General features: G+C 41.0%; 1 protein-coding gene across 2 annotated transcripts; it reads left to right on the top strand.

Annotated features, from left to right (window-relative positions):
• The first annotated feature begins 3867 nt into the window (after nucleotides 1-3867).
• snx6 (sorting nexin 6) lies at nucleotides 3868-25928 on the top strand. 2 transcript variants are annotated; one of them, XM_080784742.1, is made up of 14 exons: nucleotides 3868-3901; nucleotides 4123-4173; nucleotides 6742-6846; nucleotides 11300-11410; nucleotides 15071-15192; nucleotides 15833-15956; nucleotides 16941-17036; nucleotides 17268-17373; nucleotides 18477-18552; nucleotides 19744-19783; nucleotides 21237-21323; nucleotides 22063-22222; nucleotides 22537-22622; nucleotides 23284-25928. In XM_080784742.1, the coding sequence occupies exons 1-14, from the start codon at nucleotides 3896-3898 to the stop codon at nucleotides 23335-23337; spliced, it is 1224 nt and encodes a 407-aa protein (XP_080640868.1). In that variant the 5' UTR covers nucleotides 3868-3895; the 3' UTR covers nucleotides 23338-25928. The 2 variants fall into 2 exon arrangements, with proteins under 2 accessions (XP_080640868.1, XP_080640869.1); XM_080784743.1 differs by having other exon boundaries at nucleotides 4126-4173.
• Nucleotides 25929-72089: the final 46161 nt, after the last annotated feature.

Genomic DNA, 72089 nt, shown 5'->3' on the forward strand with positions numbered 1-72089 from the left:
GTTACCATCCGGAAACTCTACCGTATACCGCCGCCCCTAACTAATAAACTACTTTCTGGCTTTGACAGCCCAGACATCCAAACAGAAAAGTCCTATATCTGATTGCATTAAACCACGTTAAACTCACTTTGACACTCATTTTATGCATGCGCATACCCTCTTATTTATTGGTTGTTATTTTGGGGGGACTTGTGTGGTGTGGTTGCTTATTTGGGCTGGCTCTCAAAGGGCACCTACGGATGGCTGCAATTCGAAACTGGCCTCTGTAAAAGCTGAATTTGTATCTGGATTGTACTATGTTTTTGTATGGACGTGGTGTTGGGTGCCTGCACATATGCACACATGGCATCAACGCATGGTGTTGTGTGCAGGCGCCCTACACTCTGTCTTTGTACTATGGATTGTACTATGTTTTTGTATGGACGTGGTGTTGGGTGCCTGCACATATGCACACATGGCATCAACGCATGGTGTTGTGTGCAGGCGCCCTACACTCTGTCTTTCGTTTTCTTTTCTTTTATCCCCCTGTTCCCCTCACTGTATATATACTTTTTTTCCCCTTTTCGCTTCCTATATGATGAATTCCTGTTCTGTTCTTTAACTACATAGAAGTGTCTATTTGTTTGTCTCTAAATGTTTTGATGAATTGAACAATGTGGACCCTGTTGTAAACAAGTGTAAGGCTTAATTGGGTCGTCCACTCACAGTTAACAGTCTTTGTATTGAGTTTGTGCTTGAAATGTACTGTAATTCTGCAAACTGTTAATAAAGATTTCAATCAATCAATCAAAAGCCGTCTAATGGCGTTGTTCTCAAGCATTGTCACGTCAAGGACTCCTGTATGTTTCTGTCCGCGGACCCCCATCTGAAAATGTTCCGTGACCCCCATACAAGACGTGTGTATTTAAAATGTTCCAAAATGTTCAAAATATTTCACACGTTTTTTTCAAGATGTATTTTTGTAAAAAGCCTTACATGCGTTGTGTGAGCTTGTAGATATAGGCTTTTATTCAAATGGAGATCATAGGCCTACACTACAGTATATAGTGCAACTGCATGATGATGATACTATATTTAGTCATTTAGCTGGGGACTCCCTGTGTGTGTGTGTGTGTGTGTGTAACGTGCGTGCGTGTGAGAGAGCGAGAGAGATTGTAGTTTGTGCATGCAACATTGTTGCTGCTCCATGCTTGCTATGCTAGTGTGCATGTCTGCAGCAAGCTAGCCTGCATGTCTCGTGCACAAGGAGGAGAGGGACTCAACAGCATAATGAATTGCCCTGTTGTTGAAATGTGGTTATGCTGTACAGCAGTGGTTCCCAAACGTTCTCATGTCAAGGACCCCTAAAATGACACTCATTAGCCCATGCCACGGACCCCCTATTTGAAAATATATGCCATGGGGACCCCAATAAGAGAAGATGTTTGCAGCTCTAGCTGTGATTCTCAACCTGTTCAAGGACCCCCGGTTTGATATGCATATAGTCTACGGACTGGCATTTCTATCTCTGAGACCCCCAATTTATATTGTAAAATCAATGCTATAATTTAACTCTGAGAGTGTACAAAGGGAACCAAATGGACCCGTATAATTTCGATGGAACTGCCTCAAGGACCCCTGGGGGTCCCCAGACCCCACTTTGGGAAGTACACTTGCCTGCATGGTAGGCTTTTTACTAGGCTACAGTACACAGCCTCTCCACACCACCAAGACTCTTACAGCGCCTCCTCATGGCCACATGCAGTAACTGAGGCCTCCTCAGGCTATAAACTGGAGGGGATCTCGGTTGGAGGAGTAGTATGGGCTCCAGAGGTGAGGCATGTACAAGTACACACACACACACACACACACACACACACACACACACACACACACACACACACACACACACACACACACACACACACACACACACACACACACACACACGTGTGTGCCACCATGTCAACATTCATTTCAATTACACCACATCAACAATTCGAACATATTTTGATTGTCCACGAATATTTAAATATTTTCTTTCACATTCTTATAATGATCATTAGAGTCAGAGCAATAACCTTATACCTCAGGCACTGGTGCCAATGTCGTTCAAGGTTTTTTATGATCATTATGGGTCATCCAAATAACATATTTAAAATAGAGTATTGTGGACAATTCAGGGGTTGAAACAAAGTTTTTGGAGTAGGCCTACCGTTAAAAAACCTACTTTATATGTGTCAAACTAGGGTTTTTTCATGATTCTGAATCCATTCCAAGCATTAGTTTTGCACGAAAAACACTCTAGTTCAATGTTTGTTTTGAAAACGCCATTGACAATGAAGGGAAAATGTATGTCATCTTGTCCCTAACACAAACATTAAATGCCATTAACGGTAAAGAGAATATATACTGTTTGCTTTGTCACCATTTGTTTTACATCACCATTACATCACCATATCATATAGCAACATGAGTTAGACTTTATAGCGCCCCTCACTTCACACAGGTGTGATTTTTAATTATGTTATTTGGATGACCCTATAAGGATCATAAAAAACCGTAAGCTTAACTGCCCCCTTGTCCTCCGGGGTTGAACCGGTTCAGTCCGAATATGGAACCAGTTCAGAGTGTTTCCACTGCACATTAATTGGTTCAGAACCCAAAGCTTATGACATATAGTATGCACCACTCGGTTAGTGATAAAACATATTGCTTAATTAATGTGAACTCAAGGCAGACTATTTCACTGTTAGGCTATACTATACATAACTTAATACATTACCAGTAAGACGCCCTGAGGGCGAGAAGCGTGCACACACACACGCCTGCGGGTGACAGGCCGGGAGACTGCTGGGCGAGCGCTGGCACTTTGGCATGGCATGGGGGGGTCAGATCAACATATGGAATGAATTATGTACTGGCCATATATGGAGCGTGTCTTGAGTGTAGTATATACAGTACAGGGTTTGATGAGGTCAGATCAACATAAGGAGTGTCCGAACAGGTCAGCTGGAAATCTAAGGGTGGCAGTACAGTTTGATGAGGTCTGGCTATATAATGAGCGTGTCTTGAGTGTATACAAGCGCAGGGTTTGATCAGTCAAAAGGGAGACATCGAAGAGGAAGGACGAATGGGGAAGGATCAACATATTTAATGTCAGTGTACAGTATCGCCTGTAACGATATATATGTAATTGGAATGCACTTATTTACTCAAATGTTAAATATTAAATGGTAAATAAATGGTAAATGGGTGCCTTCATCCAAGGTGCTTTACATAGATTATGCATTAGCATTACATTCACCCATTCACACACATTCATACACCGATGGCGGCGGAAACCATGCAAGGCACCAACCTGCACATCAGGAGCAATTTAAGGGGTTCAGTCATTCAAGTGTCTTGCTCAAAGACACTTCGACACTAACTCTGGGGAGCCCGGGTTCGAACTGGCAACCTTGCGATTACCATCCGTCCACTCTGGCTAAAAGAAAACTCTAAACTCTGTCCGGATTGAGAAGATCAAAGGGCCGATCCTGGCCCCCGGACCGCATGTTGGCTGTTGCCCATGTGATAGAATAGATGATCAAACTGAAGTGAAAAGGAACAGAAAGAATGTTAACTATCTGAAATTAAGTAGCTGAATACAACTTAAAACAAAACCAATACCATGAGTATAATTTGATGGCTATAAATTTGATGTCAAAACTTTAAAAGACATTTTTTTACTGAGTATATTATGTGTATCTACCGTTATTTAAGTAATATAGGGTATATAGGCTACACAAATAAATAAATAAAATACAATCAGAGTACTTCACTTCACTTATTCCAACCACTTGACAGTCACTTCCCGCGTGACGTCACACAACGTCCTCACGTGACTTCCGCTGTGCTCCACCCGTCAGCAGCCATGATGGTGAGTGTCCTACATCTCTCTCTCTCTCTCTCTCTGTGTCTCTATAATCTATCTACCTCTCTCTATCTCTCCTCTGTTCAAATGTCTCGTCTCCCAGAGCGTGTGTGTGTGTGTGTGTGTTGTTTGTTGTCGCCGCGGCGGGACGCTCGTCCACGTTGAATCCCGTTCTGTTGGTTTTAGGTTTTTAATATGAACGTGTTTGTGTTTGTGTTTACATCCAGCAGGAAGGGCTGGATGACGGCCCTGACTTCCTCTCCGAGGAAGACAGAGGAGTAAGTTGTTTCAATTTTATTATTTTGTTTTTATTATTATTATTAATCTATTATTATTATTATTGGTTTTTATTAAACATTAAACATGCCGGGATAAGGCCGCACTGGACATTAGCGTGTGTGTGTGTGTGTGTGTGTGTGTGTCAACGTAGCTGACATAAGCAAATATTCTGTATTCTCATCCGGACGGTGATGATTATTTATTATTATTATTTTATTAATGTACTCATATATGATATCAGTGACAGTTCTAGACTAGTCAAACTCAATCTTAAAGGGAAGAAGCAGCCAACAGAAATATAATTAATTGTGCTGACTGCTGACTGACCAAGCATTCAGTCTAGTCTAGTCACATGCCTGTCACTCACTCACTCACTCGCATGTTTACACACACACACACACACACACACACACACACACACACACACACACACACACACACACACACACAGCGTAATAAAAAGAAGCAGAGTGTAATTGGTTTATTGGTTCGTCTTATCTCTGTCTGTCAGTGTGACTCATAGTATTATTATTATAAACTGCACATGCATACAAGAACCACACAAAATGGGGGTTCGTATTGAGGGGTGTGTGTGTGTGTGTGTGTGCGTGCGAGCTCTTCACGGGTCCACATTTTACCGATTCTGACCCGTTCCGAAATCATTTTCAAATAGGAAAACCAAACCTGAATGGATCCGTGACTATTTCGTCCGATTACGACCCAGCCAGGCAGACATACATGTGTACTTTATGAAATAATGTTGCTGACGTATTGGCCAATTACCATTTCACCGAGAGAGAGAGAGAGAGAGAGAGAGAGAGAGAGAGAGGTTCCCTGCAGGCTGCAGCAGAGGGTGAGAGGGCTAGAGAGGGACTCGTCTCGTCTCTTCTCTTCTCCTCAGCGTGTGTGCATCTAAAATTATCCAAAAGGATCATTTGTTTTTTACACAATCAGAGTTTTAGCAGATGCATGTACGTACCGGTCTTGGCTGAATGGAATATTAACAAGGCGTGGCACTCAATGCACTTTAAATAACGGCTCCTACTTTGCCCTCTTCTTTATCCACGTGTGGGGATACGCACGAGAGTTGCTTTAACCTTCTTATATTCATTTGCTTTCAGCTTTGCTCGTTTGCTTTCACCTCATTGAAACTCACGTCTCTGCAACAATAAACTGATCCTGGGTCTGCCCACGCGTTACACAGAACTTCAGTTCTAAAGTTTTTCTTCCTCCGCAGTGCATCAATAGCGCACTGTCATGCAGCGGACTGAGAGAAAGAGTCTCTACAGTCAGTCAGACTGATCACACACTGATTGAATATGTTATTCTCTATTTTAGTCTCCACCAGGCCGAAGGCATGGTGAGAGAGTATGTTTTGCACTCCGTCCGTGTGTGTGTGTGTGTGTGTGTGTGTGCGCGCGTCCGTCCGTCCGTGCTTGTCTCCACCAGGCCGAAAGGCATGGGGAGAGAGTATGTTTTGCACTGTGTGTGCGTCCGTCTGTTACCAGCTATTCTCCGGCACTGTTAACCTGGTCAATGCCAAATTTTGCGCACACACTCCCTGGAGGCCAACGATGAACCTCTGCCCCAACTTTTCCAGAACGGCCTGTTATAGCGCCACCAGGAGGCCGACTTTTGTATATCCTCCCCGATTCTGTCCAAAGATCCCGCAAATCGTTACACAGTATCATTCTCTATAGTCCTGTGTTCAAGACGGATCTGTCCAATATTTCATATTCCATCCTAATTGGCTAACATTGGCTTTCAAAGTTTGCAGGATTGGCCCATTTTGATCAAAAGGCTTCAAATCACGTGAAATCTTTCACAGACTTTCCTACTAGGCTGAGGAATATATCCCACCCTTTTCACATTGGCCTGTTATTGGCGCATAACAGGTGTATTATTGCAAAACACATTTTTGGAACAAAACTCCTCAAATCATCCAATTAGCCCTTCGCTAAAACCCACCCCAAATAGCGATTGTCCAATGCCAATCCAAATAGTTTAGCGACTGTTGCTATGCAGGTCAAGCTTTCTCCACCTCATAGCTGTCAATGTTATTTTACATGGCTGTGTTGTTGAACATTTACACGGCATAATGTCGGGAAAATTACACCCAGGTGATGGCAATAATACCAATGACGTCTTACCGTACAACATGAAAACTCCTGTCGTTAAAAGTTGATTTCTCCCTCTGTCATTTCCTCATATTTCTAGTTTATTTAAATATCTTTTATCTAGGCACTTTATCTAGTTAACATTTGCAACAACAACAGAAAAGCACAGACGGTACACACACGTCTTGACGGACCCAAGGTCGATTCCGACCCTGCCCGAGTGATTAGGATAAAACTCTGCTCCGACCCTTGCGGGTCTCAGGTCCACTCGGGTATTTTCGGAATCGGAGGTCCCGGTGAAGAGCTCTAGTGTGTGTGTGCCATGACCGTATTGTTGACCTAATGTCTGATGCAGTTAAAAAATATATGCCATCCAGTCATTGCCATCTATATGACTTTATATTGTAATATAGGGAACTAAAGTGTGTGTGTGTGTGTGTGTGTGTCCAGCCGCGGCCAGTGAACGTGGACCTCCAGACAGATGCGACGCTCCAGGTCGACATCTCTGACGCCCTGAGCGAGAGGGACAAGGTCAAGTTCACCGTTCACACCAAGGTAAGAGACTACATAGGCCAGGGGTTGGCAATATAACTATTGCCAGACTGGCTGCCCGTGCCATGTACATAAAATGTTTGGGCAGTTGCGGTTTGCCTTCAGGGTGCATTTTGAGTCTTTAGTTTGCTATAAACGCAACACAATATGTCTGTGGAATTTAGATAAGTCGTATTGTAAGGGGACTGCATGTAATTTCCGACGGAGCATTCCGGATGCATGTCGGACTAGCGTCTGCTCCCGTGCTTGCGGTTATGGTTAGGTTGGGGGATGAGGTGGGTTGAACAACGTACTGCACCCTGTAAAGCTATTGAGGTATTTGGCATAAATATTGTCCATGTCTAATAAGCCCCAGAATTCGCAAAGTAAATGTAAACGGTTGCTTTAAAATTAACGGTAATTCTCATTTTACCTGTCACGATTTACTTCGTCGGGCAATGATGGGCATGACCTTTGGGGAAGTAGAACATAATAATAATGTTTATTGTCCCGAAGGAAGTTCACACGTCTGTTCAAACACCCACAACAAAACAACACGTAGCACGGAAAAACATCACACCAAGACAATACAAAAACATGAGTTCCCCACTGTGTACAGAACCATCCTATTGGCGGTGCAGTTTGTTTAATGCCGCGATGGCTGAGGGCAACCTTGCCCTTTATCCAGGGCAAGGTTCTGTATCTTGTTTCTGTTAGGCATGGACAGTATGTTGTAGGAACATGTTTCTGTTAGGCATGGACAGTAGCCTATGTTGTAGGAACATGTTTCTGTTAGGCTTGGACAGTATGTTGTAGGAACATGTTTCTGTTAGGCATGGACAGTATGTTGTAGGAACATGTTTCTGTTAGGCATGGACAGTATGTTGTAGGAACATGTTTCTGTTAGGCATGGACAGTATGTTGTAGGAACATGTTTCTGTTAGGCATGGACAGTATGTTGTAGGAACATGTTTCTGTTAGGCATGGACAGTATGTTGTAGAAACATGTTTCTGTTAGGCATGGGCAGTATGTTGTAGGAACATGTTTCTGTTAGGCATGGACAGTATGTTGTAGGAACATGTTTCTGTTAGGCATGGACAGTATGTTGTAGGAACATGTTTCTGTTAGGCATGGGCAGTATGTTGTAGAAACATGTTTCTGTTAGGCATGGGCAGTATGTTGTAGAAACATGTTTCTATTAGGCATGGACAGTATGTTGTAGGAACATGTTTCTGTTAGGCATGGACAGTATATGTTGTAGGAACATGTTTCTGTTAGGCATGGACAGTATGTTGTAGGAACATGTTTCTGTTAGGCATGGACAGTATGTTGTAGGAACATGTTTCTGTTAGGCATGGACAGTATGTAGTAGGAACATGTTTCTGTTAGGCATGGACAGTATGTAGTAGGAACATGTTTCTGTTAGGCATGGACAGTATGTTGTAGGAACATGTTTCTGTTAGGCATGGACAGTATATGTTGTAGGAACATGTTTCTGTTAGGCATGGACAGTATATGTTGTAGGAACATGTTTCTGTTAGGCATGGACAGTATGTTTTAAGAACATGTTTCTGTTAGGCATGGACAGTATGTTGTAGGAAAATGCGGAACAGTACAACAGAACAGGATGGGTTGAATAATGCTTTTGTACAATAAATGGTGTTCTGATAGACACTATGACGGTTGCCCGACTGGCTGCCCGTGCCATGTAAATAATCTTTTTGGGCAGGTTGCCCGACAGGCCAAATGAGCTTTGAGTGGGGAAAAACTGTCTTTTAGTTTGCCATAAACGCAACATAATAATATGTCTGTGGAAGTTAGCTAAGTCATATTGTACAGCTATTGAGATATTATTATGGCATAAATATTGCAGTTTGTCCATGTCTCACAGCCCCAGTATTAAAGAAAAATGGTGGCAGTGTGTGACCCACTCATTCTAAATGTAACTTTTGCAGTTTCCTGATACCGGTAGATGCTTTTTCAGGCCAGTTTTGAAAGAAGATGCTTTTTTTCAGGCCAGTTTGGGATGTTTTCGGTGCCTTCCACATTAGTGTTATATCATATTTTCCCATATTGCCCACTCCTAGCTCAGACATAAATGTTAACATCAAATACGGTACACCACGTAAAAAAAACCCCATATACAAAGGGCATAGAATAAAAAAGAATAATAAACAGATCAGTCTTCAAATTAAAAACAGAAATTACAACTCTCTTAAAACCATTGAAAATAAATTTCATTAATATGCAATAATATACGGAGCCATACAAATTGCTATGATGGTTGTAATACATTTCTTCACAATCAAATCAAAGCTTCTTGGTTGGTTGGTGTGTTGTCCAGTTGTATTGGTTGGTGTGTTGTGCAGTTGTATTGGTTGGTGTGTTGTGCAGTTGTATTGGTTGGTGTGTTGTGCAGTTGTATTGGTTGGTGTGTTGTGCAGTTGTATTGGTTGGTGTGTTGTGCAGTTGTATTGGTTGGTGTGTTGTGCAGTTGTATTGGTTGGTGTGTTGTGCAGTTGTATTGGTATGCTGGTTGGTTGGTTGGTTGTATTGTCCAGTATAGTTCATTTAAATGCAGTACTGACACTGCAGTTCTGACATCTTTAGGAAATTGAAGGCAAAAAATGCATGTTAATTAATTAAAAAATGACTATTCATTTAGTTAATTAAATAAATAAAAATCAGTGTTAGCGGCAGATATGCCCAGGCCAAGGTAATAATTCATTCCTGCATACGCCACTGCAGCCGACCCACTCTACCCCTGAGCCACCGCTGCCTCCGTAGACCTAGAAGTGCTCTAGTTGGGAGCGTATGGCAATTAGACATCTGTAATGTATGAGAGGTCTCTATCTAGGCCATTGAGTGCATTATAAACCATGCAGAAACTTCTTGAAAATATGACTCTGATGGAAGAATGGAAACCTCAGTCATTCTTAAACTGTCCAGTGTCCAATCCCTTCTTCTGAAACTGTTGTCCTCTGCTCCTGTGACGCAGCGGACTAGACGACGTATTAAGGGCCTTGCAAGCGGGGAGCGATAAAACGCGCCTACAGTTCACAAGTCGCGGTGCGACAACGCAAGCGCATTTACGTGAGCTGCGGTCCCGTGAATTTGTTGCGCGCGTGCTCGTTACGTGCACACGCCCGTGACTCACCAGACCTGGATTCTGTTAAGCTTTTATTTTTACGCTTGCGTTGTCGCGCCCCCTCTTCAACAGACCTGGAGGAGACCTGTGTTGACCCAGGCAACAACGCCTGCGTTCCTCGCTTCACGTTTGCAAGGACCTTTAGGCTGAGGCGTGCTGTTAAGACTCCCTTTGTTCTTGAAATCTATTCTATGGGAGACCGGGCGGGAACCAGTGGAGAGCGCACAGGACTGGATGTGTGTTTTTGTTTTGGTTAATCTTGCGGCAGAGTTTTGTATAAGTTGTCTGTGGCCTGTTTTGGGAGTCCAGTGAGCAGGGCATTATTACAGTAGTCCATGATTAGTGACTGGTGATGAAGGCATGGTTTATGTTTTCTGCATCTGATTGTGACAGGAAGGGTCATACTTTTGCTTTGTTTCAATGGAGGTGGGGGGGAAAAAAATGCAATTTTGGTTATTTTATTGATGTGAGGTGTACTGTACTGTACAGCATGTGAGTCATGTATGACTCCAAGCCAGGCTGGTTACTTGAGATTTAACTCAGGCAGCTAGTTGTCCTTAACCCATTTAGACCTGAGGACGATTCTACAAATATCTTCTAAATCCTGACAGTTTTCTGAAAAACCCATGTTTCTGTGTCAGTGATTCTCAAACATTTTCTTGTCATAGACCCCCCCCCCCAAAAAAAAAGAAATATGTAATTGGCCGCCGAACCCCATCTGAAAATATGTAGTTCCAGGGAGTAGAAGATATACATTTTCACGACTTTTCAAAAATAGCAGATCTACAAGTAGATCTGCTATTTTTCAACAGCTAAATTAATGTAAAGTGATGTAACTAGCGAGGTTTTCAAAGTAATGGGTCCCACGGGTCGTTGCATGCAGAACGAGAGGGCCGACAGACTCTCTGGAGAGAAGGAGAACCAGGGTTTGCCAAGACGAGTTGCGGGTTGCGTTTTATTTTGGGCTTGTTTTAAAAATGCAGTGGCTTCTTTGATGTGTGTATATACTATAAATTCCCATATGTTTTGGGGGAGTGTGAATCATATTGAGTGACAGAACCGGTGTCATGTCTCTACTTATGTGTGTACTGTTGCTGCATAATAAATGACCAAAATGTTCATTATTATTGACATACCTGTTAGTATTTACTATTTATGATGAATGATGCATCCAAAAAAGCGCTTAGTTTAAACGCCTCAGAGCGCTACAAGCTTGTTTAAGATTTTGACAAATCTTCGTGTGTGTGTGTGTGTGTGTGTGTGTGTGTGTGTGTGTGTGTGTGTGTGTGTGTGTGTGTGTGTGTGTGTGTGTGCGTTTACATTTACAGAGCACTCTTCCTAACTTTAAGCAGAATGAGTTCTCTGTTGTTCGCCAACATGAGGAGTTCATCTGGCTCCACGACTCCTTTATAGAGAATGAGGACTATGCTGGCTACATCGTAAGTACCTCCATTTATTGACCTTTTATCTATACTGTACACCTGATAGACTACCAAATTCCTGACCGTGTGGCGGTTCTGGACAACCGTGTGTCCGACCGACTCGACGCCGGACACTGCACTCCCCCGTGGGGGTGTCTGTGGAACGCATGTGTGTCGATAAGTAAAGTCATTCGAATTTGAAGCGATACAGTGATGTGAATAGGTTTTCAATGTAATTGAGTCCCAGGATGCAGGGATGGTCTTTTAGATGAGTCCCAGGGACATTTTATGAGTCCCACTTCAACGACATTAGGAGTCATATTTTCCCTTTTTTTTTTTTTTTTACAAATTGCAGCATTTAACTCCCATTTCATTTTATATGGTTATACTGTGGTTATATTAATGTAGAAAACAGAAGAAGAAATTAATGTTATAAACTAAAACTGGCAAAATAAACTAGAATAAAAAATAGTACAGTAGTGCATCCCTTGGATGCAGAGGTCGTTGTTATTATTTATAAATAAACTAGAATAAAAAAACAGTACAGCAGTGCATCCCGTGGATGCAGAGGTCGTTGTTATTATTTATAAACAAACTAGAATAAAAAAACAGTACAGCAGTGCATCCCGTGGATGCAGAGGTCGTTGTTTCATTGCGTCCCTTAACTCTAAACTGCGGTTTGGGATGCAAAATGCACCCTATTTTAATCTCTTTACGTACAGACATACAGAGACATGGTGCATTTATAGATACCGGTAGATAGATTCTTGGTCACAGGCTTAGCAATCCTTATCGATCAGAGTCCTTATCCGTCCTACTATCCTATCCTTCTCAATTATTTTGGTGGAAAGGAGAGACAACAATAGATTTCTTAACAGGACTCACTGGAATTGCTTTTTTTTTGTTAATTCCTAGTTTATTTACGCCCGGTTTAGGTAATGTGTACCTTGTTGTTGTACATCAGCCACTCACCTCATTTTGACCGTGCAGATCTGCTATTTTCGGCAAGCACAGACAAAGAAAGAAGACTAAGAGGTCACATATTCATGTCATGCTAGGTGACACTAGTCATTTTGTTTGTATTCAATTGTCGGGTGATGCTGCATTTATATAGCGCTTTTATCCAAGGCGCTTTACATAAAATAGATTGTGCATTACATTCACACACGCATTCACACACCGATGGCGGTGGAAACCATGCAAGGCACCCAACCTGCACATCGGGAGCAATTAGGGGGTTCAGAGTCTTGCTCAAGGACACTTCGACACTAACTCTGGGGGAGCCCACAGGGATCGAACTGGGAACCTTGCGGTTCCCATCCGGCCGCTCTAGTTGGTGACTATGATAACTAAACGTTGTAGTAGTTGGTGATTGCGATGCCTTGATTGTACACGTGGCGACTGCTTTTTGAGAATAGTGTGCAGTGCAGGTACTAACAGAGTTAATGAGTGCTAGATCACTGTTATTTCTAGTTATAGTGTATTGTGTGCTGCTGTGTTTAAGGTTCAAGGTTCTTTGTTTGTACCCGAGGGTACATGTGTTTTTCAGAAGGGGAAATGCAGCAATCCAGTTAAAAGCAAGACATCACAACCTAAGTACACAGATTGCAGATGTCTAAACAAACCAAATGCATTTAAACATACCGAGAAGAAGGTCATGAAAGTGCTTTTTACACACACACACACACACACACACACACACACACACACACACACACACACACACACACACACATTCACACACACACACACACACACACACACACACTCTGAGTGTCAGTGCCGTGACTAGATGAGGTGTATTTGTCTTGTACTTTCGTTGTTTCGTCGTGCAATGCCTGCAGGTACAAAATATGGTCTATATCGTTTATTTTCCTACGTGTATGGGAAAAAACACGCCTTGCAGCTTTGATGTGGGGAGTGTAGCAGAACTCAAGGGTTGAGTTGAGACTCGCCTGTAAGTTTACTGGAACACAATTATGACAATTATGCTTTAGAGCACTGTTTCCCAAACAGTGGGTTGTGGACCAATTTGTGGGTCGCGGACACATTGGACCAAAGGTGCCACAAAATGTCTGTACTCCAATCACTGTGCAAATAAATAATGACTAAATCATGTCCTTAACCAAATCTGCAATACCAGACCAAATATCAATGTTTTCTTCTTTCGCTCCGTGCAATCTTGCTGTTGACAATTCTTAATGGCATCTTTATACCTGGGACCGCGATTCATATTGTAAAATCAATTTTAAGTTTACTCTGAGAGTGTAGTTGCAGACCTATAAGGGTTAATTTAGTTCCAAACTATAATTTTTTTGTTTGGGACCCCCTGGAACTCCCTCAAGGACCCCTGGGGGGTCCCCGGACCCCACTTTGGGAACCACTGCTTTAGAGAATGTTTGTTCTCCAGTGACGGATTATCATTCAAACCATGATGTCACAAAGGGAACCATGATGTCACAAAGGGAACAAGACTAGGTTGGATTCAATAAAATAGGCTGGTCTTGTTTTTATCAGTCTGAGAACACATTTTTCTTTATTTTATTTATGTGTTTATTTTTTGCGGCCTTTGCCTTTATTTTATATTTTTGAGTGGTGCAACCACTCCAAGGAACAGCAATGTCCGTGTTCACCTATGTGTTGGTTCACCTACTGTATGTGACGTCCTGCACTGTTGCCTGCTAATGAGACAGAGAGAGAGAGAGAGAGAGGAGGAGGAGGAGGAGGAGGGGGGGGGGGAGGAGAGAGAGAGAGAGAGAGAGAGAGAGAGAGAGGGGAGTTGCACCACTCGGTTCACATGGGTGTGATTTTTTTATAGAGAGACAGACAATAGGCTGACAGGAAATGGGGGAGTGACATGCAGTAAAGGCCGTCGGGATCGGGAGTCGAACCCGCGGCACACTGCCAAGCTCGGGCTACCGGCCAAGGTGCCTGGATCGCTGAGCCACGGCCCAGGCCGAGAACAAAGTTTTCTAAGACCGCAATCGCTGATGATTTTTTTTTACACACCACTCATCACAGTTCTGCTTGAAGGTCAGTTTAGTCTATGACTGCCCCAAGGCACTTCTAGTTGGCTCTACACGTTCCACAGCCTGATGATTATTATTATTGTTTATTCTTGTATGTTTTATCATCTTTAGGGGCGGTCATAGCTGAGTGTTTAGTGAGCCCGCATGTGGAGCATTGGAACTATCCCATTGAGACAAAGCGGGGTGCTATGGGCTATAGTTCCAAACATTGGAACTCTCCCATTGAGACAAAGCGGGGTGCTGTGGGCCATAGTTCCAAACATTGGAACTATCCCATTGAGACAAAGCGGGGTGCTGTGGGCTATAGTTCCAAACATTGGAACTTTGGAACTATCCCATTGAGACAAAGCGGGCTCTGGTAACATTGGAACTATCTCATTGACGATAGAATGAGCACTTGCGCATTCCATTGTTCCATTGGGAGTCAACGCTTGTGTCGCCACTCTGTTACTGGATTACTCTGACCTATAGTATAAATCCTATTTTGCGTACGTTACCAGTCGGCTAAAGAGCCATGGGCCGATAGGCAAGCAGCAACGCAGCACCCTATAGCCTACTATACACTGATTGTTACAGGGTGGGTAAATGCTACCCTATGCTAGCCCTATGCTAGTCCTAATGAATGTGCTCTGTTGTTGTTGTTGTTCAGATCCCGCCTGCCCCTCCCAGGCCCGACTTTGATGCTTCCAGGGAGAAACTGCAGAAACTGGGGGAGGGTGAGGGCTCCATGACCAAGGAGGAGTTTACCAAGATGAAACAGGAACTGGAGGCGTGAGTAATTTCTCAAGTCCCTTCAAAGTTACGTACCATCGAGCAAGGCACCGAGAGCAGAGGGCCTGCATGTGACATCAAAGCTACATTGTGGCATTGTACTGCTGATGAACAGGAATGAAAAGAATACAATAATACTTTGTTTTCCAGTTCAGGTTAAAAACGACCAGCAGGGTATAAACATGGCAGCCACCGTGACTTGAACACAGCTGCAGTTAATCCAATTAATGGTTAATGGTTGTGTTAGATTTAGACGTGTGACTATACTAGTCTTGCTTCAATACTTGGTCTCAACTCTCGCATGGCCAGACTGTTGCCTCCCACAATGTTGGAACGCTTCGTTCCGGTCATACAGTCTAGAGCACGGACGCTCCGTTGATGATTAAACCAGGTCGCTCAAATGTATCCTAAATATGATGATATCAAAATCCCCTTAAGCATACTATATATCTCTCGCTGCTCAGCAGAAATGATAGTAACACAATCTTTTAAAAAATATGTCTCTGCTATAATTGGCAGTCGCCACATATGGCGGAGACGGTGCTACTTATACCCATAGATAGATGCTGAGTGTCCGTGTGTGTGTCGTGTGTGTGTGTGTGTGTGGTGTGTGTGTGTGTGGTGTGTGTGTGTGTAACAGAGAGTACTTGGCTATCTTTAAGAAGACGGTAGCGATGCATGAGGTGTTTCTGTGTCGTGTCGCTGCTCATCCGGTCCTCAGGAAGGACCTCAACTTCCACGTGTTCCTGGAGTACAATCAGGATGTGAGTACAACCGTAACCATTTGTCGCTTCGATCGCTTTAACCCATTCTGACCTGAAATCAGATTCTAAAAATGTCTTCTTTTCTACATCCCGACAGTTTTCTGAAAAAGCTGTTTCTATGTCAGTCCTTTGATTTTTCAGAAATAGCAGACCTACAAGCTCATAGCGCGCCACTCGGTGGCGCGCTATGAGCTTGTAGATCTGCTATTGTTAAATAGCTAAAGCATAACGCAATGCTAACACCAAAAGGGGTTCCCGACCTAAAATGGGTTAAAGGAGAATTCCATGCTAGAAGGCTTTCTTACATTTTTATTTGTAGTTGTTACGTCCGCACCAAAGAGGTCCAGGTGTTATTTTGTGCAAAAGCGCATTATTGGTTATTGGCCCTAATATAAGCCCTCAATGAATTGAATGGGGTGTTGTGCTAATTCGCTTATATATACATTTTTGTATATATCCTCTCTTCATATCCCAAGCGGCACACTTTACTACTTATTTCGATGGAAATAAGCGAATTGGCACAAAAAACAGTCATTGTAGACAGTAATTTTACTTTGGGAGAGTAACCATATGGACCCGCTCGTTCACCCAAGACGGGAGAGACATGCAGCAAAGGTCGTCATGAAAGGGACTCGGAACACGCAACGAGCTGTCAGGCCACAGCCTATCTGTGGCGTGCGCCTGGACCGCGAATCCAGCGGGCGCCCCCGGTGCAATTTTATTTAACATAATTAAAGGTCGCTTCAGTTGGATTTCGCGCAACTTCTTGTCTTTGTATTGACTTTGTGTGTGATCTCTGGCTATTCAGGCCTGAACGCAACTTTACACTAGAATTCATCGTGCTCTGTGTTTAAAGTCTAGCACGCTGTCCTGATTGAAGCAACCGTGCTAGACGTATAATGGACCTGTTATTACCCAGTTGACCAGAGAGTCCTCCCGGGTTGTTGAGTTAATGCCGTCAACATGTTTTCGACGTGTTCTCAGCTGAGCGTTCGAGGGAAAAACAAGAAGGAGAAGTTGGAGGATTTCTTCAAGAACGTGGTGAAGTCCGCAGACGGAGTTATGGTGTCCGGAGTGAAGGTAACACATTTACGTGGAGATATTGGATGGTGTTGACATGTGAAAGAAGTAGCTTTCTTTCATTTGAACCCTATGTACATCGTTGGCTTTATACTTGTATGCTCATTTTTCCCCTCAACATTAAATACCATGGCCCAGAATGACTAAATGCAAAGTGTGTGTGTGTGTGTGTGTGTGTGTGTGTGTGTGTGTGTGTGTGTGTGTGTGTGTGTGTGTGTGTACTGTTTTCAGGATGTAGACGACTTCTTCGAGCACGAGAAGACCTTCCTGTTGGAGTATCACAACAGAGTCAAAGACGCCTCCGCTAAATCTGACAAAATGATCAGATCTCATAAAAGTATGTGTCTCCATGTCTCCCTTGCTCCCTCCACACTGCATTGTCACCAAGGGCGACACACACATTCTATATTTGTGACCGTTTCTGACAGAGGCTTTAAATATTTTTTATTTTATTTTTCATGTCAATGTGTCATTCTTCAAATTGACACATTGGTTGTTCAGTTTGACCCTCCAGTTTTGGAGATACGGCTTATAGAGTAATGTCTTGCGAAAAACAGGGAGTTGAGAAAACGGGCCTGAAATTGACTGAATTACACCATAGCTACATGTTTAAGCATTTATTTCATATTTACATGTCGATTTCAGCTCTGATATTTATTTCAGACATGCTCTATGCTATTAACCCATTTTGGATAAAACATTAAATAAAAAAACTGGTTTTCTCCTCTCCTGAACAGTTCGTCTTGCCACCATGACTCCGTCTCTGGTGTCTCTGGATCAAAAAGAGTCACATTTGATCTTTTTATTTTTATTCAGACATTTATGCCCCATTTTATACTTTGTAAAAGCAGTGAAAATCGCAGCTCATCTTGAAAATGCCTTCACTTCTATCATTCAATTAATTGCATTGAATTGAATGGGATGTATGGGGTGTTGTGCTAATTCGCTTATTTCCATCGCTCAAAATTATAATTTTTTTGTATATATCCTCTCTTCATAATGTAAATAATAACCCAAGCGGCACACTTTACTACTTATTTCGATGGAAATAAGCGAATTAGCACAACACCCCATACATCCTATTCAATTCATTTAGGGCTTATGGTAGTGGAAATAGCCAATAAGGAGCTTTTGCACCATTACCTCTTTGATGGGGACGTAACAACTACAAAGAAAGGTAAGAAAGCCTTTTAGTATGGAATTCTCCTTTAAGCTCAGCCCAATTCATGTTCTATGTCGCTCCTCGAAATAGGTTTGAATCCTGGGTGAGACATGAATGTTGGCTTAGTCACCTCAACAGGGATGTCTGCATTCTGCATCTGCTGATTGTACTGAGACTAAAGTTCACTTCACACTGATTCTGGGGAAAAGAAGTGAAATCTTATTATTATTATTATGAATGGTGACGATGATAATTATAATGCTGTGACTTTGTTCCAGATGCTGCAGATGACATCAATAGAATCGCTTCCACGCTGTACAGCTTAGGAACACAAGACAATACTGACGTCTGCAAGTATGTACTTGAGACAGTAGAGTGATCATTTCGACGTGTGAGACAGTAGTGATCATTTTGACGTGTGAGACAGTAGAGTGATCATTTTGACGTGTGAGACAGTAGTGATCATTTTGACGTGTGAGACAGTAGTGATCATTTTGACGTGTGAGACAGTAGAGTGATCATTTTGACGTGTGAGACAGTAGAGTGATCATTTTGACGTGTGAGACAGTAGTGATCATTTTGACGTGTGAGACAGTAGTGATCATTTTGACGTGTGAGACAGTAGAGTGATCATTTTGACGTGTGAGACAGTAGAGTGATCATTTTGACGTTTGAGACAGTAGTGTTCATTTTGACGTGTGAGACAGTAGAGTGATCATTTTGACGTGTGAGACAGTAGTGATCATTTTGACGTGTGAGACAGTAGTGATCATTTTGACGTGTGAGACAGTAGAGTGATCATTTTGACGTGTGAGACAGTAGAGTGATCATTTTGACATGTGAGGCAGTAGAGTGATCATTTTGACGTGTGAGGCAGTAGAGTGATCATTTTGACGTGTGAGGCAGTAGAGTGATCATTTTGACATGTGAGACAGTAGAGTGATCATTTTGACGTGTGAGACAGTAGTGATCATTTTGACGTGTGAGACAGTAGTGATCCTTTTGACGTGTGAGACAGTAGTGTTCATTTTGACGTGTGAGACAGTAGAGTGATCATTTTGACGTGTGAGACAGTAGTGATCATTTTGACGTGTGAGACAGTAGTGATCATTTTGACGTGTGAGACAGTAGTGATCATTTTGACGTGTGAGACAGTAGTGATCATTTTGACGTGTGAGACAGTAGAGTGATCATTTTGACGTGTGAGACAGTAGTGATCATTTTGACGTGTGAGACAGTAGTGATCATTTTGACGTGTGAGACAGTAGAGTGATCATTTTGACGTGTGAGACAGTAGAGTGATCACTTTGACGTGTGAGACAGTAGAGTGATCATTTTGACATGTGAGACAGTAGTGATCATTTTGACGTGTGAGACAGAGTGATCATTTTGACGTGTGAGACAGTAGTGATCATTTTGACGTGTGAGACAGTAGTGATCATTTTGACGTGTGAGACAGTAGAGTGATCATTTAGACGTGTGAGACAGTAGAGTGATCACGTAGGATGTTAATTCTGTTCTGACTGAAGCGTTTGTATTTTTCAGGTTTTTCCTGAAGGTGTCGGAGCTGTTTGAAAAGACGAGGGTACGTATGTGTTCTGTATCAGTAGTACTATCGACCCATCACCAGACAGTGGTTAGAGTGTCTGCCCTGGAACTGGGAGGTCAGGGGTTCGATCCCCGGCCAGGTCATAATGCCTCCCTGCTTGGCACTCAGCATCAATGGGTTGGATTGGGTCAACTGGGATCAACTACAAATGGTTCCCGCGTGCGGCACGGCTGCGGCTCACCGCTCCAAGCGATGGGTTTCACGGCGGTAACGACAAATAGTACGACTATCACGATGCGACATGTTGTGAGCTTGTAGGTTGTCTATTTTCAGTGCTTTTGCGCAACACTGTTGATAGCTGATTTAACATTACAAATAAATAAGAAAGGGTTTCTGAATTCAATAACCCACCTTTTGATAGATTTAACATTGCAAATAAATAAGAAACTATTTCTGAATCAAATAAGCCACATTTTGATAGATTTAACATTACAAATAAATAATAAATGATTTCTGAATCAAATAAGCCACCTTTTGGATAGATTTCTACATTACAAATAAATAAGAAATAAGTGAAAGAGATGCAATCAGGGCCTCCTGAGCAGATGTATTTTAAACTGGCCATAATAATAATTCATTAGGACCAGTTTTGATGTTCAAAGAATGACTGCTTTTTATGCAATAACAGCTGTACTATTCAACATTTAATTGGTTTCACGCACGATCAGCAGATTGACACAAAGTATCAATTAAATGTTTTATCATTAAACGGAACAGCACAATAAAATTATTCCATTGTCCACTTCCACTCCACGTACCCTGTAGTACCTCCGCTTACCGCTAGGGGGTACACTGGCACCCCATTTGAGAACCACTGATTTAGTTAAACCCTCTGGTGACTGGCATGTTGTTTTAAAACACTACATGAATATCCTTTTGTGGTCCTCTGGGTGTTATGGCCGACTTTAAGGATTGAACTGCTAGAATGATTAACTGGTTATTCCATTGAGTGGAAAACAAGTGGATATTTGGTCTTAACGGAACCTACAGCACACGGTATTTAATAAAAACCACTGGCAGCTGTGGTGTGTGTGTGTGTGTGTGGGGTGACGGCGATCTGTTTGGTGCCACATTGAACCTGTCAAAATCCAACGTCACATGCACGCCCACACACACACACACACACCTCCCTTTTCAACCACTAGCAACCACAGGCACGGCAGGCGACGCACGGAGCGTCGTTACGTGTATGAATGGAGGCGCAGGAGGAAGGAAGTGTTGCGCGGCATGCGTTTGTCAGTTTTAGCTCCAGTTAGCTCTATAGCTGCGTCGTCAACGGGAGAGGATCGGCTGTATTCACCCAGAGGTCCATCCGTATAAGAGGCAAACGGCACGACGCATTATAGCACACCAGGGCTGCTGTCATTCTAGGGTTGGTGTTTACTACTGACGGTGAATGGCCTGTGTGTGTGTGTGTGTGTGTGTGTAGAAGATCGAGGCGCGGGTCGCAGCAGATGAGGACTTGAAGCTGGCTGACTTACTGAAATATTACCTGAGAGAGTCCCAGGCTGCTAAGGTAACGGTCTGTCTCTCTCTCCCTCTCTGCTGTCCTGCTGTCTGTCTCTCCTACACTGTCTCCCTCTCTGCTGTCCTGCTGTCTGTCTCTCCTACACTGTCTCCCTCTCTGCTGTCCTACTGTCTGTCTCTCCTACACTGTCTCCCTCTCTGCTGTCCTGCTGTCTGTCTCTCCTACACTGTCTCCCTCTCTGCTGTCCTGCTGTCTGTCTCTCCTACACTGTCTCCCTCTCAGCTGTCCTGCTGTCTGTCTCCTACACTGTCTCCCTCTCTGCTGTCCTGCTGTATGTCTCTCCTACACTGTCTCCCTCTCTGCTGTCCTGCTGTCTGTCTCTCCTACACTGTCTCCCTCTCTGCTGTCCTGCTGTCTGTCTCTCCTACACTGTCTCCCTCTCAGCTGTCCTACTGTCTGTCTCTCCTACACTGTCTCCCTCTGCTGTCCTGCTGTCTGTCTCCTACACTGTCTCCCTCTCTGCTGTCCTGCTGTCTGTCTCCTACACTGACTCGATCTTGGCTGCCCTACCGTCTGTCTCTCCTACACTGTCTCTCTCTTGGCTGTCCTACTGTCTGTCTCCCTCTCAGCTGTCCTTCTGTCTCTCCTATATGTGTCCTGTCTTCGGACAATCTTAATTTTGACGGCTCCCTCGTGAAAGAGATTTCTCGTTACACACACTGCTGTCGTGATACTTAAACTGCTGGTCAATGTGTCGTGTGTGTGTGTGTGTGTGTGTGTGTTCCAGGACCTGTTGTACAGGCGTGGCCGTGCGTTGGTGGACTACGAGAACGCTAACAAGGCTCTGGATAAAGCCAGAGCCAAGAATAAAGACGTCCTGCAGGCTGAGAGCACTCAGCAGATCTGCTGCCACAAGTTTGAAAAGATCTCAGAGTCTGCCAAGCAAGGTGTCTTGTCTGTCTGTCTGCCAGAGAGAGCACATTATCAGCTTCAATTGTAGTGTGTTACAATTCAAAATGTGTCCACTCATTTTCTTGATTTTTATCACTTCCCGTTTCACATGTTTATCCTTTATCATGTATGACTCATACAATTGCTGGACTGGATACAATTGCTATTTATCCTGACTTATGTTTGAGCTGGAGAGAGTTACTGAACAAACTCGGAGAATATAGAGCCATTTAACCCTTATTTTAATGAGGAAAATATCACTTCAAAGGGATACATACAAATCTCTGATGGTTTTTTTTTGTGTTCTCAGAACTCATCGACTTCAAGACGAGGCGAGTGGCAGCTTTCAGAAAGAACCTGGTGGAGCTGGCAGAGTTGGAACTGAAACACGCCAAGGTACACAGCACTGTTGTACAGACTAGTACAAACTGTTGTACAAACTGTTGTACAGTACAAACTAGTACAAACTGTGTCGTATAGCAAGTGCACTTGCCCTAGCCTCGACGACCTTACAGAGGCTTACAGAGCCAAAGGGTCAACTTATGTAATGTAGATACCGGTAGCATGATTTTATGTAGACATGGCATACGCATAGTTTAATTATATAGAATACTCCACTGTTAGACGTACTGTATGTTAGGTTCTTAGCTTACGTATGACTGTTTTATGCATTTGATGTATTGCCATGTTTTTGTTCTTGCTTCAAGGTTCAAGGTTCTTCATTATTTGTCTCCCGAGGAAGGAATTTGTCTTAGACAAAAAATGGCCCGCATGCAAGCGTAGCCCTTATGTCCATGTCGCCGCAGTGTAGCACCAAATACATCTTTCTTGCATCATAGAAAAAGAAAACATAGAGGGGGCTTACTGTAAATCGTCTGATGCCTACATTGTAAATGTCATATTACGGTACGGGTGGTGAAGAGTCTAGATTAAGACTTGGATCATTAATGCCCAGTATAATTATTATTTCATATTATTATTATTAATGCCCAGGGTGTCTCAGGAAATTAAAAGCAATAATAACACTAATATGAATTGATCCTGTGTGTCTGTCCAGGGGAATCTTCAGTTGCTGCAGAGTTGCCTTGGCGTTTTGAAAGGAGACAGTTAACTGTCTGTCTCTTCCAATCAGACAGACGGCTCCTCTCCCAGCACCCCTCCGTCTGTCTGTCTGTCTGTCTCCGGACGGACGGATGGACGGACGGACGGACGGACATCAGGAAGTTCGATGAACAACAGAAGAAGACGAATACATTCTGGAACATAGTGTTTGACATCAGAGAGAACTCTCTCCCTCTCTCTCCCCCCCTCTCTCCCTCTGTCAGTGGTTCTCACAGTGGTGCCTCCATAACTCTGTGTGTACATTTTGTACACCCTCACAGACAGATCTTTTTAAGGGTCCATTGGAACCCCCATCGAGCGGCCCTAGATGGTCCCCAGACCCCACTTTGAGAACCACTTTCTCTACATTGTTTTAACATGGAAGACAAAATGACAACTTTTAACACTTTAGTGGCTAGTCCCATCCTGGGGCCCCTCAGCCCAGGGCCACCCCTTGGCTCCCAGCCTGGGGCCCCTCAGCCCATGCAGGGCCACCCCTTTGCCGTGACCTCCAGGGTGTTCCCAGGGTGACCTCGGAGTGGGTCACTAAAGAGGGTTCTAATGTCATCACGTTAATTAGAGTGGCCTTCAACCAGGTGCGGTTAGTTTCACAGCCTGTAGTGGGACTGTACTGCAGCTGGTCTGGGTTCAGCTGTAGCGTCTGAACGTCAACCAGTGACGTGTTCCTGAGCTGACCTCAGTTCAGCTGTCTGAGGAACAGAACTCACCCCCCGGTTTCAGTTCCAGAACACCATTTATCCTCTGGTTGTTTTTCATCGAGAGTCGAGACACGTTCCCCAGAGCTGATGCACTGTAATGTCCACACGCACGCACACAGACACCCATTTACGCACACACATGCACGCATACAGACGCCCATTCACACACTCGCGCACACACAGACACACGCACAAGCACGCCACATTAGAGCCTGAGTGAAATATCGACCATTATTTGACTGTTGACGCCATCGGTGTCTGCAATTATTTAGCCGGATCTTTAACCACTTCCGGCCTGCCGTCCCTATTTAGAAATGTTTTCCAAAATGTAAAAAAAAAAAAAAAGAAGGTCCATCAACAAGCTATAGATCGGAAGATGTTTTCAATAGGGCTTTAGGTGGTTTAATGAAAAATAAAGTTCAGTTAATATGTGTGTATTTTATGTATATTTACTATTTACTTGTGCATCAACTATGGGTAAAAACATTGGTTAACATTTTGTCTAGGACTCTGCATCGAACGGGCTCTCACAAACGCACACACACACACACACACACACACACACACACACACACACACACACACACACACACACAGTGAGCTCAGTTCTCTCTTGCTGTGAGTCTGGGAGGGTGTTGACTGAGTTTGAGTAAACGTTTCAGTGCTGCTTCGTTACCTTGTTGAGTGCAGCTGATTGACAGCACTTATTATCTGTCCCCGTTACTAATGGTCTGTTTAATCTTCATCATCATCGTCTCACAAAGTAAATTTTTTCTTTTACGTGAATCCGTCTGTTGGCCTTAAGTAACATCTCCGTCTGTCTCGTTAGTCGTTAAAGCAGGTCGGCCTGTCTGTGGGTTATGGAAGTGTCTGTGTGGCGCGTTGGTTTGTAACATCCGTGGCCTGTTGTTGCTTTATGGAGCTCGCTCTGTCTGGTATGAATGTCGGTTCCGTCGCATTCGTCACGCCGTCAGAGTGTGTGTGGACTTTCACGTCTGTCGTACAATAACACTTACAATACGGGTTCGGTTGTCCTCCAACGGTTTAATTCCAAGGACCACCATGACTCGGAGAGTGTACAAATACTTCCATGTGTACACTCAGAGTTACAGTCCTGTAAAGGTCAATCTGGAATCCCCTATTTAGAATCGTTGAAGGGAACCATTAAAATCCTAAAGGATCTAACCCTATACCCACAACGTATACTTTCAATACTTCAAAAAGGTTGGGTTTTTTTAATAGAGAAAATAGTAGATCTACAAGCTCACAATGCATCGCGATGCCACACATTGTGAGCTTGTACACGGTCTATTTTTTAGTAATACCGTAAGGTTGGTTCTGGTTATGATGGAAATTTAAAAACGTCAGAACTTTGCAGTTCGGTTCTGTGAGGTTCTTGGTTAAGGTTCTTGGTTAACCCTTCGTAGTGGAAAAGTTAGTCAACGTCTGTGGCCTGTTGGTTGTAAAGTTGAACGTTTTGAATGCCTCATTAGATACAGATAAATCAAATCACTCGGATCGATTCACAAACAGATTATTTTTTTTTCTCTTTCAGTGTAGTTGAATGTTTTATGTGACCAAAGCTTCCGTTAACTTGCAAATGCGCTGAAAGGAGCGGTCATCATGATAAATTAAATGAAAGAAATAATAAATAAATTGTTATGAAATTTACGTCATGTTTGTCTACCTTTTTAGACACAAAAATCAACACATTTTAGTCTTAATTACAGCCGTTCGTCAACACTTATTTTTTTAAAGTTTTGTTTTTAGACATTTAGCATTTTAGCGATGGATGTGTAATGCTGACACACGTACAGGAGAGCAAAATGGTATCATCTGTTCATATTAAAAGCTCAATAAAAACACTTTCTTATACATGTTCCATTGTTTGAGAACTGACTTCTAACTACTGTCTTTGTACAGGAGTGTATCTCCATAATTTCAACCCATTTTGTTCATAAATTGATCCCTTCATCATATGGTGGTCAGCCAGTCACACAAACTTATTGAAATCAGCAGGACTACTATACCAGCTCACAACTTATTTTTGTAAACTTAAGTGAAAGTGGTTAAAGCCTCACTGCGTTAACCTTTGTTTTGTGAATACATTTTAATTGTGTCTTATCTGTATGTATGTTGGTAGTCGTAGAGTATGTTAATATTCAATTTGAGGTGGTTGTATTGTCTCCCTGCTCTTCTATTGAGACATTTAGATGGTGTCAAAGGTCATCTCACCTAGACACAGGATCTGACACCAATTTCGACCTGATGGTCAAGATTGGCTCAATGGTAAAAATTTCAGGAAAACCGGTTCAAATCCGGGGCAGAAGAGTGAAGTTACATAGTGCTGCTTCTTAAACTGGGTATAAATATTGAATGAGCATCGAACAACTGGAACACGGGTTCCTTTTTCTTTGTATTTCCTGAAAAGTAACGATTCGGCATACAGTTTTCCCACCTGACAGGTGGTGAGCTTGATGTGACGCATTGTGAGCTTGTAGATCGGCTATTTTAACTAGCCTACTACTTAAACATTTGTTCTAATTTATGGACTTTCTAAGATCTTTCTTTAATTTCTTCATGAAATTACTGAAACGAAATCATTGCATTTAGTTTTTAATTCATGATAAGTTTAGCTTTTTTGGGAAGTTCTTTTTTTTTTAATGTTTTGAAATATTAAATTAATAAAAAGCAAGGCTTTTGCACACCTACAGGCGACAGGTGCGTAGGAGAGTACGGTGCCTAAAACAAACGGTGCCAACACAAACGTAATGAGCTACAAAATTACGTAGGACTGGTTTTCCCTTCATTGTCAATGGCGTTTATTAAACAAACATTGAACTATAAAGACAAACATTAAACCTGCATATAGGAGGGGCTAGCGCCCCTCAAAAACTAAGGGGACCCGGACCCATAACAATGTGTCTGACCCACAAATGGGTCTGTGACTGCTGTGCTGACCCAGTGGTTAGGAAACTGTTAATACAGCTGTGTGGAGACTATTAGGCTACTGATACAATTTAGGCATTTATCAGACGCTCTTAATCCAGAGAGATATACAAGCAAAAACTTAAAAGCATGGCAATACATCACATAGAAAGTAGTTATCATGAAACATGCTTAATCTAAGAACATAACCGTGGAATATCTATAGCCTGTAATGAAACTATAGGCTATACATATAAAATACTATATACTGATGCAGAGCTTGTGTGTCTGACAGGCTCTCTGCTGTGAAGGCGGCGGCGCACACGAGTTGCAGCGGCTACTCCAGCTCATGTTGCTTATTGTATTGTGCTTATTGTAACTTATTTGTCAGTATGCGTCCTTTGTACAGAGACAACACTTGCAAATATGTGTATGATAGACAGTCTAGATTGCTCATTCAAGCCCATATGAGCGTCCCAGTGGAAGCATTAACGCGACTCGGGTTGCTACGCCGACCATGCAGCTACAACGGCATCGCATGTCTCTATTGTCGAGGCGAAGATGCACCGTAAGCGGCGTGAGAGAGTCTTCTCCGTGAGTAAGCGCGGAGTCAGGCTAAAAGCTAACCGACCGGCTGTACCGTCAATCCTGCTGGCGAATGTATACGCTCCCTGGATGCACAACTGGATGAGCTGAATGCTCGGCGCAAGCCTTGAGCGCCCCTCACTTCACACGGGTGTGATTTTTTTCTGATGGGCCTGTGGGGCATTTCCTCCGCCACTGTCTTGTGGAGCTCTGTTGTGTTCAGAATAGCTCTGGTGAGACCCATAGCCGTGGCATAGGCTAGCCGCTAGACTCTATATTGCCACGGCTATGGACCAGAGCTAGTTCAGAACCATGGACAGCTACTCGTGTCTGGGCTGCATGCTGTCTCTCTGTAGTGGAATTCACTATAGCTGACAATAAATTATCTGGATTGTCTACCAGGCTATAGTTTGAAGTATGAGGAGGATTAGCTAAATAGTATCTAGATGACAGATTGACAGCTGTCTCATGAAGAGAACGCATGGGCGCATTTGTAGGCCTACCCAATCTGACGCACTATGAGAGAGCTATATGCCTATAGTCTCGCTGCGCGTAGCCAGATGTAATAATCTACTGCCTTTGCAATGCAAAGAAATAGGCTACCACGCAGTGGTATTGTCTGGCTATGAAACGCGAGGCTATGAGAGAGCGGCTGTTGAAAGAAGCAAGCAGCTGTGCGCTTCCTGCATGTATAAATTAAATGGATCCTAAACCTATGCTCTGATATAGCGTTAGGATAGGAGGACGTCTCTCACTATATGGACCAGAGCTATGCTTAAACTCAGCCTAGAATTTACAGTAACACCTACCATCACCTCCTTTAATCCTTTAATGTACTGTATGCTGGATTTAATTTCATAAATAACATTCTGGTACAGTAAAAGACACAAGTGAATGACATAAAGAGACATTTATTGACATTCAGTTCAAATTCTGGACAGATACTGGTCGGCATTAAATTGGCATTTATTTCCCCTTAAATGTATGAAAAAACAAATTAATGTATGCTTTGGAAAATGGACATAAATAATGTCAAGTATACCTGATTTTAACATGCACGGTACATCATTATCAGACCATTCAACATCTTGTAATGACTGGCATATTGGAGCATTACTTTAGTAAAAATAATAATAGTGGTCCTTGAATGCTATTACAAAAATATATTATTATTTTGCCACACATTTGTAAAAAGTATTGGTCCCTAAATGTTATTACAAAAATATATTATTTTTGCTGCACATTTGTAATCAAATATTAAAAATAAAGTGTGTTCTCATCGGGGACCAATTTTCCAGTTATTCATTTCCTGTCCCATAGTTTAGTTTAGTTTAGTTAGTATTTGCACACAATCACACAGATATACAATCAACACACCTGTCTAACTATACAGTACATGCCTGTAGTTCCATCAATACTCTCCATATGATGTACATTACTGTACATGGAGTACATTCTGTGTAGATCATCTTTACACCTGTGTAATTACTACAGCTATTGTTAAACACACTTGTTCGTTTAGTTTAGTTTACACACAGAAAAATAAAAGTGTCAACTAGAACCTAAACTGGTTCCAGGAAGGACCTTTCAGAGTTCAGACCAAGGTTATATTTAAAGAACCATTTAAATGAAGGGTTCTATAAAGAAACATGCAAAGTTGCCATTCACTAAATAAAGAAAGAACCATTTGAACACCATTATTCTTCTGTGTGTAGTGTATCATTTGCAAACAGTGATAAAGCATAGGTATACAGTTGAAAAAAATACTATTCTAAAAGATTTCTCTCCATCTGATCACTACCATCACACTGCAATTAACCACTTTAATCCTGATCCTAGTATCAGAGGTCAGAGGTTAAACCCAGCTGTCTGCAGTGAAGGCACAAAGTAAGTCCATCTGATCAATACATCACACTGCTGCTCAAATCAATGAACCGTTTTAACCCTGGAGAGACACGTATATGGAAAGTGTAAAGTTTTTAATCAAATTAAAACATGCTTTAACCCATTAAGACCTGAGGGGGGGATTCCACAAGTTGCCTTCTAAATCAGTAGTTCTCAAACTGTTTCGTGTCCATGAGGACCCCCAACATGATGATGTATTTGTCCGTGGACCCCTCACCTGAAAATGTTTTGTGCCAGGGACCCCCCCAGAAGAGAAGATTTGCGTAAAGAAAATGATCTAAATTATTAAAAACGCTGTTTCAAAAACACACTTTCAATATATATTTTTAAAATAGCAGATCTACAAGCTCGCAGCGCGGCACGAAGTGACCCGATTTGAGCTTGGTAGATCTGCTATTTCTCCAATAGCCAAATCTGAAATGACACAACAAATGCTTTCTGTTTCTTTTTATGGCTTTAAGAGGCTAATTAAATGAGAACATTTACTCCAGGCTTTAACTAGGTTAATTAATCAGCGTGTGTGAGATGTTTCTCAGAGGTTAACAGCTGTCCTTCATTATGAATTATTAACCTTCATATTTCTTGAAGCAGACTTGGTCGGACGGTTCTGGATCAGGGTCCGGGGTCGGACCAGGGAGCTGAGAGTTCACGGGTTGATCCAGGGGACCATCTCAGGAACGTTGTAGTACAGAGCAGGTCGTTTTTTACTACCATCAACCCAGAAGAGAACACCTTGGACGAACCAGTCGCTGTCCTTCACACACATCAGTGCCCCGCCCTCGTCAGCCTGTAACAACAGGAAGTTGTGTTGTTCAGAGTGTGTTTTTATGTGATAAATATCATGGTTATGTTTCCATCAGTGTGTCACTCACCCAGGAGGGACGAGCCCCACCGGATGCAGTACAGATCGTATACTTGGTGATCCAATCGTGCATGTCAGAAGGCCAGGCCTCTCTGCACTGCTGGTTGGTGATGACCGTCACATTTACCTCATGGAGAAGGTCAGTGACATATGGCCAGTCTGGACGGACACACACACACACACACACACACACACACACACACACACACACACACACACACACACACACACACACACACACACACACACACACACACACACACTTTATAAATACAGAGGAAATTTATATTCCATTAAATATATAGATATATCTAGACATATAGATATATAGATTATTTTTAACCATTTGTTTGCCTAAAATAGGGACAATAGGTGCATGTATTTATTGTTCACACATTTTCAAAAACAGCGATCTATAAGCTCATAACATGTGATGTGCTGTGATCTTGTAGATCTATTTCTACTCTGAATATAATATTGAGATGAATTTCCAGTGAAGTGTCTAAGCAGACGTACAGGAAGTCCCGCCCTAATTCCCTATAGGAAGTGACGTTACTGCTGTGCAGATCTGTTTACATCGCAGTCCATGAAAGCTGTGCTGTGATTGGTCAAAGAAAGACAGCGCCCCATTATCAGTACATGCTGATAATGTCACCAATCAAATTCCTTGTCAGCCTGTATGAATGTGTGTGTGTTTCCTCACATCCAGCACTGTCCCGCCCCCATCCAACTATGACGCATTTAGAACCAGCAGGTAGGACGTCATCAGCCTGAGGGAGACAGATGGGTCCAACATGGTTGGTGAAGTTGACAGGGTGGGCCAGTTTGGCCAGCTTCATGCCACCCAAAGGCAAGCTGTCCGAGTTGGGATGGCGGTAGATCTAAAGAGAACAGACACATGTTTAGATAAAACACATAAGACCTGTTTCCAAAACATTTTCAAAAGAGGCTCAGTTCGTAGATCTATTTTCAAAGGATTTGAACAAATCATGGAACATGTTTGACTGAACTGAAGAGCAGATAGTTCAGTGAGTAAGACGCGCAAACGCGGGAAGCGAACTCAGCTCGTACATATTTGGGTTTTGGACGTATAGCTGCTTTGGGGACTCCTTATATGGTTATGGCTGAGTCATGGTGACGTAACAGCGGGACAGACACTTGCATCAATCACAAACAAATCACTCAGCTCCATATATGGGCACAAAAGCGGGACAGACAGACACACAGACAGACACACAGACAGACAGACAGACAGACAGACAGACATGATCTGCTAGGTCTCATACTAAGTGCTCACAGCGTTCGCAATTACCAAGCACCTTCCTGCAGTAAGGACTGAGTCTTGACCTTTGACCTCTACCAGCTGAATCACTAACTTCATAATAATTAATGAATAATAATTATAATATAAACATTATAATGTATCGCTCGTTATGTAATATGTTCTGACATATTGAAGTTCATACCTTTTCTATCAGGATCTTCTGAGTGAGTTCAGAGGTCGAGCTGCGGTTGTGGGCTCCGAAGACCGCATAGTCACCAACCCTGGAGAGACAACAGAAACAAATGATTATTTAATTTTAATTCCATTATCAATAAGTAACTATATTTAACATTTGTCTATAAGTAGCGCAGCTATGGGTTGGTTTTAAAACATTACATATTTAGTCACTTTAGCCCTATTGTTAAAATAGCCAATCTACAAGGTGAAAACACGTTGCTGTGGCACGTTGTGAACTTGTAGATCAGCTATTTTCGGTTCATTAATACCACAATAAGACCAGGGTTTAAATGGTTAAATACACATGAAACATTAAACTCTTAGCTTGAATGTTGTGTCCATATATGGACATCTTGCACCTAGAATGACTAATGACCAATAGTGGGGTCAGGTTGGAAGAGATGAAGTGACAGACAGAGAGAGATAATAAACTGTGTTTAATTATATCTCAACTCTATGTTTATTACCTGGCAGCCCGGTAAGTCGCAACCAAGGAGTCGTTAAACAGGGTAGCACCTCCCCTAAAGGTTCCATCAGGTTTCTGAAAGATAAAAGTTAAAATATGAATCAAATACAGAATAAACCTTTTGCCGTGTGACGTCGTCGTACAATGGAGCATAAATGAAACACTCCTCCAACATAATATGACCTTTCTTCTATTAGCTCAGTGGTTCTCAAAGAGGGGTCTGGGGACCCACAGGGGTCCCTGGGGGGGGTTCTTGGGGGTCCTGAGGGGGTTCCAGGGGGTCCCCGGCCAATTGTGTATAGGCCTACTAAAGTATGAAAATCACTTCAAACACTTTCTATACAATTTGAAAACAAATGATCTACAAGCTGTCGCATCGTGGTAAGCTGGTAGATCTGCTGTTTTCCAAACATCTTGAACGACAGCGTTGAGAACCACTGTATTAACTGAAGCAAGCAAGAATGTAAATATGAATTTAATTTAGCATCAATGTAGAGTTTCTTTTGATCTTCTCTATTTGAAGGAAGACAAAAAGCAGGATGCATGGTTTCCTCTATGTCTGGATATACCGTTGAAGTATAATTTACCTCCATATACTGTTGTATAAAGTATAATTACATAGATTTACTGTTATTGAGGGGCAGTGGGGCACTAGCCCCTCCTTTATACAGCTTTAAGGTTTGTCTTTCAACTATGCTTGTTTAAGAAAACACCAATCCAATCCACTTTATTTATATAGCACGTTTCAAAACTCAGGGTTTACAAAGTGCTGTACAGGAGAAAATAAAAACAAATGCACTAAAGCTATACCACAGAATAACAACAGCGAGAAAACTAATTATAAACAGTTAAAACAACTGAGACAGAAAAGCAACAGCATCACAGTCACAGTGAGACAAAACATATACAAGGACCGAAGGAACTCAAGCGGGGTTAAAAGCCCCGCTTTATAGAGGTGCGTCTTTAGGCGAGATTTAAAAGTCTTGATGGAAGGGGCCAATTTGACGTGGGAGGGGAGTGCGTTCCATAGTTTGGGGGCTACAACAGAGAAGGCTCGGTCGCCTCTGGACTTTAAGCGGGTCTTCTTTGTGACCCTGAGGTTTAGCTGGCCCTCAGACCGCAGTGACCTATTAGAGGAGTATAGACCTCAATAAGGTCAGACAGATAAAGAGGAGCCAGGCCATTAATAGATTTAAAGACAAATAAAATAATTTTAAAATCAACTCTGAAGCAGACAGGGAGCCAATGAAGGGAGGCCAAGACAGGTGTGATATGCTCACGTCTGCGAGTACCTGTGGCTGTGAGTAGACGTGCGGCCGAGTTCTGGACTAGCTGGAGTCGAGCAAGGGAGGCTTGATTTAAACCAACGTAGCCTACAATGCATTACAGTAGTCCAACCGCGTATAGAAATAAAGGCATGTAGGCTATAACCCGCTCAAAATCGCTAAAGGATAGCACATATAATTACCTGGATATACTGTTGTATAAAGTAGCCTACATTTACCTGGATATACTGTTGTATAAAGTATAATTACCTAGTATACTGTAGTATAATTTGTATAAAGTATTCAATTACCATGAGGTAAACGGCCCAAGGCCAAGAGTGAGGAATAGATTCTTCGCCCTTTTCCACGCGTGAAACAGGAACATTGTTCCGCTTCCCGCACTGTGGCCTTGGCCTCGGGGCCACAGTGGTTGGAGGAGTGGTTGGAGTTGCGGACGGAGTGGTTGGAGTTGTGGACGGAGTGGTTGGAGTTGTGGACGGAGGGGTTGGAGTTGTGGACGGAGTTGTTGGAGTTGCAGACGGAGTGGTTGGAGTTGTGGACGGAGTGGTTGGAGTTGTGGACGGAGGGGTTGGAGTTGTGGACGGAGTTGTTGGAGTTGCGGACGGAGTGGTTGGAGTTGTGGACGGAGTGTTTGGAGTTGTGGACGGAGTTGTTGGAGTTGCGGACGGAGTGGTTGGAGTTGTGGACGGAGTGTTTGGAGTTGTGGACGGAGTGGTTGGAGTTGTGGACGGAGTGGTTGGAGTTGTGGACGGAGGGGTTGGAGTTGTGGACGGAGTTGTTGGAGTTGCGGACGGAGTGGTTGGAGTTGTGGACGGAGTGTTTGGAGTTGTGGACGGAGGGGTTGGAGTTGTGGACGGAGTTGTTGGAGTTGCGGACGGAGTGGTTGGAGTTGTGGACGGAGTTGTTGGAGTTGCGGACGGAGTTGTTGGAGTTGTGGACGGAGTGGTTGGAGTTGTGGACGGAGTGGTTGGAGTTGTGGACGGAGTGGTTGGAGTTGTGGACGGAGTGGTTGGAGTTGTGGACGGAGTGGTTGGAGTTGTGAACGGAGTTGTTGGAGTTGTGGACGGAGTGGTTGGAGTTGTGGACGGAGTGGTTGGAGTTGCGGACGGAGTTGTTGGAGTTGCGGACGGAGTGGTTGGAGTTGTGGACGGAGTGTTTGGAGTTGTGGACGGAGTGTTTGGAGTTGTGGACGGAGTGTTTGGAGTTGTGGACGGAGTGTTTGGAGTTGTGGACGGAGTGGTTGGAGTTGCGGACGGAGTTGTTGGAGTTGCGGACGGAGTGTTTGGAGTTGTGGACGGAGGGGTTGGAGTTGCGGACGGAGTGTTTGGAGTTGCGGACGGAGTGATTGGAGCGGGAGTTGGGGCCAGGTCCCCCATCTCTATATGAAGACATGATAAAACAACAGGACAGCTCTATGAATAACAGATAAATACAGGCGACAAGACACAGATCATAGATATAGAATTACTAAAGACCTATAGGCTAATAGTCTATACTTGCTATACTATAATTGTATGATGAATTAAAATATCTCTATATGCTAATAGTATCCTAATCATTGCTATAGCCACAGTAAAAGGGGTCTCTCTGTTATTTTAACCAAAGGCACGTAATGCAGACAAATTGGAACTGGAACATTCTAAGATGTATGCTATGATAAATTGCAAAAACAAAGAAAGAACAAATTTACAACAACTTCCTTATTATGTCAGTTGTCTTACCGCGGAGCTGTACCACCAGCATTATTATTCCCACAGATATGAGCAAACTGAGGCCAACAATCAGACTAGTACGGAGGCTCATCTTGGCTGCGACAGAACCCCAGATCTGAAACACACACACAAAAGCACACACTTTGATCAGGCCAGTGCGCCTTGCAGTATAGCACCGCAGCGCGCTCAATGCTTATATATGACATGATATCAAGGCATTTAAGTAATGTAATAAGTTGCTATAACCCCGTACCCCTGTCCCACACAAGTGACACTTGTCCAGACCATAGACCACAGACACAGGACCATGTGACCACAGACCATAGACCACAGACACAGGACCATATGCATTGGGGGACAAAGTTCTTAAGAATGTGTTGTTGCGACTGTAGGCCACTGTTTACTATGAAAACCTACATTTCCCGTCAGTCAGTCAGTCAGTCAGTAAGTGTGTCATGTCACGCCTCGTGTCATGCCTCCATATATGGTCACGTCTCATGACATCACGCCTCGTGACACGTCACGACACCATATATGGCCGTTTCCATATATGATGTAAGATCACGACACTGACCTCATCAAACCCTGGATAGCCATACATGGAAAAGACTGGATCATCACCTAGATCTCCATATATGGAGCTGAGCCGGCCAGCAACTCTATATCTGACCTCAAACCCTTAGATCTCCATATATGGAGCTGACCTGTTCTGACATTCCATATGTAATTCCTACCCCACCCGTCCTTCCTCTTCGATGTTTCCCTTTTGACTGATACCTGTCCATTCAAACTCTAGACGGGCCCGCCCCAAAGTTATTAGTAGAGTTCTCAGGCCCAAAAATGAAGGCCCGGCCCTACCTGGGCCCTCATCAAACCCTGTACACTCAAGACACTGCCCCGCTGCCACCCTTAGATCTCCATATATGGAGCTGACCTGTTCTGCCATTCCATATGTTGATCTGACCTCATCATCATCAATCCCTGTACACTCAAGACACGCTCCATGGCCAGTACAGAATTAATTCCATATGTTGATCTGCCCCCCCCCCCCCCCCCCCCATGCCAAAGCACCAGCGCTCGCCCAGCAGTCTGCCGTCACCCAGGCAGATGTGTGCACTAGGGCCCGGTTCTAGGCCTTTAGTGGCCCCAAGCAACATAATATTCTGTGCCCCCCCCCCCCCCCCCCCCTTGCCCTGCCACGCCGGGGGGGTTCACAAAAATCTGTAAATTTGCCATGAAAATGCTTCAATCTGGTGCACTTTGAGATCAAAATTAAGAAGCTAGGTGGGGGCCACATGTGGCCAGTAGCCCATGTAAGGGATAGGGGATACATTAAAAAAACGGAAAAAAAATCTTCTCCCTGTGACGAGGCCCCCTCAGTGGTCGAGGCCCCAAGCGACCGCTTGGTTCGCCTATGCCTAGAACCGGCCCACTGTGCACGTGACCTCACTTCTCGCCCTCAGGGCGTCTTACTGGTAGGCCTATAGTCTGATTGGCAAGATGGTCTACTGTTATTTATCTTTCTATTCCCACAACAATATAGTATGGCATATTTTGGACATCATTGATCATGACTAATACATTTTTAAGAAATGTAATGTAATTATTTTTAAATGTAATCGTTTGACAGCCCTAATACTATATATATATAGGCTATATATATGTATACACATACATACACACACATATATATATATAAAATATTACATATATATATACATACAGGTGACTAATCAACGATTAAAATGATGTAAAACACAATACCAATTGGTATTATTAAAGTGGAGAAATAATGGACCAAAGTTAAGTTTCCGGTCCCTCACGGATCACCGCCCTCACGGAGCACGGCCCGCTCACGGAGGACGTCTCGTCTGCGAGACAGCAGCTGGGTGCTATTGGGAGATGAACGCTGTCCCATTTCACAGACATGCACAGAGCGTGTAACCCTGGGTGTAACATGACTCTGCCCAATGGGGGCGGTATTGAGTAACCATGTTCCCCATGTGTGTTGCAAGCTTCTTGGATCTGGCAGCGTCAGGTTACAGAGCGTGTGCCCTATGCCACCTACACAGGGTAGTGCCAGAGAGGCAGAGGGCGCTACACTGTAGCGCCCTCTGGTGCTGTAGCGGCTACAGCACCAGAGGCAGAGAAACTCAGACAGTAAGATCACAACGTGACATGACAGGAGGAATGAACGAGACGAGAGTACATGGTGGACTGTAAATAATGCGGCCAAGACACATGCCAGAAAGAGATGCCCTGCATATGGGAAATTGTGCACAAAATGCAACAAATCAAATCACTTTGCAAAAGTTTGCAGAAGTTGTAAATGAGATACATAGGCAGATAGTGAATCAGATGATGATCTTAATATTGAAGCAATCAATATTGAGGAGGTTACAAGCAGTGCAGAGGAAAATGCATGGTATGTCAAACTGGGCATTAAGGACAACAAAGTGAAATTCAAAATAGATACAGCTGCACAGACAAATGCCATTTCAAAACAAGCATAACAACAGCATCAAACAGTAGCCTACAATGTTGTCAGCTCAGTGGATTACTTTCTAACCAAGGTCACGGTGACTGCTAAAACATTCTGTCTTAAATCGCTGCCTGATAATTCCATGATACATTACATCATTTACATTTATTCCACATAGCTGAACTTTTCCACGAGATTAATTCACTCGGGCAATTCTCTACGTGCCAGCTAATAAAATACAGTAAAGAAATAGCCTATTCCGTTGAAAAACAGAATATATTGCCCTTCATTTTAGGGCAGTGTGTGTCCTCATGTATACTAGGCTATAGCATATAACTACACTACGCAACTTCACTGCATGGCATTACAGTAATTAGTTATTTGCCAGCACCTGCTCCAATATAGGCCTAAATCAAACTTTATTTATATAGCACATTTAAAACAATAGAAGCTGACCAAAGTGCTGTAGGCCTACTAGTGGAGCATCACCATCGGCGCACAAAAAGAACATAATTAAAAAAAAACCCACAGGCAAATAGTATAGGCTAATTAAGTAGGCCTACAATAATACGATCAGGTGCAATTAAATGCCAAAGAGAAAAGGTGTGTTTTCACTGAGATTTGGTCTGGGTCTGTAGGAGCTGCTCTGCATGGGAGTTCACAGTGATGGAACAGGTCAGTCTTCAGACAAGAAAAAAATATATATATCGCTGGCAACGGCAAAATCAGTTCTCCGCATCGCCAAAATAAATCTATAGGCCTAGTTTCATTGCAGATCTTTGAATTTTCGGTGCGCGCACTCACAATGTGAATCCAAGCAGGTCCTCACAATATACACCGCCAGGCTCCACAATTAAGTTTCTCAGCGCAATGGCGCATCGATAAAAGTTGGGATTTCACTAGTGGCATTATTCAGGCAATATACTCAACAGATTGTTATAATTCCAAGTGATCTATAATCTGTGAAGTTTATATTTTCATTTGGGTGTAAGTCATGTTTTTATATGACTTATCAAACATGGTAGCCTTAGCCTATATTTAATGTCCACTGAGCTGTGGCGAGTCTTCTTGTTACCCTACACAAGACACACACTGGTTGAATGAATCGTTGAATGCGTAGCCAATTATAATAAACCAGCCGTGTTATAAAATATCAATGTCGTACACTTATAATATATTTCAGATTACAACTCACATTTGTAGTCAAGACGTACTCTCTGCTCCGCTTGCAGTAGTTTCAATTAAGCTCTCTCTGCACTGAATTTAAATCCCATGCAGTTTCCTCCAGAGGCGACAGGAGAACTGACTGACTCGTACGAATGCCCAATGATTCTACACGGGCTGGTCAACCCCCCCCCCCCCCCCCCCCCATCTCTCTCTCTCCGTGCGTGTGCGTGCGTGGGTGGGTGCATGTGTCTCAGAGTCATAACTTCCTCAAAACATCAGATTGCTGCTCCTTTGAGTGCCTTTCATCAATGGAGAGTTGCTACGTTGTATATGACTTTCAGGGTGTTGACCTTTGTATTTGCTCTCTCTTTCCCACGGCAGTATAGCTCAGAGGTAGAGTGGCCGGTATAGAACAGCCGTATCTCCTCCAAAGTATAGTGTCGAAGTGTCCTTGAGCAAGACTCTGAACCCCTAATAGCTTCCGGTGTGCAGGTTGGTGCCTTGCATGCATGGTTTCATCTGCCATCGGTGTATGAATGTTTGTGCGAATGGGTGAATGTAATGTACAATCTATGTAAAGTGCCTTGATTGAAGGTGCTATATATATTTCACATCACCCCTATCCTGGCCAACCTACATTGGCTGCCTGTCTCATACAGAATACATTTTAAAATACTTTTATTCACTTTCAAAGCTAGATCCGGACTTGCTCCATCTTACATTTCTGATATACTCGACCCCTACGAGCCAGCTCGTGAGCTATACGATCATCCGGCACGGCCTTCTCTCAATACAATCAGGCTGCAAAAAAACTGTAGGCGACCGGGCATTCGCTATCCATGCACCGTCTCTCTGGAATGCCCTGCTCCTATAGAGATCAGGCTTGCCGAGTCTGTGCCCGTTTTAAATCACTCCTTAAGACTCATTTTTACAAAGCTGTATTCAACCCCCTACCCATGTGATCTGTGATTTCATCTGTTGTTGTTGATTTTGTGCATTATGTATAATATGTATAATAATTATACATATATATATTTTATTCTATTGTGTGCCTTCTTGCTATGTCTTTACATAATATGTTTCTCTGTTAAAGCACTTTGTGACTGGTTCTCAAAAGGTGCTATACAAATTATTATTAGCTTTATTATTATTATTATTTACCATTTAGGAGCCATCATGTCATTCAACATTGTTCACGACTTTTGAAGTTTGATCAAGTTCATCCAAGCTGTTTCTATATCCATCATAGTAGGTGAAGAAACTCACAAACTTAGATAGATAGATGGATAGTTAGTTGATAGAACTAAGATTAAAAACTGAAATAACATTGGAATGTAGTAGGCCTGCACCAGAGACAGGAAACAAGATGGGAGTCGGATTTGAACTTGGATGCTGATTATTTGGAAGCCTGGGCCATGTACATAAACTGAACACGTGTGGCCTATATATAGCTGGCATGACAAAGAGCAAAGCCAAACAACTTGCCAATTACTGCTCTGTTTCACCTTGTCTGCATGGAGGAGAAGGTGCCATGTGCATCCTTTAGGTGCATGCCCATGAACTAACCCAACCCTGTTATATTTGTTTTCTTGTGAAATGAATTGTAATTTGCGCATTCAAATAAAGAACTTACGAAGAAGAAATGACATTGAAGCAATCTAGAATGCAGACCTGGGTCAGACCTGCAGGGTTACATTAACAGTGACTTATTGTTAATTTCTGTCCAATGTTCATTTTTTTTAGATCGACAGCCAAGGTCAAAGGTCAACAATGCCAAAGCTGAGCCACCAGCCACATGGTAACATGCTATATGCAGAACTGTAATGTTAAGGGCAATTACAATATGGCACTCCATAATTGTAACCAGGGGTGGTCTTTTAGATGGGACCCAGGGCATAGGCGGATCTAGAAATTATGGGCCCCTGGGCCACCGCCATGCAAAAGCCCCCCCCCACACACACACCACACTACACCACCACCCCGGAGCTTGTTGATTATTGTGTAATTTGTTTGTATGTGTAAACTTGAAACATTATTGTAGGCCTACTATTTTCCCTTCATCTTTATCCTTTTTAGTGTAATAGTAGCTGTCATTCTCTCGTAGCCTATTATTTATTTCTCAATCTTACCACGAGCCTCGCGTCTCGGAGGACAGTCAAGACAGGCAGTGTCAGTAGACCAATCACAGGCAGGCGGGCGTTACTATGCCTCAGCCATGCCTATGCTCGGACATGCCTATATGCTCGGCCTTTCTGCTTGGTACTATCTTGGTCCATGTACTCAATTAATCATAAACTGAACAACATTAATAACAACATTAATTAGCATTAGGCTAGTTTTCAAATTAATATTGACCAGATCCCTCACATCTGAAAATATGTTGTGCCAGCCAGGAACTACACAAGATTTGTGTTGTTAAAATGTTTCTATACATTATTCTGCACACTTTGAAGAAAATCCCCTGCTTGATATGGTAGACAAGAGAATGGTTAAAAAGTGGTTTAATTTATTGGAAAGAAAATAAGGGAAGAAAAAGGAACTGAGTGTTTTTTCTTTATTTTATTTTTTCTCATTTAAAAAAGAATAATGTCTGTAATTCACTTAATTTACAACAACATGTTGGAAAAGTTTGAGAGCAAGAGTATCTGTCCTGTTGTCTGTTTTGTTTTTCATGTCTTTTTTATTATGTATTGTATGTGGAACATTTACATTGCCTGTCATTTTTTTTTTCATTTTATAACTGAACTACTCATTATCATTGTCGATAATATTCTGATGTTGTCAATTGTCATACAAAAAATGCCTAAGAAAAACAGTGGTTTAATTTGCTTTCTGGTGCGATAGGACCCCCTGGAACCCCGTCAAGGACCCGCAGGGGGTCCCCGGACCCCAGATTGAGAACCACAGAACTAGCGCATGTGAACGGATGTTGTTGTTGTTCTTCTTCGTTGGTGTTTTAGTCCCACTCGCTGCTGGAGAACTGGAGTAATTAATACTTTTTAATATTGCAAATATGCGTTCCATTATTGGGACACTTAGGTGAGTGGATGAAATTATGTTTGTTGCACTGCGGACACATACTGGTTTTGCTATAAAATACACCCAGGCAGGCATTGACTGTTTGTTTACCAGTGGGTTAGCCTAGCCTCAGTAGCCTGGTAGCTAGAGTCCCATTGAAATGCATGGGGCCTTTGGGCTAAGCTAGGCTAGGCTAGGCTAAGCATAATAGTACATACTAGCCTTGGACCAAGACTGGCAGATATTTATATATCGATCAGACATGTCAGAATTAAACAAAAATAATAATAGTATTTATATAAAAAAAAGTCCTGGTCCGAGGGAAAGTTTATACTAACTTTGTCCAGGCTAGGCGAGGCGAGGTGAGGTGAGGTGGTTGGGTGGTTCAGAAGTGGAAAGCAAGCAGACAGACAGATTTTCTATAGAAGAAGAAAATACAATACAGTAACATACAGCATAACTAAAACTATAAGCAACCCAAATAGGTCTTGAAACATGATGCACATAAAGTTATGACTGTCTGTCAGACAGCCACCGTTGTGTCACTTTGTTGTGGCTGTTGCATACTGTAATATTTACATAATTTAGAATGCATTTCATGCAGGCTAATATTCAAGGTTTTTATTTTTACATAAAAAGTGTCACAACATACTAATTTGGCATAGGCCTACTGCTCTGAATTAGTATGTTATGGGATTTCTGTAAGGCTGCAACGATAGATAGATAATGTATTGATCCCAGAGGGGAAATTCAGATGATCCCATAGCTCATACAAGCTTACAATAAGGTTAAAGGGGGGGCACGTACAGTGCTCTGGGATGTTAGATTAAAGGTGGCAGAGAGTGATTTATCGGCCCATTTAGTAATTTATCACCTTTAAAATGTTGTCTAAAATGATGGTCGAGCCAGTTGAAGTGTAGCCTCGGAAACCCAGGCGTTTTTATTTCCAGGGAGAAAAAGTCTGGGTCCGAGTCCACTTCAATATGGCATACAGTAGCGCAAACGTCGATCACTCTCTGCTGATTTCTGATCGTCTGCACCTTTGTTAAATTGACACACACACACACACACACACACACACACACACACACACACACACACACACACACACACACACACACACACACACACACATACATTACCAGCATAGACATATAAGTATATGGTAACCATAGTAGCCAATACTATCAATCAGCATCTTATTCTCTATTTCAGATATTTATTTACTTTTTTGAGCAGTGTGTTTCCATAAGCTGCTGATTGATGATTAATCATTGAGAATGGCACACAAAAAGCAGTGTATTCTACAGCATGTACAGGTGTAGAGAAATTAGGCCTACCTGAGAATCATAGATTCTATATGAATATGAAGTGTGGCTGGGTAAAACATGTTATCAAATTGTATTCCCTTATTGTCTACGCCAGGCCGAAAGGCATTGCTGAGACTATGGGCTGTATTTTGCGTGTCTTAAGTACCAGGTCTTATTCCCTAACTTGAGTAAACTAAAGACCTGGAGGCGTGATCAATGGCTATTCTGAGTGGCCAAAGACTCCATCTCGTCTCCATCACTTTCACCATTTTACCGGTCGCACGCTCGGGGGAAAAACCCATTTTTATTATATTATTTCAGAGGTTTTCAAGTCAAATCTTTGCTTTTGGTCCCTGGAACAACATATTTTCAGATGGGGGTCCACGGCCAAATACAGATAAATCTGGGGGTCCTTGACATGAAAAAGGTTGAGCACCACTGACACCACTTTTTAGACTTGTCCTAAGGTCTAAATGGTTTAAACAAGAGAAGAAAACCAGCACTCGCAGATCTGTCCTTTAAGGCAGTGGTTCCCAGTACCTGAGGGAGTTCCAGGGGGGACCCATCTATTTTGTTCATGTTCATAAAGTGCTAAAGTGTTTAAAGCAGTGGTTCCCAAACTTTTTCATGTCAAGGACCCCCAAATTGACACTACTTAGTGTGGACCCCCATTTGAAAAGATATGCCAGGGACCCCCATAAGAGAAGACGTACACATTTAGACGTCTACATTTAGACGTCTACATTTAGACGTCTGTATACATTTAGACGTCCGTATACATTTAGACGTCTACATTTAGACGTATACATTTAGACAGTGTCCCCCGAGTGCCTCCCCAGTGTCCCCCCGAGTGCCTCCCCAATGCCTCCCCAGTGTGCCCCCCGAGTGCCTTCCCAGTGCCTCCCCAGTGTGCCCCTGAGTGCCTCCCCAGTGTCTCCCCAGTGCCTCCTCAGTGCCTGCCCAGTGTCCCCCAGTGTCCCCCCAGTGTCTCCAATAGCAATACAAGAGCAATAATACAAATTAATCTTAATGTATTAATCTTATTAATTAATTAATCAAATTAATTAATTAATCAAAATTGCGGCCTGTGCCCAGCACCATGCCAAAGCTTTTTCCTGCAGGAAACACTGCTTGTGGTTGTAAATATATTGTTATCCGTGTTGTGAGGATGAGGGGGTACTGGAAAAATATCTACCCCAAAAGGGGTACCTGGTCCAAAAAAGTTTGGGAACACCTGCTTTAAGGCACGTATTTATTTTTGATAGTTATATGTATGGTATGCTGCAAACAAATAGCACACAACGAATGCGTTTCGGGCAGAAGCCTTCGTCAGCGTTGTATACTGCGGAGAGGGGGGGGTGGGGGGGTGGTCAGTACTCAGTCAGAAGACCTATATAGCAAATGGTAGAAAACCATATTAAAGTGCTAAAGTGGCTACAAAGCTTATTCTTTGAAGAGAAGATAGGTTGAGCAATGCAACACAACTAGAAAGCACGTTTTGCAAAGATTAACAGAAGGCATGTCTTAAGGCCTCTCTTCTCTAGAAATACACAATTAAAGTCCAGTCCATCCCTCTCTCTGTGTCACAGCACAGCCATAGCAATTCACTGTAAAGATACATATATTTTTGGGGGTCCTTGACATGTAATAGTTTGAAAACCACTGACAAAAACAGAAAACTGTCATGATTTAGAAGACATTTGTAGAATCGTCCTCAGGTCTAAATGGTTTTCATGAAGCCTCTTATGCCCGATACATACTCCCATTTCGGCGCTGTAGTGCCGAAATGATTTCGGCTCGTCAGAAATTTTCAGTAGCACCGAAGAGCCGACTTTAGGACGGTACCCGCCCCCCCGAACCTCAAATGACGTCAAATTGTAGGCTCTACAGCGCCGAAACGACTTTTATTCGGCTCTAAAATAGGAGTATGAATCGGCCCTTAGAAGAGTTGCTCAGGTAGGAGTGCAGGAGTATAGGTTCTATAATAATGGTCATTAGGCTGGGTAAATGGAGAGGAAGTATTTCAGCTAGTATGCACTGCCACCAAAATTACACCATCCATGGTCTGTAGCATTGCACAATTAATCTGGAAATTCAGACACCTATGCAATCTCATTTTGTGAAGAATCGTGCAGCACTAGTTGGCTGTCCAATTAATTTTAGTTACTTTTTTTCTTCTTTTTCATACATACATTAATTTAGGCAGAAAATTGTACCTTTGTGGTGAGGACCTTTACTTTCTCTCTCATTTTCAAGAAAAACATATATTCCTGTCTGATATGCTGTTGCTGCATTGCCTAGTAAGTAGCAGTAAGTAGCCTTGCCGAGCCATGAGGCCCATAGGGCAGGAGCCTATCTCCTGTTTCTGTAGCGTGAGGCAGCTTGATGTACAAGTACACCCCCTGGACATGACGCTAGTATGTCGCAGGGACTTACCCCCAATTCAACCCTTGCTGAATTGCCTAGGATGCTATTAAACAATATCCAGTGATTGTTTTGAGTTATCTAGTACAGTTTTATTGCAAATCAGATTTCTTTAGACATACCTAGTCTAGCAATAGAGGCCCTCATATTTTGAGACACCGGTAGGTCTACCCCTCCCTGAGTTAGAACAAAACACAACCACCATATATATAGTTTTCTTGATTGTTGTGAACTTTTATTTTGGTGTGAAAATTGTACTTTTGTGGTGACAGGGAAAGAGCGCTCCTTTACTTCAGTGGTTCCAAAACTCTTTCACGTCAAGGACCCCCAAATTGATACTAATGAGTCCACAGACCCCCATTTAAAAAGATATGCCTGCAGGGACCCCCATAAGAGAAGATTTTTAATTTCAAGGACACCCAGTTTGACATGCATTAGGCTTGCATTAGGCTTTATATAGTTAAATCAATGTTAATTTAACTCTACAAATGGAACCAAATGGACCCGTCAGGGATCCATTTGTACACTCGTTAGGGTCCATTTGGTTCCATCTGTACCCTCTCTGAGTTACAGACCCATAAGGGTCCATTTGGTTCCAAACTATCATTTAGCTGGGTACCCATGTATCTCCCTCAAGGACCCCTGGGGGTCCCCGCACCCCACTTTGGGAACCACTGCTTTACTTCCTTCTTCTTCTTCCTTCTTCTTCTCATTTACAAGAAAAAAAACAGAAATTCCTGTCTAATATGCTGCCATAGGTTAATTATAGGCTATAAGTTAATGATGGTCATGATTTTTGGGTAAAGAAAGTCCATGTGGTGTTTACAGGAAAGGTACAGAAATGGATACAATTAGCTTTTTGAACCTACCAAACGGTGCAGGCAGTCAGCTGATATGTTGAGAACCTTGAAGTGGAAACAAATGTTGCCGACAACGCCACAGATTTATGCGATGATACATTTGTAACTAATGATGTGCCATATGCATGTCATGAATCATGATATGTACCATTAACAAATGTCACCGACAGTTACTCAAAACTTTAAGTGAAGGACAATGGAAACTTACTGAAAGTAATTAATAAGGGTATGATTGCTCACATCCATCATATAGCCTTACTTTGGCTCGACCCTCCAAAAGCCTTGCCACCTTCCATGCCTTTAGTGTGTTGGAAACAATTGGGTTTTTACAATATTTCTTTGCTGTTGTAGAATCTCTGAGAAACAAGAGATTCCGGAGAGGACAATCACACTGTGCAGTTTCAATATCTAGCCAAATTGAAGGTTGATCTTCCTCTAACCATGCTGCTACAAATCGTAGTTGTGCAGCTGTCTGATACCATTTTATATTGGGGAGGTCCAGCCCTCCTTCAGAGACAGACAGTTGTAACTTTGCTAGCTTCAACCTGTGCCTTCTCTTGCTTCAGATAAACGAGCTTAACCAGCCCTCAATCATATAGCCTTACAACATGGTTACAATCCTCTCAAACTGTCCTAAAACCAATAACATCAATATATAAACAGGCTATAAAAATCATGGATGAAAAAACGATGAGATGGCACCTTTGTGGTATTTAAAAAAAAAAACACACACACAGTTTTACGTTTGAAAATTGTGTTTCTTTTCCTACCATCATTTTCTTTTAATGTTTACATGGTCATGTGTCACCTTTGTTCTCTGGACTGGTTCAGATTTGAATTGTTTAAACTTGAACTTGCCAACATTGTTCCACCTTCCTTTCCCCCTGTTTTTAGTATTGTTAAACCATATAGGAAATAAAATGAATTTGAATTGCAAGTTAGAAGTTGTCCCCGTCTGACGGTAATGGCTGATAGGCGTAGTTAGACTGAACTGTGTAGAAAAACATGGTGCTATTTTATCATGATCATCAGTAAGGACCAATTATATGAAGATAGGTTGTGAAGTGGTCCTTTAAGCATTTAGCAAGAAACTATAGGATCAACAATGTATTATTAGAAACTATAGGATCCATGAACAATGTACTATTGAAATAACCATCTGTACATTTGTAACTATAGCATACCAGGTAAATAAACAATGAACATCCACTTGTCCACAAACGTACAGTCACTCAAATAGTAATACAGTAAACACCTACTGGTTGATAAGAGGTACTGCCTGGAAGGCCAAATTCAATATCTCCCCTGAGGCTTCCACTGACAGAGATGATATGCAATCATTCTTTTAAAGACCTTTTTGGGGCTTTTCTGACTTTATTGATGAGAGAGGGGGAGGGGGATCATGCCAAATGGAATACAATTAATTAATGAATTCAAATCATTGTGTGTACACTGTTTATACCCTACCTACACTGTTTACAGCAAATGGCTTCGGTATATATAAATACTGTTAGGCCTATATAAACAGAGGAACTAACTTTAATTCAATTACATTTGAATAAATTGCTGCTACTTGTCGCACATGTATTTTATACTAAGTGAATGCAAAAACATTGAAATGCTGCTGTCAGCTTTCAAAAGTATAAACCTAACGTCTCCTATATGGATGTATATTGTATAACTATCTCTGACAGAAAATGCACAATCTTTTTATAGTTTCACAAGATATTACTCAAGTATTACTCAAAGTGTCAATGTAACACATCTGTTTACACCTTTCTTTTATTCCTATTTAAATTCAATATTTATTTGTACATACTCTATCTCGATTGTCTTGTTCCACTTGGATCACATGCTTGGCCGTGTAGTAGTTTAGGCTACTTCACTTTGATTCATTGATTGAATAGTTTGACGATTTAAAGATACAAGTTAAAACATTCCAAATGGATAAAACAAAAAGCCAGACTTGCAAAGCGACAAAAGGAAAATCAACCAGGTGCTCGATGGAAATGCAAATGCAAAAAGTAACGGTGAAAAGTGAAAAGTAGGCTGGTGCATTTATTTATACTGTGTGTGTGTGTGTGTGTGTGTGTGTGTGTGTGCACGTGTGCGCGCGCACACGTGTAGGAGTCCTGACGTGTTGGAGACGTTTAACTTCCTGGAGAACGCAGACGACAGTGATGAAGACGAGGATGATGAGGGAGACATTATTGATGACATCACAGATAAACACAGACCGAAGAAACACAAAACAAAGGTGCACTCACGCACACACACACAATTGGTAAATGAAGGCCCTACTACCCAGCTAACATTTCCCCGCTAGCTACCGCCTCCCGCTGTCGCCTTCACAGCGCAGCACGCCCGGGCTGACTTGGACTTCCCCCCGCTGTCCCCGCGTCATACGATCGATCTCAGTTACTTTTTAATGCCTCGTGAATTTACAGCGATTTACAGCCCCTCCTCACGCTGACGTAAGGCTTGCCTCCCCCGCCCGACTCTCTCTCTCTCAGACGAGGATGTGCATTATTATGTATAAATATTTTTTTTTAACTATTATTGAATATAATTAAGTGGATTCTTCTTCTACTTCTTATTCTTGTGGCTATATTTATTATTATTATTATTATTATTGTTGTACCTTTAGTTCAGGCTAGCCTGGGGCCGAGGCTTTACCCGGCATGCATTGCAGTGTTGTTGTTTTTGTTGACTGGTGAATGAATCGACGGCAGACGGCAGAAGACAAGACTGACCAACAAATGCTTATATTAGTTATTATTACACAGTTTTTCTCCGGAGAAATTCAGTTGAAAGGTCAGTGTATTTTTATATCTGATATATACTGTGTGTAGTGTAATTTCACGTGTTAGAATCGTTTCGTTTCCTAACGCTAGCAGAGGGAATAGATTACCGGTGTATCCGATCCGGTAGCTATAGCTAGCTAGCTAGCTAATCTATTGTCTGGACGGGGGTTATAGCAAACGTATAATTCATGCTATTTTAACAGGCTTAAAAACAGCTCCATTGGAAAGAAAGCGAAAGCTGTTGCAGCTTAAGCGTTATGGACGGTGTTTTATATTATTTCATTTCACAGACAAACAAGATGACGTTCCAAGACCCAGACTGTGGAGCCTGGGGAAACAAAGCATCCTCATCAGAAGTAAAATGGTTTAGTAGCGAACAATAATAATGTATCATGATGTTCTTTTCTAACGTCTTCTTATGTTGATAAAAGTCCACAATTATTCGAATTGGATAAGATTTGATACGTTGCTTGTGTATAGGCTACATAAACAGCATTTTTGCTGTAAATCACATTTTTTGTCATTCTTTGTTCAAGAACTTGCACCATGAAACGCATTTTCTAAAGTAAGTATAGGCCTACTGTGATGACTGTGGACTTAAATATCAATGCTAATTTTAATCTTTATTAAACTGCCCTGTCTCTGCTCTGTCTGAACAGTTATTTGGTGGGAACCACTGAATTAAGTAATTACTTTTTGAAACAACTGAACGTTTTTTACTGAAAACAAATTTCAATTTTGTATCTTTGTCTTTGTCTAAACTTCTCAGGACTGGAACCCTGCGTTCTCTACCACCCTGACCTGGTTTCTACTCCAGTTACATCATGGCAACAACAACAACAGCAGCTACATAACAAGGTTAAGCCATATATTTTGTGTAACGTCTGTATATATTGGCCTTTGGATCCTGCTGAAAATAGCCGATCTACAAGCTCTCTTGCCTCAAGTTTGAAATGTGTACCATTGTTAATTTGTTACCATCATGACATTTTAAATGACTGAGGTGTAGAAGGTGGTAGGTAGGCCTATTTCAGAATGCCTGAATTTACACTTGGTTGCATGGTGAAAATAGTCGATCTACAAGCTCACGTGTTGTGAGCCCTATACAAATGCAATCCATATCAATTTTGTATTTGATTTTGTTCAAATTACAGATGAGGAGGTCACGTGGAGATGATGGTGATGGATAAATAAAATGGATAATAATAATGGTAAGAACATTTTCACATTTTGTCACATGTCACATTTTAGCACAGGAATAGAAATGAGAAAATGGCTGGGTTTTACCCACAGGGCAACTGTTAAGTCATGGATCACAAGCCAGAGAAATGATTAAGGTGAAAATAATTTATTTAATTAATTCTGTGATTTCAGACGAGCTTTCGCTGGAGGAAGACCTATCGACTTCAAATGCAACCTCTGCTCTACCACCAGTCGGGTTTCCCTGACCCTCTACTATATGCAACATCCAGACCTCAAGGAACGCACCCAGCTTTCCGTGCTCGGACATACAGACACGGGGACATACACACATTGCTACGCTCAGAAACTCCTGACTCCACTCAGAAGAGAATTGGTGTTTTAAAGACTTAAGCACTTAAACTTGAGAACTGATATGTCTGACACATTTTCACGATGTTTCAAAATTAGCAAACTCGTTTTCAACAGCTTACAGCTTTTTAAATAATGGTTAAAGTGGCTAAAACCACTGGATCTTGGACTTCAGTGACAGGGACCTGGGGTCTGAGAGCCGGAGACGTTGGACAGGGTGCATTTTGGAACTTCTGCTGGCGGCCACCACCAGTCAGGCTTCATAAAGGAAGGAAACGGACAGGCATGGCAGGCAGCTCATCAAACGGTGGTCCGTGGCTCAAATGCTGAATAACTTTGGCATGAAAAGGGTTCAAACCCACCGCTATAGGGTTTTCCAAATGGACTCTTGAATGTATGCTGCACTATTTCTTGCTCAAAAGGTGAATCTCGATTGTGTGTTCTGTTTATTGCTGATTCCACAAAATGTCTTCTAAATCCTTGCAGTTTTTAGTTAAAACGTTCACTGTGTTTGGGCCACATTTTCACGATTTTTCAAAAATAGCAAATCTACAAGCTCGTGAGCCAACAATGATGGTTAAAGTGTTTGAATGGTATGACTGTTTTCTTGTATTCTAAACTTGGTTGTTTACATATTTTTTCTATGTGCCTAAATTATTTCATTGTAACCTTTTTTTTTCCTAATAAAGAAACAAAATTAAGTATACATTTGCTGCTTTATTATGTTTCTATAAATATGTGGGAGGGAGGTGAGCATGGGGGAGGAGGGGTGCGGGTTCGCAATATATATGGGGGGGGGGGGTGGTGTCATAAGACAGCTCCACGCTGTCCTGCTGCTGCCTTCGGTAGCTGACGTTCGAGTCGCGGCAGAGAAGCGGGGCGCCGGCTACACGCGCGTCGGCGCGCACGGCACACGCTGATCAAGAACGACGCGGCCACATCGTGCGACGCGCCCGGCGGAGGACACGATCGGCGGCGCGCGGCGACCGCCTCCCGCAGGCGGCGCGCCATGACTTGCTAGCTGGGTACTTGATCATACTACAGCGCGAAGACTCACAGACCCTCTTCTAGAATGGCCCGGGGAAACCTAAATGGCCTTTTGTTTTTCTGTTCACGTTGTATATATTTATTAACCCATTTTGGGCGGGAACCCCTTTTAGTGTTTCAAACATTGTTATAATTTAGCTATTGAAAAATAGCATTATGTTATAATTTAGCTATTGAAAAATAGCAGATCTACAAGCTCATAGCGCGCCACTGAGTGGCGCGCCATGAACTTGTAGGTCTCCTATTTTTGAAAAATCGTTAAAATGTGCCTCAAATCGTTCAGAAAATTGTCATGATTTAGAAAGAAAATATTAAAAATGTCGACGTCAGGCCTGACATTATAAAAGTTACATACCGGTAACTTTGTACGTCGCCTGGTTATCAGACTAAATGCTCTTGAAGAAACTGTTTGTGAGCTTTTATAGGGGATCTGTCAATGCCTATAATAGGCCTAATAACGATCTTGAAGATACAATCCCTATCCAGATTCCCCCCCCCCCCCCCCCCCCACTCTCTAAACCAGGGCTAGATACACAAGCCTGGATCCAACGTGGGGCGAGACCCAAAAACACCTCAACACCCTGTTTGGAGCCTTGGACACAGGCCCCGGAGTCGCAGACATGGCAGAGGAAATATCACCCGTTCACCCAACATTCATCATCAACCTCAGCAGAGTGATGTGAACCTGACCAACAGATTCTGAGTTATGAGGATTTCCCTCAGCTGGATGGTCATCATCCCACTACCTTCTCCCCAGAGTCACCTGGAGATATGCCCGCCCACCACGGTCATCCTCAACTCTCTTCGGAGGCACCAGATTCCCCACAATTTCTGGAGCTGACACACCTGGAGGCATCAGTGGCTGCTGCTACCAGTGTCCCTGTTGCTGTGAGTATTGATCGGGCACCCTTCCCTACTGTCACCTCTGCTATGGTGAACATAGAGGTATACCACGTGTATCTGTGTTGTCAGAAGTGAGTTGTGTTTAGTTTTGCAGCCCATCATCAGCTCCATTGACTGTCAATTGTTGACAGACAGTCAGCACACTTTGATCTACGACCTGACCGTACCTTATGGATTTGTGCCTCACAGTGACCACATCTCACGGCGGGCATAGTTAACTGGAAACAATATTAACTCAACAGTCTGTGTACTAGTTAAGCTGTTACCCATCATACTAGTAAGTGGCGTGTTGTAAACTCAGCATTTTAGTACACAGTGTGTTGGTTAAACCTAACACAGCATACTAGTAAACAGTGCATTGTTAAAACCCAGCATACAGGGCACAGACATTGTCCATTTCAATGTTTTTGCATTCACTTAGTATAAAATACATTTGCGACAAGTAGCAGCAATTTATTCAAATGTAATTGAATTAAAGTTAGTGCCTCTGTTTATATAGGCAGTATTTCTATGTACCGAAGTCATTTGCTGTAAACAGTGTAGGTAGGGTATAAACAGTGTACACACAATGATTTGAATTCATTAAGGTGCTTGTATTCCATTTGACATCACCCCCCCCCCCTCTCTCTCATCAATAAAGTCAGAAAAGCCCCAACAAGGTCTTTAAAAGAATGATGGCATATCATCTCTGTCGAGTGGAAGCCTCAGGGGAGATATTGAATTTGGCCTTCCAGGCAGTACCTCTTATAAACCAGCAGGACCACAGGATAAGAGCAGAGAGACTAAATGCAGTGTAAACACTGTATTACTATTTGAGTGACTGTACGTTTGTGGACAAGTGGATGTTCATTGTTTATTTACCTGGTATGCTATAGTTACAAATGTACAGATGGTTATTTCAGTACATTGTTTATGGATCCTATAGTTTCTAATAATACATTGTTGATCCTATAGTTTCTTGCTAAATGCTTAAAGGAACACTTCACCACTTTGCAACCTATCTTCATATAATTGGTCCTCACTGATGATCATGATAAAATAGCACCATGTTTTTCTACACAGTTCAGTCTAACTACGCCTATCAGCCATTACCGTCAGACGGGGACAACTTCTAGCTTGCAATTAAAATGCATTTTTATTTCCTATATGGTTTAACAATACTAAAAACAGGGGGAAAGGAAGGTGGAACAATGTTGGCGTCAAGTTCAAGTTCAAACAATTCAAATCTGAATTCAGAGTGTCACTTCCTGCCTAAGCACTCACAGCATGTGCCCAAACCCACTGATTAGGGATGACACTAGGTGTGAATGGTCATTGTCCTATTGTCTTCTTGTGTTGTGTGCTATAAACAGTGCAATTAAATTAAGCTATATTACAAAACTATATTCAACAGCCCCCTTTACTGAAAAGGCAGACTGTCTGAAATAATTGTTACACCTGGGAAGAATACAGTTACCACTTGTTGATGCTCGTGTAGTTGCTCTAACGGAGCTCGGAAGACTATCAACCAGTCCAGAGAACAAAGGTGACACGTGACCATGTAAACATTTAAAAGAAATTATGGTAGGAAATACAATTTTCAAACGTAAAACTGTGTGTTTTTTTTTCTTTTTAATACCACAAAGGTGCCATCTCATCGGTTATTCAGCCATGATTTTTATAGCCTATTTATATATTGATGTTATTGGTTTTAGGACAGTTTGAGAGGATTGTAACCATGTTGTAAGGCTATTGTGTGTACACTGTGTAGAATACCCTACCTACACTGTTTACAGCAAATTACTTCGGTACATAGAAAATAGAAATACTGTTAGGCCTATATAAACAGAGGAACTAACTTTAATTCAATTACATTTGAATAAATTGCTGCTACTTGTCGCAAACGTATTTTATACTAAGTGAATGCAAAAACATTGAAATGCTGCTGTCAACTTTCAAAAGTATAAACCTAACGTCTCCTATATGGATGTATATTGTATAACTATCTCTGACAGAAAATGCACAATCTTTTTATAGTTTCACAAGATATTACTCAAGTATTACTCAAAGTGTCAATGTAACACAGCTGTTTACACCTTTATTTTATTCCTATCTATATTCAATATTTATTTGTACATACTTTATCTCGATTGTCTTGTCAGTTATGCAATTAGGCCACAGGCTTTGAGAACTCTAGTTTAATGCGGGCCCGATGACTGTCATTGTAATGCAAATGACAGAGAGATGTACTGCTCTACTTAAATACTATCAACAATGTTAACCAAAGTTGGTAGATAAACTGACAGAGAGACCTACCTTTGATTTACATTATGGATTTGTGCCTCACAGTGACCACATCTCACACAGGGCATAGTTAACTGGAAACAATATTAACTCAACAGTCTGTGTACTAGTTAAGCTGTTACCCATCATACTAGTAAGTGGCGTGTTGTAAACTCAGCATTTTAGTACACAGTGTGTTGGTTAAACCTAACACAGCATACTAGTAAACAGTGCATTGTTAAAACCCAGCATGCAGGTCAGTACAGAGGCCACAGTGATGTCATAGTTGGCACAAAGGCAAAGTGGGAGAGAGCCGAGGCTGCCTAATTAAATAGCAGTTCTAGGAAGGGAGGCGTCTGGAGATCTGTTGCCCCCATCAGGTCACTTTGATTTACTGTATCCTTTTTTCCCCTCATTTATTGGGGACTTCTATCTACAGCTAAAGGGCACATCCATGGGCTCCACTTTTGCGACAGATTATGCCAATCTATACATGGGTTTTTTTTAGTACAACTTTGTTTTTAATCCTGAAAAAAATCCTTTTTGTCAGAAAATCCTGAAATGGTACAGATATCTAGATGATGTATTTTGCTTTTTCCAGGGAAAAACTGAATAATTGGCAGACTTTGTGTCATTCCTTAATGGTGTTTATCCTGAATATGACTTGCAACGAGTGTCATTCCTAGACATGTGGATAGAGCAACAAAATGGAGGCCTCATCACTACCCTATATAAGAAAAAAACTGACCGTAACACTTTTCTTCTAGCCAGTAGTGCTCACCCCAAAGCTCTAAAAAATGGAGGAATGGCTTACGAAAAAGTCAGTTCTACAGACTGAGACGACTTTGCCATTCTGATGAAGATTACATAGAAAAAGCCCTGGAAATAAAATAAAACGCTTCCAAGAAAGGGGCTATTCTAGTAAATGTGTTGATGATGCCTACCATATTGCTCTAGACACATCCAGATCTGTTTTATTGACAAAAAGTGTAAAAAAGGAAAAACGATATTCAGTTTCCTGTATCACTACCTACACTCCCCAGGCCTACATGATTAAGAGCACAGTCATGAAATATTGGCATATTTTGACATCAGACCCAGCTCTCACACAACATTTTAAGGATCCACCTCTGTTTGTATATAAAAGAGGACCAAATATACGGGACAAATTGGTTAGAGCCAACATATTGCCGCAACCAAAACAGACTCTCCTGGCCCCCCTTAAACCAGGCAATTATCCCTATGGCAACTGTGCCCAGTGTATAACAACACTTTGAAAACTAATGTCTTTAGACATCCCAGAACAGGTAGCAGAGGTGCCCAGACCTTTTTGACTTAAGAGCTACTTTAAAAATGACCAGCTCAACAAGATCTACCCACAAAGAAGTATGATCGCATTGCTGAAAATAGTAAAAACAAATGTACCTGAGGGGGCGAAATGGAAATAGTTTTTGTATGTCTAACTTTGTAATGCTACTGATGTTTGTGCTCAACACTCTTGAAAACAAATATTCCATTGTGGCTTAATAATAGGTCATTTTTTTTATGTCAATCAATCAAGTCACCTTAATTCAATTCAAGTGTCGGATGCAAAATTATATATTAATTTAAATTATATATGTTTTAGGGGCATGTCATGTGGTCTACCTGCACAGCCTTTGTGATCTACTGGTAGATCGCGATCTACCTTTAGGGCACCCCTGCATGCAGTAAAAAGGGTGTCATACTCATCACATGTAACACAAAAAATGTTATATATTTGTTAAAATGCCCATGTGATAAAATCTATATCAGTAAAACTATCCGTCCCCTAAAACAAAGGATCGTGAACATAAAAGTTCAATCATAAGAAAAGATGAAAACTACCCCGTATCAAATCAAACTTTATTTACAGAGCACGTTTTAAAACAACCAAGGTTGACCAAAGTGCTGTACATCAGTGGCAAAACAGAGGACACAATAATAAAAATGACAAAAATGTAGGCATGGAAGCATAAAATGGACTCAGGAGGGATTAAAAGCCAGGGAGAAAAGATGAGTCTTAAGGTGAGACTTAAAAACACCAATGGAGGGGGCAGAGCGAATGTGAAGGGGCAAGCTCTTCCAGAGCCTGGGAGCTGCAGCCGCGAAAGAGCGTGCGCCCCTAGTGCTTTTGTTAGTTATTCGGCCCTCTAGCAGTACCTGGCGCGCTTGGTCGAGTTCCATCTTCGTCCTTTTTTTGTTCCAAGTGTTTCAACAATGTTGCAACTTCCGGGCCACCGATTGGCCGGTGCCCGGATCGTGCAGGCTACCATTGGCTGGTTCCAACTGGGGTTCCAACCCAGGAGCCAATGGGGGCATGGTCCCGCCCCTACCTCTCAGTAATTCCAAAACAGCACGGCGGCGGCCATCTTGTTACAGTGTGCGGTGGATGGAGGTATTCATAATTTTAATAAATCGTACAAGGTGAAAATATTTAAAGGCAGCAGGGCTTTCTCCAGGGGCCAATAAGGGAACGATTTTAATTTGGAACATTTCTGTCCATTTTTGGCTTAGTTATGGACATGTAGTATCTGTTAGCATGTTAGCTAGCTGCTGGATGATGATGATGATGATGGGTTCTTAATATTATGTGTGAATATTTCGTATTTTTTTATTAAATCGTACAAGGCGTTTGGAAATTAGTCAAAGGCACCGTGGCGTCAACCAGGTCTCACCAAGGAATCGACTTTAATTTGGAACATTTTTGGTTCATTTTGGCATAGACATGGACATTGCAGCATATGTTAGCATTAGCTGCAATGGGTTCTTCTCATTATTGCGAACGCAGTGATTGCGATCCCAGTGAGCACTTACTATGAGACCTAGCAGATCATGTCTGTCTGTCTGTCTGTGTGTCTGTCCCGCTATCCAAATATGGAGTGTGTTGCATCAGCAATCACTCAGCTCCATATATGGCCACAAAAGGGGCCAGGTCCACTCAGCTCCATATATGGGCACAAAATGTGAAAATGATGTAATATGAGCCAGATTGTAGATTGGCTATTTTAGTATTTTTCTTGTTTTATTTATTTAACTGTCTAGGCCTATTCACATGCAATGAACTCAAGTGTCACAAAGCAAAGCAACACGAAAAGCGATGGTAATAGTACTATTAGCCAGCTTCTGCTGACCTATATGGGGTGCGAGGCCCTGCATTGCTCAATAACCTGCTTTGATGACACTTTTGTCCTTTTGTATGTTTAAATCAAATGTCAAATTATAGTTCAAAGACACCAAGAAGATAGTCTGTGATTACAATATCAATTTAAAATGTATTACCCATTTCTTGTTTCCTGTTTTCCACTTCATGATAAATGCTTTTATGTGATGTATTCCCATGCTTTTGTTCTTGCTTAATGTAAGTCGCTCTGGATTAAGAGCGTCTGCTAAATGCCTAAATTGTAAATTGTCCCCTTGCGCGCAGGGTCCGGCCCATTCCTCTCTGTTATGTCATATGACGAGCATTTAACTTTTAATATCACAATTATTGTAGCTAATCTTTAACTGAATCTGGAAGTATTCCTTTATTAAATGATTCTTCATAGTCTGGAATTGTAACTGATCAATTTTCTTTTGTGACTTTCGCCTTTATTTTATATGGAGGGACAGTCAGTGGTGTAAACTTCATTTATATAGCACATTTCATACATAAAATGCAACTCTGTCACATTCTGTCTCTCCCTCAGTCTCCACACTGGCCTCCCATATCCCATTCCAGCACACCCAGTTCCATTTACACACCTGTCAACTACCTAATCAGCCCAGCAGTGAACACTTCTCCAATCAACCTGCTCACTATAAAACTGGACTCAGTACAAACACTCATTGTCAGTTCATAACCTGTGTCACAGATGTCCTGCCTGTTCATGTGTTGACTTTGATGTCATTCTGATTCATGCCTGATTCCTACCTGCATTCCCCTGTGTAAGATATCTCGTAATTCTTTATTAAATACTTTATTATTATACTCTAGTTTGTTGTGACTTTGCTCCTGGGTTCAACTCTGTCTGCATCCTTGACAACTAAAGTACTTCACATATTAAACTTTATTTATATAGCACATGTCATACATAAAATGCAACTCAAAGTACTTCACATGAAAATAAAATAAAAAATAACAAGCAGCGGAATGCCAGAAACAAAAAGTAGGTCAATCTACAATTAGCAAATAAAAATAGCAATACAAAACTAAAACATTAAAAATGGTAAGGAAATTTGTATTGGATAATACATTTTAAATTGATATTATTAGATATTCAACTTTATTGACATTTATAATTAAATTGGTGTCTTTACACTGTAGAATCCATTGTTGTTTGTTTCGGTTGCTTAACTCTGTTGCTTTAACTACATATAAGTGTCTATTTGTTTGTCTCTAAATGTTTTGATGAATTGAACAATGCCCTTTGTTCAATTCATGCCATACTATAGCACGCCGTTTTTCATCAATTTTGAGGATTTGAAGAAAATTCAAAATTTCAAAAAACATGGGTTATAGCCCATCGTTTTTTGAATTTTTGAAAAAATGTTATCCTCATTTTTCATCATTTTTGAACATGGGCTATAGCCCCTACCGTACGGCATACTATAGCACGCCGTTTTTCATCATTTTTGAGGATTTGAAGAAAATTCAAAATTTAAAAAAACATGGGTTATAGCCCATCGTTTTTTGAATTTTTGAAAAAATGTTATCCTCATTTTTCATCATTTTTGAACATGGGCTATAGCCCCTACCGTACGGCATACTATAGCACGCCGTTTTTCATCATTTTTGAGGATTTGAAGAAAATTCAAAATTTCAAAAAACATGGGTTATAGCCCATCGTTTTTTGAATTTTTGAAAAAAATGTTATCCTCATTTTTCATCATTTTTGAACATGGGCTATAGCCCCTACCGTACGGCATACTATAGCACGCCGTTTTTCATCATTTTTGAGGATTTGAAGAAAATTCAAAATTTCAAAAAACATGGGTTATAGCCCATCGTTTTTTGAATTTTTGAAAAAAATGTTATCCTCATTTTTCATCATTTTTGAACATGGGCTATAGCTCCTACCGTACGGCATACTATAGCACGCCGTTTTTCATCATTTTTGAGGATTTGAAGAAAATTCAAAATTTCAAAAAACATGGGTTATAGCCCATCGTTTTTTGAATTTTTGAAAGAAATGTTATCCTCATTTTTCATCATTTTTGAACATGGGCTTTAGCTCCTACCGTACGGCATACTATAGCACGCCGTTTTTCATCATTTTTGAGGATTTGAAGAAAATTAAAAATTTCAAAAAACATGGGTTATAGCCCATCGTTTTTTGAATTTTTGAAAAAAATGTTATCCTCATTTTTCATCATTTTTGAACATGGGCTATAGCTCCTACCGTACGGCATACTATAGCACGCCGTTTTTCATCATTTTTGAGGATTTGAAGAAAATTCAAAATTTCAAAAAAATGGGTTATAGCCCATCGTTTTTTAAATTTTTGAAAAAAATGTTATCCTCATTTTTCATCATTTTTGAACATGGGCTATAGCTCCTACCGTACGGCATACTATAGCACGCCGTTTTTCATCATTTTTGAATATTTGAAGAAAATTCAAAATTTCAAAAAACATGGGTTATAGCCCATCGTTTTTTGAATTTTTGAAAAAAATGTTATCCTCATTTTTCATCATTTTTGAACATGGGCTATAGCTCCTACCGTACGGCATAGCACGCCGTTTTTCATCATTTTTGAGGATTTGAAGAAAATTCAAAATTTCAAAAAACATGGGTTATAGCCCATCGTTTTTTGAATTTTTGAAAGAAATGTTATCCTCATTTTTCATCATTTTTGAACATGGGCTTTAGCTCCTACCGTACGGCATACTATAGCACGCCGTTTTTCATCATTTTTGAGGATTTGAAGAAAATTCAAAATTTCAAAAAACATGGGTTATAGCCCATCGTTTTTTGAATTTTTGAAAAAAATGTTATCCTCATTTTTCATCATTTTTGAACATGGGCTATAGCCCCTACCGTACGGCATACTATAGCACGCCGTTTTTCATCATTTTTGAGGATTTGAAGAAAATTCAAAATTTCAAAAAAATGGGTTATAGCCCATCGTTTTTTGAATTTTTGAAAAAAATGTTATCCTCATTTTTCATCATTTTTGAACATGGGCTATAGCCCCTACCGTACGGCATACTATAGCACGCCGTTTTTCATCATTTTTGAGGATTTGAAGAAAATTCAAAATTAAAAAAAACATGGGTTATAGCCCATCGTTTTTTGAATTTTTGAAAAAAATGTTATCCTCATTTTTCATCATTTTTGAACATGGGCTATAGCCCCTACCGTACGGCATACTATAGCACGCCGTTTTTCATCATTTTTGAGGATTTGAAGAAAATTCAAAATTTCAAAAAACATGGGTTATAGCCCATTGTTTTTTGAATTTTTGAAAAAAATGTTATCCTCATTTTTCATCATTTTTGAACATGGGCTATAGCCCCTACCGTACGGCATACTATAGCACGCCGTTTTTCATCATTTTTGAGGATTTGAAGAAAATTCAAAATTTCAAAAAACATGGGTTATAGCCCATCGTTCTTTGAATTTTTGAAAAAAATGTTATCCTCATTTTTCATCATTTTTGAACATGGGCTATAGCCCCTACCGTACGGCATACTATAGCACGCCGTTTTTCATCATTTTTGAGGATTTGAAGAAAATTCAAAATTTAAAAAAACATGGGTTATAGCCCATCGTTTTTTGAATTTTTGAAAAAAATGTTATCCTCATTTTTCATCATTTTTTAACATGGGCTTTAGCCCCTACCGTACGGCATACTATAGCACGCCGTTTTTCATCATTTTTGAGGATTTGAAGAAAATTCAAAATTTCAAAAAACGTGGGTTATAGCCCATTGTTTTTTGAATTTTTGAAAAAAATGTTATCCTCATTTTTCATCATTTTTGAACATGGGCTTTAGCTCCTACCGTACGGCATACTATAGCACGCCGTTTTTCATCATTTTTGAGGATTTGAAGAAAATTCAAAATTTCAAAAAACATGGGTTATAGCCCATCGTTTTTTGAATTTTTGAAAAAAATGTTATCCTCATTTTTCATCATTTTTGAACATGGGCTATAGCCCCTACCGTACGGCATACTATAGCACGCCGTTTTTCATCATTTTTGAGGATTTGAAGAAAATTCAAAATTTCAAAAAAATGGGTTATAGCCCATCGTTTTTTGAATTTTTGAAAAAAATGTTATCCTCATTTTTCATCATTTTTGAACATGGGCTATAGCCCCTACCGTACGGCATACTATAGCACGCCGTTTTTCATCATTTTTGAGGATTTGAAGAAAATTCAAAATTAAAAAAAACATGGGTTATAGCCCATCGTTTTTTGAATTTTTGAAAAAAATGTTATCCTCATTTTTCATCATTTTTGAACATGGGCTATAGCCCCTACCGTACGGCATACTATAGCACGCCGTTTTTCATCATTTTTGAGGATTTGAAGAAAATTCAAAATTTCAAAAAACATGGGTTATAGCCCATTGTTTTTTGAATTTTTGAAAAAAATGTTATCCTCATTTTTCATCATTTTTGAACATGGGCTATAGCCCCTACCGTACGGCATACTATAGCACGCCGTTTTTCATCATTTTTGAGGATTTGAAGAAAATTCAAAATTTCAAAAAACATGGGTTATAGCCCATCGTTCTTTGAATTTTTGAAAAAAATGTTATCCTCATTTTTCATCATTTTTGAACATGGGCTATAGCCCCTACCGTACGGCATACTATAGCACGCCGTTTTTCATCATTTTTGAGGATTTGAAGAAAATTCAAAATTTAAAAAAACATGGGTTATAGCCCATCGTTTTTTGAATTTTTGAAAAAAATGTTATCCTCATTTTTCATCATTTTTTAACATGGGCTTTAGCCCCTACCGTACGGCATACTATAGCACGCCGTTTTTCATCATTTTTGAGGATTTGAAGAAAATTCAAAATTTCAAAAAACGTGGGTTATAGCCCATTGTTTTTTGAATTTTTGAAAAAAATGTTATCCTCATTTTTCATCATTTTTGAACATGGGCTATAGCCCCTACCGTACGGCATACTATAGCACGCCTTTTTTCATCATTTTTGAGGATTTGAAGAAAATTCAAAATTTCAAAAAACATGGGTTATAGCCCATCGTTCTTTGAATTTTTGAAAAAAATGTTATCCTCATTTTTCATCATTTTTGAACATGGGCTATAGCCCCTACCGTACGGCATACTATAGCACGCCGTTTTTCATCATTTTTGAGGATTTGAAGAAAATTCAAAATTTAAAAAAACATGGGTTATAGCCCATCGTTTTTTGAATTTTTGAAAAAAATGTTATCCTCATTTTTCATCATTTTTTAACATGGGCTTTAGCCCCTACCGTACGGCATACTATAGCACGCCGTTTTTCATCATTTTTGAGGATTTGAAGAAAATTCAAAATTTCAAAAAACGTGGGTTATAGCCCATCGTTTTTTGAATTTTTGAAAAAAATGTTATCCTCATTTTTCATCATTTTTGAACATGGGCTATAGCCCCTACCATACGGCATACTATAGCACGCCGTTTTTCATCATTTTTGAGGATTTGAAGAAAATTCAAAATTTCAAAAAACATGGGTTATAGCCCATTGTTTTTTGAATTTTTGAAAAATTTGTTATCCTCATTCTTTATCATTTTTTAACATGGGCTATAGCCCCTACCGTACGGCATACTATAGCACGCCGTTTTTCATCATTTTTGAGGATTTGAAGAAAATTCAAAATTTCAAAAAACATGGGTTATAGCCCATCGTTTTTTGAATTTTTGAAAAAAATGTTATCCTCATTTTTCATCATTTTTGAACATGGGCTATAGCCCCTACCGTACGGCATACTATAGCACGCCGTTTTTCATCATTTTTGAGGATTTGAAGAAAATTCTAAATTTCAAAAAACATGGGTTATAGCCCATCGTTTTTTGAATTTTTGAAAAAAATGTTATCCTCATTTTTCATCATTTTTGAACATGGGCTATAGCTCCTACCGTACGGCATACTATAGCACGCCGTTTTTCATCATTTTTGAGGATTTGAAGAAAATTCTAAATTTCAAAAAACATGGGTTATAGCCCATCGTTTTTTGAATTTTTGAAAAAAATGTTATCCTCATTTTTCATCATTTTTGAACATGGGCTATAGCTCCTACCGTACGGCATACTGTAGCACGCCGTTTTTCATCATTTTTGAGGATTTGAAGAAAATTCAAAATTTCAAAAAACATGGGTTATAGCCCATCGTTTTTTGAATTTTTGAAAAAAATGTTATCCTCATTTTTCATCATTTTCGAACATGGGCTATAGCCCCTACCGTACGGCATACTATAGCACGCCGTTTGTCATCATTTTTGAGGATTTGAAGAAAATTCAAAATTTCAAAAAACATGGGTTATAGCCCATCGTTTTTTGAATTTTTGAAAAAAATGTTATCCTCATTTTTCATCATTTTTGAACATGGGCTATAGCTCCTACCGTACGGCATACTATAGCACGCCGTTTTTCCTCATTTTTGAGGATTTGAAGAAAATTCAAAATTTCAAAAAACATGGGTTATAGCCCATCGTTTTTTGAATTTTTGAAAAAAATGTTATCCTCATTTTTCATCATTTTTGAACATGGGCTATAGCTCCTACCGTACGGCATACTATAGCACGCCGTTTTTCATCATTTTTGAGGATTTGAAGAAAATTCAAAATTTCAAAAAACATGGGTTATAGCCCATCGTTTTTTGAATTTTTGAAAAAAATGTTATCCTCATTTTTCATCATTTTTGAACATGAGCTATAGCCCCTACCGTACGGCATACTATAGCACGCCGTTTTTCATCATTTTTGAGGATTTGAAGAAAATTCAAAATTTCAAAAAACATGGGTTATAGCCCATCGTTTTTTGAATTTTTGAAAAAAATGTTATCCTCATTTTTCATCATTTTTGAACATGGGCTATAGCTCCTACCGTACGGCATACTATAGCACGCCGTTTTTCATCATTTTTGAGGATTTGAAGAAAATTCTAAATTTCAAAAAACATGGGTTATAGCCCATCGTTTTTTGAATTTTTGAAAAAAATGTTATCCTAATTTTTCATCATTTTTGAACATGGGCTATAGCCCCTACCGTACGGCATACTATAGCACGCCGTTTTTCATCATTTTTGAGGATTTGAAGAAAATTCAAAATTTCAAAAAACATGGGTTATAGCCCATCGTTTTTTGAATTTTTGAAAAAAATGTTATCCTCATTTTTCATCATTTTTGAACATGGGCTATAGCTCCTACCGTACGGCATACTATAGCACGCCGTTTTTCATCATTTTTGAGGATTTGAAGAAAATTCAAAATTTCAAAAAACATGGGTTATAGCCCATCGTTTTTTGAATTTTTGAAAAAAATGTTATCCTCATTTTTCATCATTTTCGAACATGGGCTATAGCCCCTACCGTACGGCATACTATAGCACGCCGTTTGTCATCATTTTTGAGGATTTGAAGAAAATTCAAAATTTCAAAAAACATGGGTTATAGCCCATCGTTTTTTGAATTTTTGAAAAAAATGTTATCCTCATTTTTCATCATTTTTGAACATGGGCTATAGCCCCTACCGTACGGCATACTATAGCACGCCGTTTTTCATCATTTTTGAGGATTTGAAGAAAATTCAAAATTTCAAAAAACATGGGTTATAGCCCATCGTTTTTTGAATTTTTGAAAAAAATGTTATCCTCATTTTTCATCATTTTTGAACATGGGCTATAGCTCCTACCGTACGGCATACTATAGCACGCCGTTTTTCATCATTTTTGAGGATTTGAAGAAAATTCAAAATTTCAAAAAACATGGGTTATAGCCCATCGTTTTTTGAATTTTTGAAAAAAATGTTATCCTCATTTTTCATCATTTTTGAACATGGGCTATAGCCCCTACCGTACGGCATACTATAGCACGCCGTTTTTCATCATTTTTGAGGATTTGAAGAAAATTCAAAATTTCAAAAAACATGGGTTATAGCCCATCGTTTTTTGAATTTTTGAAAAAAATGTTATCCTCATTTTTCATCATTTTTGAACATGGGCTATAGCCCCTACCATACGGCATACTATAGCACGCCGTTTTTCATCATTTTTGAGGATTTGAAGAAAACTCAAAATTTCAAAAAACATGGGTTATAGCCCATTGTTTTTTGAATTTTTGAAAAAATTGTTATCCTCATTTTTTATCATTTTTTAACATGGGCTATAGCCCCTACCGTACGGCATACCATAGCACGCCGTTTTTCATCATTTTTGAGGATTTGAAGAAAATTCAAAATTTCAAAAAACATGGGTTATAGCCCATCGTTTTTTGAATTTTTGAAAAAAATGTTATCCTCATTTTTCATCATTTTTGAACATGGGCTATAGCCCCTACCGTACGGCATACTATAGCACGCCGTTTTTCATCATTTTTGAGGATTTGAAGAAAATTCTAAATTTCAAAAAACATGGGTTATAGCCCATCGTTTTTTGAATTTTTGAAAAAAATGTTATCCTCATTTTTCATCATTTTTGAACATGGGCTATAGCTCCTACCGTACGGCATACTATAGCACGCCGTTTTTCATCATTTTTGAGGATTTGAAGAAAATTCTAAATTTCAAAAAACATGGGTTATAGCCCATCGTTTTTTGAATTTTTGAAAAAAATGTTATCCTCATTTTTCATCATTTTTGAACATGGGCTATAGCCCCTACCGTACGGCATACTATAGCACGCCGTTTTTCATCATTTTTGAGGATTTGAAGAAAATTCAAAATTTCAAAAAACATGGGTTATAGCCCATCGTTTTTTGAATTTTTGAAAAAAATGTTATCCTCATTTTTCATCATTTTTGAACATGGGCTATAGCTCCTACCGTACGGCATACTATAGCACGCCGTTTTTCATCATTTTTGAGGATTTGAAGAAAATTCAAAATTTCAAAAAACATGGGTTATATAGGCCATCGTTTTTTGAATTTTTGAAAAAAATGTTATCCTCATTTTTCATCATTTTTGAACATGGGCTATAGCCCCTACCGTACGGCATTTGTAAGTGTAAGGCTTAATTGGGTCGTCCACTCACAGTTAACAGTCTTTGTATTGAGTTTGTGCTTGAAATGTAGGCCTACTGTAATTCTGCAAACTGTTAATAAATATTTCAATCAATCAATCAATCAAAATTGACATTTCAACTATTGATCAGACGCTGTGCATTGACGACACATAGTGGTCATTCATTTTAATTGCATGCATGCAGAGAAATCACAACATTGTGAGACGCACTGGGTCGTTGCCATGTTTTGCCACGGAAACCAGCGACCTGCCTTGTGTAAGTAAGTAAGTAAATTTTATTTATAAAGCACCTTTCTTAACAATGTTACAAAGTGCTGTACAGTGACACAATAAAATCAATCATAATTAAAACAGGACAGTACAACAAGCAAATAAGAACAACATAATCAAGTCAAATAAAATCAGAAAAATGTTCCCGAAATAAAAACGTTTTCAGTGGACGAAGCCAGGCTTGATACGAGCAGACGTGGCAACGCGATCGAAACACAGGGGCAATCTCCCGTTGGCCGAGAGGTTGGAACTCACGGGCCAATGGGAGCCTGTGTCGTGTAATTTCTCCCTTTACACTGACTATAATTCTATCTATTTGAGACAGAAACGGCTAAGCAATACGGCAGGCTGTAGGCTGTAGTCAAAAGCACCGGACGAATGAAGGCAGGCAGAGAGTGTTCTGAAGTGTAGTGTAGAGTCGATCATTTTATTGCAACCGAGACCAAGACAGAGAGCTTCGCCATTGTCCCTGAGCCTGGAGCTCAGGGACTCCCTCGTACTGAATACAATAGAATGCTAAGTTCCCTATCACACCTGGCCAGGCCAAGCTACTTGACTAAGGCCCACGACACCTTGACTTTAAATATCAAAGACAGGCCTCTGCAGACACAGTGACTGCAGATAGTGACAGTTGACTTATTTAGCATGCCCTTAGCACAGTGACCAAATGTATAAGTCGGACATTTTAACATGGCTTGTATATGAATATCATGAAATATAGATACCACACCTGCATGCTTTTGGGCGGCCAATAAGGGCAAGGGTAAAACAGAGAGAATTGTTCCGGATCCTTAACATCAACTAGCACAGAAAAGCTGTGTTGTAGTAACCAGCAGTTAGCTCAGTGTGATGAGTGTCTGTGTTTGTGATCCACAGGTCCAGGGTTCAAATCCCACATTATTCATGTGTCTCTGTGATGCTTTGCTTTGCACACTGACTTTCAGAAGGACAACTTTAAAGCAGCACAGAAATTCCCAATGATTGTGTGCCTCAGTGGACCAACGGATAAGTCAAATGATATCCGTAGTATACCTAGTAGAAGTGTGCCGGTTCGAACCCCGACATACTCAAATCTTTACTGACACTTTGCATTCCACACTAACATCAACTAGCACAGAAAAGCTGTGTTGTAGTAACCAGCAGTTAGCTCAGTGTGATGAGTGGCTGTACTTAGTTGTGATCCACAGGTCCACGGTTCAAATCCCACATTATTAATGTGTCTCTGTGATGCTTTGCTTTGCACACTGACTTTCTTGAATAAAAAATAAAAACTCAAAAGCACCAGGAGACATCTGCTGAATGCCCCAAGGTGCCTTGGCTCAATGGTGTGGAGCGCTTGACCCATTGCCTCTGCTTCAGACAGTTGGCCGGTTCAAGTCCCATGTCATGACATCAAGGTGCTGGGAAGGACCATCGGGAGACGGTGCTCTCTCCCCCTGTTTCCTGAAAAGTAACGGTTGGGGGTTATGCCGTACGATATAGGCTATAGCCCACGGTCCAAAATGATGAGATAAGAGGATAACTTTTTTTTTCAAAATTTCAAAAAACATGGGCTATAACCCATCGTTTTTTTTCATTTATTCCGCAATTTCCGCAATTTCCATTTCCACAATTTCCATTTCCGCAATTTCCGCAATTTCCATTTCCGCAAATTCCGCAATTTCCATTTCCAAAATTTCGCAATTTCCGCAATTCCGCAAATTCCGCAATTACAATTTCCGCAATTTCCGCAATTTCCATTTCCGCAATTTCCGCAATTTCCATTTCCGCAATTTCCGCAATTTCCATTTCCGCAATTTCCGCAATTTCCATTTCCGCAATTTCGCAATTTCCGCAATTACAATTTACGCAATTTTGCAATTTTGCAATTTCCATTTCCGCAATTTCCGCAATTTGCGGAAATTGCGGAATAAATGAAAAAAAAAAACGATGGGTTATAGCCCATGTTTTTTGAAATTTTGAAAAAAAAAGTTATCCTCGTTTCTCATTATTTTGGACCGTGGGCTATAGCCTATATCGTACGGCATAACCCCCAACCGTTACTTTTCAGGAAACAGGGGGAGAGAGCACCGTCTCCCGATGGTCCTTCCCAGCACCTTGATGTCATGACATGGGACTTGAACCGGCCAACTGTCTGAAGCAGAGGCAACGGGTCAAGCGCTCCACACCATTGAGCCAAGGCACCTTGGGGCATTCAGCAGATGTCTCCTGGTGCTTTTGAGTTTTTATTTTTTATTCAAGAAAGTCAGTGTGCAAAGCAAAGCATCACAGAGACACATTAATAACGTGGGATTTGAACCGTGGACCTGTGGATCACAACTAAGTACAGTAACTCATCACACTGAGCTAACTGCTGGTTACTACAACACAGCTTTTCTGTGCTAGTTTATGTTAGTGTGGAATGCAAAGTGTCAGTAAAGATTTGAGTATGTCGGGGTTCGAACCGGCACACTTCTACTAGGTATACTACGGACATCATTTGACTTATCCGTTGGTCCACTGAGGCACACAATCATTGGGAATTTCTGTGCTGCTTTAAAGTTGTCCTTCTGAAAGTCAGTGTGCAAAGCAAAGCATCACAGAGACACATGAATAATGTGAGATTTGAACCCTGGACCTGTGGATCACAAACACAGACACTCATCACACTGAGCTAACTGCTGGTTACTACAACACAGCTTTTCTGTGCTAGTTGATGTTAAGGATCCGGAACAATTCTCTCTGTTTTACCCCTGCCCTTATTGGCCGCCCAAAAGCATGCAGGTGTGGTATCTATATTTCATGATATTCATATATAAGCCATGTTAAAATGTCCGACTTATACATTTGGTCACTGTGCTAAGGGCATGCTAAATAAGTCAACTGTCACTATCTGCAGTCACTGTGTCTGCAGAGGCCTGTCTTTGATATTTAAAGTCAAGGTGTTGTGGGCCTTAGTCAAGTAGCTTGGCCTGGCCAGGTGTGATAGGGAACTTAGCATTCTATTGTATCCAGGAGAGACCTTTGCCTACCAAGTGGCAATATGTTGATGAATACCGGTATGTAAAGTTTCAGTCTCCACCTCCGTATATCTGTGTCTATGCAAAAACACTGTATATATATCCTGTAAAATGCAAGGTTTAGGGAGTCTTAAACTGGCCGCGGTAGCGGTTCAGTACGAGGGAGTCCCTGAGCTCCAGGCTCAGGGACAATGGCGAAGCTCTCTGTCTTGGTCTCGGTTGCAATAAAATGATCGACTCTACACTACACTTCAGAACACTCTCTGCCTGCCTTCATTCGTCCGGTGCTTTTGACTACAGCCTACAGCCTGCCGTATTGCTTAGCCGTTTCTGTCTCAAATAGATAGAATTATAGTCAGTGTAAAGGGAGAAATTACACGACACAGGCTCCCATTGGCCCGTGAGTTCCAACCTCTCGGCAAACGGGAGATTGCCCCTGTGTTTCGATCGCGTTGCCACGTCTGCTCGTATCAAGCCTGGCTTCGTCCAATGAAAACGTTTTTATTTCGGGAACATTTTTCTGATTTTATTTGACTTGATTATGTTGTTCTTATTTGCTTGTTGTACTGTCCTGTTTTAATTATGATTGATTTTATTGTGTCACTGTACAGCACTTTGTAACATTGTTAAGAAAGGTGCTTTATAAATAAAATTTACTTACTTACTTACACAAGGCAGGTCGCTGGTTTCCGTGGCAAAACATGGCAACGACCCAGTGCGTCTCACAATGTTGTGATTTCTCTGCATGCATGCAATTAAAATGAATGACCACTAGGTGTCGTCAATGCACAGCGTCTGATCAATAGTTGAAATGTCAATTTTGATTGATTGATTGATTGAAATATTTATTAACAGTTTGCAGAATTACAGTAGGCCTACATTTCAAGCACAAACTCAATACAAAGACTGTTAACTGTGAGTGGACGACCCAATTAAGCCTTACACTTACAAATGCCGTACGGTAGGGGCTATAGCCCATGTTCAAAAATGATGAAAAATGAGGATAACATTTTTTTCAAAAATTCAAAAAACGATGGGCTATAACCCATGTTTTTTGAAAATTTGAATTTTCTTCAAATTCTCAAAAATGACGAAAAACGGCGTGCTATAGTATGCCGTACGGTAGGGGCTATAGCCCATGTTCAAAAATGATGAAAAATGAGGATAACATTTTTTTCAAAAATTCAAAAAACGATGGGCTATAACCCATGTTTTTTGAAATTTTGAATTTTCTTCAAATCCTCAAAAATGATGAAAAACGGCGTGCTATAGTATGCCGTACGGTAGGGGCTATAGCCCATGTTCAAAAATGATGAAAAATGAGGATAACATTTTTTTCAAAAATTCAAAAAACGATGGGCTATAACCCATGTTTTTTGAAATTTTGAATTTTCTTCAAATCCTCAAAAATGATGAAAAACGGCGTGCTATAGTATGCCGTACGGTAGGGGCTATAGCCCATGTTCAAAAATGATGAAAAATGAGGATAATTTTTTTTTCAAAAATTCAA

This window comes from Protomyctophum bolini (genome assembly GCF_963924005.1).
Source record: "Protomyctophum bolini genome assembly, chromosome: 15".
Lineage (NCBI taxonomy): Eukaryota > Metazoa > Chordata > Actinopteri > Myctophiformes > Myctophidae > Protomyctophum > Protomyctophum bolini.

What these genes read in the sequence shown, in the direction of transcription:
- snx6 (XM_080784742.1), top strand. An exon ending in AGTTCACCGTTCACACCAAG is followed by an intron (nt 6,847 to 11,299) that starts GTAAGAGACTAC and finishes TTACATTTACAG; the next exon opens with AGCACTCTTCCTAACTTTAA. An exon ending in ATGAAACAGGAACTGGAGGC is followed by an intron (nt 15,193 to 15,832) that starts GTGAGTAATTTC and finishes TGTGTGTAACAG; the next exon opens with AGAGTACTTGGCTATCTTTA.